The 72,089-nt window shown below is 47.8% G+C and overlaps 1 protein-coding gene and 2 pseudogenes across 1 annotated transcript; 1 reads left to right on the top strand and 2 right to left on the bottom strand.

Moving 5' to 3' along the window:
* Window positions 1–25,809: 25,809 nt before the first annotated feature.
* Window positions 25,810–27,786, bottom strand: LOC123067127 (uncharacterized; the record flags this gene model as incomplete). Its single annotated transcript, XM_044490055.1, has 2 exons — window positions 25,810–27,083; window positions 27,207–27,786. Coding segments are annotated over 2 exons (1,611 nt in total), but the record flags the coding sequence as incomplete, so codon positions are not given.
* An 8,565-nt stretch (window positions 27,787–36,351) lies between these two features.
* On the bottom strand, window positions 36,352–39,004 carry LOC123068218 (beta-fructofuranosidase, insoluble isoenzyme 3-like; annotated as a pseudogene).
* A 19,638-nt stretch (window positions 39,005–58,642) lies between these two features.
* Window positions 58,643–62,670, top strand: LOC123068217 (uncharacterized; annotated as a pseudogene).
* The last annotated feature ends 9,419 nt before the right edge of the window (window positions 62,671–72,089 follow it).

Below are 72,089 nucleotides of genomic sequence, written 5' to 3'. Positions count from 1 at the left end.
CTACTATCCTTTTACCACACTTGTGCTTCAAAGTAGCACCTTGTTCTTCATGTAGTGAGTCTCATATATTGTGCTTCAAAATAGCACCAAGATCTTCATGATAGTGAGTCTCATAAGTTGTCTTTTTATACTAGTGGGAATTTTTCATTATAGAACTTGGCTTGTATATTCCAATGATGGGCTTCCTCAAAATGCCCTAGGTCTTCGTGAGCAAGCGAGTTGGATGCACACCCACTAGTTTTCCTTTGTTGAGCATTCATAGCTCTAGTGCATCCGTTGCATGGCAATCCCTACTCCTCATGTTGACATCAATTGATGGGCATCTCCATAGCCCGTTGATTAGCCTCGTCAATGTGAGACCTTATCCTTTTTTGTCTTCTCCACACAATCCCCATCATCATATTCTATTCCACTCATAGTGCTATATCCATGGCTCGCGCTCATGTATTGCGTGAAAGTTGAAAAAGTTTGAGATTATTTAAGTATGAAACAATTGCTTGGCTTGTCATCGGGGGTATAGAAGTTGGGAACATCTTTGTGTGACGAAAATGAAGCATAGCCTAACCATATGATTTTGTAGGGATGAACTTTCTTTGGCCATGTTATTTTGAGAAGACATGATTGCTTTGATTAGTATGCTTGAAGTATTATTATTTTTGTCTCAATATGAACTTTTGTGTTGAATTTTCAGATCTGAATATTCCTATCACAATTAAGAAGATTTATATTGAAATTATACCAAAGTATCACTCCGCATCAAAAATTCTTTTTTATCATTTACCTACTCCAGGACGAGCAGGAAATAAGCTTGGGGATGCCTGATACGTCTCCAACGTATCTATAATTTTTGATTGCTCCATGCTACTTTATCTACTGTTTTAGACTATATTGGGCTTTATTTTCCACTTTTATATTATTTTTGGGACTAACCTATTAACCGGAGGCCCAGCCCAGAATTGCTGTTTTTTTGCCTATTTCAGTGTTTCAAAGAAACGGAATATCAAACGGAGTCCAAACGGAATGAAACCTTCGGGATCATGATTTTCCAACCGAACATGATCCAGGAGACTTGGACCCTACTCCAAGCAGTGCCCGAGGAGGTCACGAGGGTGGAGGGCGCGCCCCCCTACCTCGTGGGCCCCTCGACGCTCCACCAACGTACTCCTTCCTCCTATATATACCTACGTATCCCCGAACAATCAGAACAGGAGCCAAAAACCTAATTCCACCGCGGCAACCTTCTGTATCCACGAGATCCCATCTTGGGCCTGTTCCGGAGCTCCGCCGGAGGGGGCATCCACCATGGAGGGCTTCTACATCATCACCATAGCCCCTCCGATGAAGTGTGAGTAGTTTACTTCAGACCTTCGGGTCCATAGCTAGTAGTTAGATGGCTTCTTCTCTCTTTTTGGATCTCAATACAATGTTCTCCCCCTATCTCGTGGAGATCTATTCGATGTAATCTTCTTTTTGCGGTGTGTTTGTTGAGACCGATGAATTGTGGGTTTATGATCTAGTATTATCTATGGAAAATATTTGATTCTTCTCTGAATTCTTTTATGTATGATTGAGTTACCTTTGCAAGTCTCTTCGAATTATCCTTTTTGGTTTGGCCAACTAGATTGGTAGTTCTTGCAATGGGAGAAGTGCTTAGCTTTGGGTTCAATCTTGCGGTGTCCTTACTCAGTGACAGAAAGAGTTGCAAGGCACGTATTGTATTGTTGCCATCGAGGATAAAAAGACGGGGTTTTTATCAAATTGCATGAATTTATCCCTCTACATCATGTCATCTTGCTTACGGCGTTACTCTGTTTTTAACTTAATACTCTAGATGCATGCTGGATAGCGGTCGATGAGTGGAGTAATAGTAGTTGATGCAGAATCATTTCGATCTACTTGTTTTGGACGTGATGCCTATATACATGATCATTGCCTAGATATACTCATAACTATGCTCAATTCTGTCAATTGCTCAACAGTAATTTGTTCACCCACCGTAGAATACTTATGCTCTTGAGAGAAGCCACTAGTGAAACCTATGGCCCCCGGGTCTATTCTCATCATATCAATCTATATCATTTTATTTACTTGCCTTGTTTTTACTTTGCCTTTACTTTTTACTTTGCATCTATCTATCAAAAATACCAAAAATATTATCTCTATCAGATCTCACTCTCGTAAGTGACCGTGAAGGGATTGACAACCCCTAAGCGTTGGTTGCGAGTTGCTATCGTTTTGTGTAGGTACGAGGGACTTGTGTGTGGTCTCCTACTAGATTGATACCTTGGTTCCCAAAAACTAAGGGAAATACTTACGCTACTTTGCTGCATCATCCTCTCCTCTTCGGGGAAATCCAACGCAGTGCTCAAGAGGTAGCAGCCTACATTGCTACATAAGCGTTGACATTCTGCTCAAAATACATAGAAACAGCTGATCAGCTTAGCAAAGAGGTGGGTGAAGACAATCCCGGGCTCAATGTTTTCGATTATTCTATTCGAGTTACAGGGAAGAGTCGACAAGAGGACAAACCTAAAGATTTGGACAAAATGGTTTGGTATGTGTTGAATAACTGTCCTGAGATACTACCTTATATCAAGTAAGTGCAGTACTGCAGCTTATACATCGTAATCTACTAAACTTGCAGCACATTCTTATATATTTAGATGTTTGACGCGATCACTATGTTGTGCAGCATCTACAAAGAGGAGTTACTATCGCAAAATCCAAGAAACATTGACAAACTGGTTATGGCAGGATTTGCGAAATGGTTCAAGAACCATGTAAGCTTTTGAAGTGCACTGTCAGTGTTTTTAATATATTGAGTACATAAGATGATCAGCTTGTCTATTTTCTAACCATAGGTTAAGAAGATGCGGGAGGATGGGCAGGCAGTTGATGATGCCCTTCACTCACTAGCAATGGGTCCTGATACTCGGGTAAGACATTATGAATCTTGTGTTGTTGGAAATGTGCACTACAACACCTTTGCACGAGACAAAGGCAGGAAGACACAAAACAGTGCAATCATGATCACGGATACATATGACAAAGAGACAACTGAAATGTATGCTAACATAATAGACATTGTTCAGTTGCAGTATATCTCTAGTTTCGAGGATCATCGGTGTGTGGTTCTGTTGTGCTGTCGTTGGTATAACCTATTTTCCAGGATCGCAAAACCCAGAGCTGATGATTATTTCAAATCCATCAATGTCAAGGCGGCGTACCAGACCAACGAGCCTTTTATTTTGGCAAATCAAGCAACACAGATATTTTTCTTGGAAGACACATTTGCACGTAGCGATGACTGGAGAGTATTGCAAAGGTTTGAGCAGAGGAATTCGTTTAATGAAGTTGCACAACAAGATGATGCTTACACTGCTCCTGATATACAAGATAACACAGATGTTCCTAATATCTTTGAGAACCATCACGTCAATGACGCCGGCGAAAAGATTGCCTGTCGTGCTATGGACATACAAGAGTTGATCAAGAAGAAGCCAATGTTCGAGGATGTTGAGGATGAAGAAGAAGATGACACCATGGGGAATTACGATTCAGATTGATACACATGGTGAAGATGTTGATGATGCTGCTGCAGATGATGATTACATTGCTTTTGTCGTATTTGCCTGTCAGAAGACGTTTTTTTATCTACTATGTGAAATTGTGTTTGCTATGACAACTGAAACCTGATGAACATGTTGTTTAGTATTTTGCTGTGAGAACATCACTTGTTATGTATGCTGATTTGTGTTTGGTGATTGTATGACAACTAAAACATGATGACATTGTTGTTTAGTTGTACTCATATTTGGCTGTGAAACTTGAATTTGATGACATAGTTTGTTGTTGGACTACAATTTGCTCGACGTCTTCGAATGAGAACAAAGCTGACCCGACGGGGCCTCTGCTATTTATTTATTTATATGAGAAAAAGGGGATACCCCATGATTTCCGTTAATAGAAATCATTAGATGTTCACAACACTACGCCCAGCCTGCTACACAAGTTTCATTCATTACTAGTTTCAGCAAAGTGCTCATGTCGTAGCCACTGAATACATCACGAGTGCTACATACACTGCAAATAAAGAGACAATCATCCTACAGAGCACATCGATTTTGCCCATTATCTTCACAAGCTCTTTCATCTCTTCATTGCTGTCAAGGTCGTTCAGCAGCTGTTGCTTGGCCATGATCAGAGGAACTGCATCTTTAACCTTCTGCTCTGCATCTTCCTCTTCTGCCGTTCCTTCAGTTACTTGTCCAACACCCCAACCTGCTGGTATTGGGATTCCTCGGCTAACCAAATAATCAGCGTAGTTGCATTCCCCCACATCAGCAACTTCCCAAAAATACAAATCACACGAATCTTCCCTTTTCTGCACGAATCAAATTGGAAAATCATCAACTAAACTATTAAAAAAATCAGCAACTGAAAGCAGCAGAACAACACTTAAACATATTATTACCCCATGATTCGGGCATTTGTAGAAGACTCGGTCAGGGTTGCGGATTGTGGTTGAGACGCGGCAGATGACTCTGCGTGATTTGCAGCAGTGGCACCACACCAACGGCAGCGGGTTGCGATGAGCAATCGGCTGCGGTGCGCGTGTCGGCGGGGGTGTGATGAGACCCACAAGCGATGGTACATGTGGCGACTTGGCGCATATCTGGTTGTTGCATGTTGAAGAGCAGCCAGCGGACATGGTTGCTGCGGCCAGAGCTTCTGATGCTAGGTAGAGTAAGTAGAGAAGAGGAGAAGCAAACGTTGGATATGTCAGTTTCATTACTTGGAGAGTAGCATAGCACCATATATAGTCATAGTCTAGGTTTGGATTCGAACCAGCTACAGGAGCACGTCTTTCTTTTTTCTAAAACTCAGCAACGTCTCTTTACTGGTACACTAGCTTGTTCCATACGCCTTCCCAAGTCTTTGATTTTCTTTCCTTTTTTTTGCGAGGAAGGAAGGAGGACAAAACTGAGAGTTCCTCGGACTCGAACACAAGACCTCTCGGTTGAAAGCCATGGGTGCTAGTCACTTATGTGGCGAACGTTCCCTGTGAGGAGGATGACAGACGAACGCATTTTCCTCGCAGTTTTCTTCCTATATATAAAAAAGTATGCTACTTGGTGTCTGCTTAGTCAAATAAGATTGTGCCAACCTTGACCGTTCAATTGACATTCAACGTCTGTCGTGTTTCTTCAGTCTCTTCTTCCTCGAGCCGCCAAAGCCAAACCAGCGCCGGCGAGACCGCCTGCTCCCGCCTCCCACGGTTGGCTGTGATCTTCCCCGGCTCCTGTTCGTTCCCGTCCGAGGCCTCACCATCGTCCTCCGCCTTGGTTCACTCGCCGTAGCGCCGCCCTCCGGTGTTGTCAACATGGTCAACAACTGACAGGAATAAGGAGATGACTATACATGGTGAGGATGACATTAGGGACCCAGCAGCGCTTAGTAATTTTATTTTTTCAGGACGGAGAAGGGTATCAACTGGGTTGTGCGGGACCCGTGGCCCGTCTAGCCCAGGCTTTTATTTCATATGTTTAGCACATGACCAGCCCAGTTTGTTTTTTTCCTTTCTAAAAAATGGCTAGCCAACTATTTTGTTTTTTGCAGAATAACCAACATAGGCCTACTTGCTTTTCTACGCCGTGCTGGGCCGGAAATGGGCTATAAGTAATAAGAAATGGGCTATAAGTAATAAGACGAGGAGGGATGCATTTTGCCTAGAAAATGGGCTATAAGTAATAAGAAATGGGCTATAAGTAATAAGAAATGGGATATAAGTAATAATAAATGGGCTGTAAAATGAAAAAAATACAGCAAATAGGCAATTAGTTCCCAAATACTGTTTTCTTTTGGATTTTGATATTTTAAATTTCATTGTTTTTGTGCGGGTAAAATTTCATTGAATTTAAATTAAGGTATATTTAGATTTAAAATTAATTTGAATCTGGCTAGAAATTTCGGGTTGTATGCTGTTTGGGACAGATTTGGAGGCTGACTTGTGGGTCTACTAGGATGACGTGTACTTTAGCTTTGTCAACTTAGTCCACAAACGATTCTAGCAGCAGTAACCGTTGGATGTTAATCCAACGGCCGTGCTGCTTCTTCAATATCTGATCTTCTTGCTCCAGCCGCCCAAACCAGGTCCGGTCGGACTGCCTGCTCCTGCCTCCCATGGCCGGCTGTGCTGCCGCACAGGCCGCACCGCCCCACCTACTTCATTGCTGGCCAGGTCATTCCTCTACTCGCCCACACCTCCTGTTATTTTCCGGCAACGGCAGCCGGACCAGTAAACCCTCGTACTCCCCACCGCGTGGGCAACCATTGCCGAGTCTTCCCCGGCTCCGTGTCGTTCCCTTCCTAGGTCTCGCCGTCGTCCACCGCCATGGTGCTCTCGGCGCGGCCTGGTCAACGTGGTCAACGAACGACATCCATCGGCCGTGGACTGTACACGCAAAATAATGATTCCTCCACCTGACAGCTGGGACCCACCGGAAGGGCCTCTGTATTTCACAAAAAAACGTTCCCCCCGCTGACATGTCGGACCCACCAGCTATATCTTCGCACGCAAGGAAATGCATCCTTATTACGCACAAAAAAATGAATACCCACCCTGCTAGATGGGACCCACCATAGTGGGAGGATGACTTGTGGGCCAACTAAGTTGACGGGGACGGAGGGCTTTGTCAACTTAGTCAATATGAATGATTCTAGCTCCAGTGACCGTACGATGTCCATCCAACGACCATAGTGCTTCTTCAACCTCTGGTCTTCTTGCTCCAGCCGCCCAAAGCAGCGCCGGTCGTGCCGCGTGCTCCTGCCTCTCGTGGCCGGCTGTGATGCCGCAGAGGCCCCACCGCCCCCTACTACTCCCACCGCTGGCCCAGGGTATCCCTCTATTCACCCACACCCCCTGTTATTCTGCGGCGACGGCAGCCTCACGCTGCAGCCGAACCAGTGAACCCTCGTACACCTCTTCGCGCGGGCTACCACTGCTGCGTCTTCCCTGGCTCCGCGTCGTCCCCTTCCTAAGCCTCACCATCGTCCAGACCACCACCCTGGTGCTCTCAGCGCGGCGTGGTCAACGTGGTCAACCACCGACTTCAATCGGAAGAGTACTATACGTGGAGAGGCTCACAGCTGGGTCCAGGTGGCCGCAAGGAAGTGCCTCTTTATTACGCACAAAATAATTATTCCTCCACCTGACAGCAGGGACCCACCGGACGAGCCACCTTATTTCGCGAAAAAACGTTTCCCCCCTGACTGCTGGGACCCACCAGACGGGCCAGCGTATTTTGCGAAAAAAACGTTCCCCGCGCTATCAGCTCGGACCCACCGGAAGTGCCTCCTTATTACGCACAAAAAATGAATACTCCCCTTGCTAGCTGGGACCCACCATGGTGGGAGGCTGACTTGTGGGCCTATTAAGTTGACTGGGACAGGGGCCTTTGTCAACTTTAGTCAATATGAATGATTCTAGCTCCAGTGACCGTATGATGTCCATCCAATGGCCATAGTGCTTCTTCAACCTCTGGTCTTCTTGCTCCAGCCGCCCAAAGCAGCGCCGGTCGTGCCGCATGCTCCTGCCTCCCGTGGTCGGTTGTGCTGCCGCGGAGGCCTCACCGCCCCCTACTATTCCCACTGCTGGCCAGACCCTGCAGCGACGACATCCTCACACCGCAGCCGAACCAGTGAACCCTCGTACTCCTCTCCACACGGGCTTCCACTGCCGCATCTTCCCCGGGTCCCCGTCATCCCCTTCCTAGGCCTCGCCGTCATCCACCGCCCTGGTGCTCTCGGCGCGGCATGGTCAACGTGGTCAAGGAACGACTTCCATCAGACGTGGATTGTACGTGGAGAGGCTGACAGCTGGGTCCACGGCTGCAGCAAGGAAGTGCCTCCTTATTACGCGGAAAATAATGATTCCTCCACCTGACAGCTGGGACCCACCAGACGGACCACTGTATTTCGCGAAAAAAACAATTCCCCCTGACTGCTGGGACCCACCAGCTACATCTTCGCACGCAAGGAATTGCATCCGGGCAAAGAAAACAAAACGATTCGCCCCCCTGACCGCTGGGGCCCACCAGCGACACCTTCGCACGCAAGGAAGTGCGTCCGGGCAAAAAAAACGATTCGCCCCCCTGACTGCTGGGACCCACCAGCTACATCTTCGCACGCAAGGAAGTGCGTCCGGGCAAAAAAATAACGATTTGCCCCCCTGACTGCTGGGACCCACCAGCTACATCTTCGCAGGCAAGGAAGTGCCTGACAGTCGGGACCCACCTGGTCGAAGCGTACGTAGGGTTGTCATTCTGGTCGCGAACGTGTACGTACATACTGGTCGTTGTAGAGGCGCGCACGTGTCGTAGTAGAGGCACGCACGTAGCATGTACACGTACGTACAACGGCGAGGGTGCAAGAAAAAAAATATGGCCACGTACGTACATACGAGCAGGGTCTCGAACGCCTACTCGCGCATACGTACATGGCTGGGTCGGAATGGAGAAACAGCGTCGTCGTCATGTTCATGGGGAGGCAATGGAATGCGCCGTGTTCATCGGGAGGCAACGGAACGCGTGGGAGCCAACCGGCTGGGTCCGAATGGAATGCGTGGTCGTGTTCATCGGGAGGGCTTGGACGGAACAGGCGATGGAAACGAGGCCTGGCGTACCGCAAAACGGAGGAAACGGACCTCCTACGATCGAAACGGGGGTCCTGTTGATCGGGAGGGGTGTGGCGTACCGCAAAACGGTGGAAACGGACCTCCTACGGTTGAAACGGGGGTCTTGTTGATCGGGAGGGGTGTGGCGTACCGCAAAACGGAGGAAACGGACCTCCTACGGTCGAAACAGGGGTCCTGTTGATCGGGAGGGGTGTGGCGTACCGCAAAATGGACGAAACAGACCTCCTACGGTCGAAACGGGGGTCCTGTTGATCGGGAGGGGTGTGGCGTACCGCAAAACGGACGAAACGGACTTGTGTTGGAGCGCTACGGTCGAAACGGGGGTCCTGTTCATCGGGAGGGGTGTGGCGTACCGCAAAACAGGACTCCACGGGATACTGTTCATCTCCACCGTCGACCTCCTCCAGCCTCCACGGGCAACCGTCGACCTCCTCCAGCCTCCACGGGCTCCTGTTCATCCAGCCTCCACCGCGCGCTACTCCACCGGCTACCGTTCAACCACCCGTCCACCGTCTACTGTTCATCCTGCCCTCCACCATCTACTGTTCATCCAGCCCTCCACACCACGGGGTCCTGTTCAACCACCCCTCCACGGCCACCCCTCCACCGTCTACTGTTCATCCAGCCCTCCACACCACGGGTTCCTGTTCATCCAGAGGCAACGCCACCGCTCACTATTCATCCAACCCCCCCCCCTCCCCCCGCAACGCTCACTGTTCATCCCAGAGGCAGCATCGATCGGCTTCAGTTAGCAGAAGTAGCGAAGGAATCGCTCCATCGGGTTTAGTTAATAGCCATCGATCGATCGCTCGGGTTCAGTAACGCGTAGCCTGCAGTGCAATCGCTCGGTGAGGGAGTCGTGGATTAGGGGGTGTCCGGATAGCCGAACTATCACTGTTGGCCGGACTCCTGGACTATGAAGATACAAGATTGAAGACTTCGTCCCGTGTCCGGATGGGACTTTCCTTGGCGTGGAAGGCAAGCTTGGCGATATGGATATGTAGATCTCCTACCATTGTAACCGACTCTGTGTAACCCTAACCCTCTCCGGTGTCTATATAAACCGGAGGGTTTTAGTCCGTAGGACGAACAACAATCATACCATAGGCTAGCTTCTAGGGTTTAGCCTCTCTGATCTCGTGGTAGATCTACTCTTGTACTACCCATATCATCAATATTAATCAAGCAGGAGTAGGGTTTTACCTCCATCGAGAGGGCCCGAACCTGGGTAAAAACATCGTGTCCCTTGTCTCCTGTTACCATCCGCCTAGACGCACAGTTCGGGAACCCCTACCCGAGATCCACCGGTTTTGACACCGACATTGGTGCTTTCATCGAGAGTTCCTCTGTGCCGTCACCATCTGGAAGGATGCCTCATCCCGTCTTTAAAGACGGCACCGTTACCAAAGGAGCTTTGGCCATCGGCCAAACTCTCCAGCTAGGTGGTTTTCTTATGACCGCCTGTTCGGCGCCGCGCCGACGATGACTTCTCGGGTCATCAAAAGCAATCTTCACATCAACTCGGAACTCACCGAGCATTTAGATCCGATGGAGCTCTCCTCCTTAAACGAGCTCTTGGATCGCATTGCCGCCCTGGGAGTCGCTACAGATTACGACCAGATCGGGCCTAAAACAGATCTAAGAGAGATTAACTCTCCCCAGGCTACCCACCATGTTGTTTTGGTAGAAGGACAATACGGTGACCTTTCTTCTATCCTAAGGACTAGCTATGTCCGGATTCCTGAACCCTCCATGCCGGATTCCCGTGGAGGGGAGAACACCACTCAAACCCTGAACTTAAAGTCAGGCAGCGGGCCAGATTCATCGGACAACGTCCAAGAACCCAAGCTTCCAAGTTCGGAAGCTTCTTGGCCCCTGAGTCTTAGATCGGACGGAGTTCGGAATTTAACTCCACCCGCCCACCCAAACATAAGCGATCTATCCCAAATCCGGCAAGAGCCCACTGAAACAGTACATCATTACTGGGCCAGATTCCTCCTGGTCATGAACAGGATAAAGGACTGCCGTGAAGAGGACGCAATTTCATTCTTCTGCATTAATTGCACGGACGAAGGAATTCTCAACACCGTAAGTCGTCGCGAAATTACACGCTTTGCCGACTTGGTGTCCATAGTACGAAAGTACTGTGCGATGGAGAGCGCCTGGAAAACCGAAATCAAATTTTGGGATAATCCGGCCTTGAACACAACCCCAGTCCAAAGTAAAAGGGTGCATCATTACCAGGCACCTGGGTTAAATACCAAAAAGCAAAAACCCTTTAAAGGGCATGGAACCGTACTGGAGGGATGGCTCAATGGACCCTGCAAAATTCACAGTACAGAGGGCGCCACGCCAACTCATAGCCCTAGAGCATGTTGGATACTACGGCAGGTGGCCAAAAGTGGCGAAGAGCTTCTAGCTCCATAGCACCAGCCCAGCAATACCAGTACGGTATTAACAGTCTTCAAAACTTTCGCATCAAATAATATGCGGAAGCAAACACTCCACAACCTCGCCGAAGTCCACCAGGTAGCAACAATAAATCCATGGAGTGACACGGCTATTACCTTTAATGCTAGTGACGAACCTAAATTCCGAACAGCCCGAGAACCAGCCGCATTGGTCCTCGGTCCAATAGTGGACGACTTTCGCCTTACCAAGGTACTCATGGATGGCGGCAACGGATTAAACCTCATTTACAAGGAAACCCTTTGAAAAATGGGAATAGACTGGAGCCGCATTGAGCGGAGCAGCGTAACCTTTAGAGGAATAATCCCCAGTAGGGAAGCATGTTGTACAGGAAAAATCACATTGGATGTGGTGTTCGGCACGCCGGATAATTACAGGTACGAGGAGGTCACATTCCAAGTGGCCCCGTTCAGCAGCGGATACCACGCTCTATTAGGGCGAGAGGCATTCACAATTTTTCAAGCTATACCCCATTACGGGTACATGAAGCTCAAAATGCCCGGACCCAACGGAATCATCACTCTTGCTAGTGACCCGGACATAGCACTCCGCGCCAAAAATAAAACAGCCGCACTTACCCTTGAGGCACTATCCGAAGCCCTAGCGGCCGAGGAACTCACTGCGCTGCGCTCCATGGTGAACAGGGATGACGTGATACTCGATAAGAGATCGAAGTCCACCTCTTTTAAACCGGCGGACGAAATAGTCAAATTCCAAGTCCATCCAACGGACCCTACAAAAACGGCCTCCATCGGGGCACAATTAAACCCTGATGTAGACGCCGCACTACGAGAATTCCTACGCGAAAATTGGGACATCTTTGCCTGGCACCCTTCAGACATGCCAGGAATCCCATGCCGGCTGGCCGAGCACAGCCTAAATATCCTAAAAGGATTCAAGCCAGTCAAACAGGCTCTCCGGCGCTTCTCCGAACCCAAGAGACAGGCCATGGGAGAGGAACTAGCCAAACTATTGGAGGCCGGATTCATTAGAGATATAAAACAGCCGGACTGGCTAGCAAACCTGGTAATGGTACCAAAGAAGGACAAATCCTGGCGCCCGTGTGTCAATTTTAAGGACCTTGACAAGGCTTGCCCAAAGGATCCCTTCCCCCTTCCCTGCATCGATCAAATTATCGATGCTACCGCAGGACACGATTCATTGTGCTTCCTCAACGCATACTCCGGCTACCACCAAATTAAGATGGCAGAGCCAGACCAAGCCGCAACGACATTCATCACTCTATACGGCCCATTCTGCTTCAACACAATGCCCTTCGGCCTCAAAAACGCCGGCGCAACATATCAGTGCATGATTCAGACATGTCTGGCAAACCAGATCGGCAAAACCGTGGAGGCACACGTAGATGATGTGGTCGTCAAATCCAAGCATGTCGAAACCCTAGTAGACGACTTGAGGCTCACATTCGACAATCTTCGAGCATATGACATTAAGCTCAACCCGGAAAAATTCGTTTTCGGCGTACCAACCGGAAAGCTCTTGGGCTTCATCGTATCCGGTAGAGGAATTGAAGCAAACCCAGCCAAGATCCGAGCTCTGTCACAATTGGATATCCCAAAAGACCTCAAACAAATACAAAAATTGACTGGATGCGTGGCGGCTCTAAGCCGCTTGATCTCCCGCTTAGGAGAAGAGGCATTACCCCTTTATCGCCTCCTGCGGCGCACCGAACACTTCGAGTGGACGGATGCCGCCACGGCCGGACTCGAAGAAATCAAAGCCATATTGGCAACAAATCCGGTCCTGGCCGCGCCCAACACGGGCGAACCAATGTTGTTATACATCGCGGCAACCCATCAAGTTGTAAGCGCGGTGCTCGTTGTCGAACGAGAAATGGACGGACACAAGTTCCCTCTCCAAAAACCGGTTTACTATGTGTCCACTGTCCTAACTCCATGCAAGTCGCGGTACCCGCATTATCAAAAGATAGCATACGCGGTGTTCATGGCATCCCGGAAGCTGCGACACTATTTCCAAGAGTATTCGATAACAGTAGCCTCTGAAGTACCTCTTAATGACATTATAAACAACTACGACGCAACGGGCCGGATTGCCAAATGCGCCATCAAGCTCCTCCCGTTCGACATAACTTACAAGCCAAGGCGAGTTATTAAGTCACAGTTTTTGGCCGACTTCATCGCTGAATGGACTGAAGCCGAACTCCCTAAAGAGTACGGTGCATATTCCAACTGGATCATGCACTTAGATGGCTCCAAAATGTTGGCCAGCCTGGGGGCTGGCGTCGTTCTGACATCCCCAACCGGAGATACAGTCCAATACGTACTTCAGATAATGTACAAGGACTCCAACAACGCAGCTGAATATGAGGCCCTTCTACATGGTCTCCGGATGGTAGTCTCCATGGGCATTCAATGTCTAGAGGTCCGCGGGGATTCAAACCTCGCGATATCCCAAATAAATGGAGACTTTGATGCCAAGGATCCAAAAATGGCAGCTTATCGCAACGCCATCCTAAAAATGTCAGCTCGGTTCGAGGGGCTCGAATTTCACCATATAGCCCGGGAGAACAACCAGGAAGCAGACGTGTTGGCACGCATTGGCGCAAAGCGCGATGCCGTCCCTCCCAATATCTTCCTAGAGAGGCTTTTCAAGCCATCCGTATCATGGGAGGGAGAGTCCGGAAATAACAGCCCGGACCCAACCACACTACCCCTCACCGAACATTCTGACATAGTTGGTGGCTCCGCCAACGAAATAACACCATCAGCCCACACAATAATGGCAGTCATTGCCCCGTGGACAGAACCATTCCTAGCCTACCTAACTAGGCAGGAACTTCCCGAGGACCAAAACGAGGCCCGCTGCATAGTGTGGCGATCTAAAGCCTATAAGGTCCATGAGGGAGAGCTATAAGAAAAGCACAACCGGAATCCTTCAAAGGTGTATCTCCGAAGAGGAAGGGTGAAATCTTCTGGCTGAAATTCATGCCGGACTCGGCGGGCACCACGCCGCAGCCCGGGCCCTTGTAGGCAAGGCCTTCCGTACAGGATTTTATTAGCAGACGGCCCGGGCAGATGCTCAGGACTTGGTCCAACGATGCGTAGGATTCCAGCTCTTTGCTAATCAAAGCCACATGCCACCCACCGCCCTCAAAACTATACCCATCACCTGGCCATTCGCGGTCTGGGGGCTTGATATGGTCGGACCCCTTAAAGGAGGAACCCACAAGCAAAAATACCTACTGGTCATGGTGGATAAATTCACCAAATGGATAGAGGCAAAGCCTATTAAGACGGCCGAATCTGGACCGGTGATAGACTTCATATCAGGGGTAGTACACCGTTACGGCGTCCCCCATAGCATCATCACTGATAATGGCACGAACTTCATGGCCGACGAGGTCAAACTCTGGTGCAAAAACATGGGCATCAAGCTCGACTACGCTTCAGTCTATCACCCTCAAACTAACGGTCAAGTCGAGCGAGCAAACGGTCTAATCGAGCGGCATTAAACCCAGACTAGTGCGGTCCCTCAAGGAATCTAATACGCACTGGCTAGAGGAGCTCGACTCCGTACTCTGGGGGCTGCGGACCATGCCGAATCGCACTACCGGATTCACACCATTTTTTATGGTGTACGGCGCAGAGGCAGTTTTGCCCTGCGACATAATTCATGACTCACCTCACGTGCGCATGTACAAAGAAAGAGAAGCCGAGCTCGATCGGCAGGACAGTTTGGACACCTTGAAGGAGGAGTGCGACGTGGCAAAAGTCCGTTCTGCATTCTATCAACAGCAGGCTCGAAGATACCAAAGCAGAGAAGTACGGGCCAAAGCTTACAATGTTGGCAAATTAGTTCTACGCCTGCCAGACAAGAAAAAGGACAAACTCAAGCCCAAATGGGAGGGTCCCTTCATCATCGACCAAGTCCTGACCGGCGGCGCGTACCGTCCGCGGAACACATCGGATAACCGACTGGAGCCGAACCCATGGAATGCAGCCCGTCTCCGAAGATTTTACGCCTAGCGCCGGACTCGGGGTTCGTTTCCTTCCTCCGTCTATATTTTATACTTTAACTGTCTTTTATTTCTCTCCTTCTCCCTCCTTTTTCTGAAGCCGTTGAAGGCTCATTTGCGCATTGTTCACACACACTTGACGCGTTGTCCGCGCTCAGTATACCTGGGGGCTTCTTTAACAGAAGCTTATTTCTATGGGCTTTATGCCCAACACATGTGTCACACTTCCGTATGTACCTTTTATTCACCATTATATGCATCAATATGACTTAAGTTTTGGCCAAGCTGGGTTGCCTGGCTCCTGTGCTTACCCCTACGTTCCCGATTGTTCGGCTAGGTGGTGAAGGGAGCACCTCTGCGATTGTTACCGCCGGGTCAGCCGGACGTGTACCTCAAACTGGATGAAGCCGAAAGCTAGCGTTCTTAAGGGAATATTCGGTCGGTGAACTAAAAGACGATTTCTTACTTACTCATTTATCTGCCCCCAGATGTTTTTCTGCTTTTTTCATAGTCCGGACATGCACTTTAGGGCATGCCTCCCAGGAAAAGGAACCCCTAACGGAACTATTCTCCCTGGAAGATGTTTCTTACTAACCATGTAATATAACATAACTAGTTGGGCACTTGTCTGCTAGAGCACCAATGACCCCTACACCTGGTCTCCACGCATGCCCCGGTTCTTACATAACCGAGAGGGTATTCGGACACACTCCGGACTATAGGGTCCTGAGGTTGAAGCGAAAGGGTCCGCTACGACAAACGATCTAATATCCGGCTAGAAGGCATTTTACATGTCATTTTTAATTACATAGTCAAATTGACTGATTGTATTCGTCTTCAATACCATCTAATAGGCTGTCTAGTTTACAGTCCCACTGGGAATACTTTGCGGCCAACTCTACTTGGTCGTACACTAAGCTCACAGGGATCTCCTTCTCATCGGGCCCCACAGGTCCGACCTCGGCCATGTGGTTTGGGTCAGCCTTCGTGTACCGCGTCTTCACCATGGCCCAGGCCTCCCTGGCGCCTTGACGGCAGGCCGATATCTTCCACAGCCGGAAGCGCCGCCATGCTCCCTGAAGCCTCTCTGCCAGCTCTCCAAGGCCTTCGGGTAGGGAGATGCATGGCCACAAGGCCTGGGCGACGCCTCTCATCACATGCCGAACTCGTCCGTGCAGTTGCAGTAGTTCGGGAAGTAGGTCACCCGTTGAACCGGGCATTTCCTCTGCAGGAAGACCCGTGAGCATACCTACAGACATATTTCTGTTAATCGACTTCCTCGCCGAACTCTTTTTTTTCAAAAGTTCTCTCAAGCACTCACTATAAATGCCGCGACGAAGCCGCCGATTCTCCTTAACGGAGTCAGACAGCTGGGCTCGAACATCCTTTATTTCCTCACCCAGCTAGGTGTTGGCATCTTGGAGATTATTTTTCTCTTGCCTCACCCTTGTAAGCACATTCTCGCCGGCCTTCAACTGGCGCAGGAGGTGTTGCTTGTCCGGATCTAGTCCGGCGCCATCTGCAATATTATTGTCAGACTTATACACATGCCGCACTTCACAAACTACTTATCTTTCGAAGTATATATTACCGGAGGGGGTCTCTGTGGCTCCCCCTGTGGTGGCTAGTGCGGCCTCAAGATGGGCCTTGCACTCTTCAAGCTCCTGAGACAGTCGGGTATTCTTTTCCGTAAGATCCTGCATAACAAATGATCCTTCAATCAGTTCTCCTAACTATTTTAAGTCTCGGGGGCTACTGGCATATATAACTGTCAAATCTTCTCACCCGTATGTCCTTTACATACTGCTCCGTGGCTCTGGCTAGACCATCTTGAGCGGCACGGAGGTGCGCGTCTCCTGAATTGAAGGCGTTCAATGCCTCTTGGGAGAAACATGCGTCACGAAGAACTGTCCGGCGGCGCCTGTGATTCATGGCACTCTCCACCTCGGAGTTGGTGGCGGACAATCTGTCGGCATCCTCTGTCGGAGGAGCATCCGACGCATGCCTCGTGTTTACCTCCGCTTTCGGACCCGGCGTTGGAGCCTGGCTGGCGGAGGCTCGATTGGCCATCTCTCCGGACACAGTACGACGAGTGCTCCTTTTCCTGAAAGGAGCACCAGCGTTAATATACCTTCCCGGAATCAATCCTGGGAGTATGGTGACACGCATTACCGTTGCGGCGGCGTTTCAGTCCAGACCGCACTTCTTTTCAGCCTGCTTGGCCGTGCTGCCTCTTGTTGGCTAGCCGCCGCGGGCTCGGCCTCCCGCCTCGAAGGCACCCCCTGCGAAACACCATTGATATACGGTGATCAAAAATAAGCACGGATGGGTAATTAGCTTCGGTCTCAGTTACCTGTGAGGCTGGGAGAATTCTGGGGTAGTCGGCCGTAATGGCGACCAAGGCATTATCGATGCTTAGTTGGTGAAATACCCCATCAATCAGCTCCACCGATATGTCCGGATCGAGGAACCATTCCGGATCCTCAGGTTGCGGAGGCAGGCTGTTTATATCTTTTACGGCCCGACGCAGTTCCTGCGTCGAACTCACAAAATGAAATATATAACCATGGGAGTACGGATCGGATGTGCGGAAAAGGGGATGTTCACTTACCCAGCTTCGAGGATTGCTCATAGAAAATCCGTTCAATGGACTGACGCGAAGAAAATCCTCCTCTTCCCCCTTGTACAGCGCGGACAAAATCTTCACCAGATCGGCGACCGATCCCAGCCCCTTACGGCCGTGACGGGTGGCATCATCCTCCCCGTTGAAATCCCACATGGGGTGGCCCCTATACTGGAGCGGCTGCACCCCCCGCATAATGCATGTGGCCATGACACTGATCATGGTCAGTCCGGAATGAGCCAGCAACCTTATTCGGCTCATCAGGTAAAGGACGTCCTTGTCGCTGTTCCTCTGGGGGCTCCGTGGATGCCAACTTAGGTGTTTCTTTAGGGGAGCATTACTGAACTCTGGGAGACCGGTCCGAATGGGATCCGGTAGCGGGGCATCTTCTATATAAAACCATTCCGAAGGCCAGTCTTCGGACGCCTTCTTCGGGGTTCCGGATAGATATCCGGTCCCGGCGATGCGCCATAGCTCAGCTCCGCCCACTTGATATATTGACCCCTCATGAGAACGGGGTACGAGGCAGAATAATCTCTTCCACAGTGCAAAATGAGCCTCGACGCCCAGAAACAGTTCGCAAAGGGCTACGAAGCCCGCGATGTGCAGAATGGAGGCAGGCGTAAGGTGATGCAGCTGGAGGCCATAGAACTCCAGGAGCCCCCGGAGAAACGGATGTATTGGAAATCTGAGTCCTCTTATCAGATAAGAGACAAAGCATACCCGCTCTCCTTTGGAAGGATCGGGACGATCTCCGCTTGCTTTCCACCCTTATAGGTGGCGAGTCCGGCTCGAACCGGAACCATGAAGGCTGGGGGAAGAAATCCCTTGGTTTGGAGCGTCACTAGCTTGCTATGCGGGACTGAGCATCTCTCCCAATCCCCAGGCTTGGGGATGGGAGCGCGAGAGGAGGAGCCGTGTTGACTGTCCATGATAGAATGGATTTTTTGTCAGAGGCGCTCCGGTGAAACCTCGCGAAGGGGAGATGGTGTGATTCGGATCTAGATCCTCGTCTCTTTTTATAGGCAGCTCATTTGCGCAGCTAGGGGGGAAGTGTAAAAATACCCTGGCTTTTCGCATTCGTTCGACACGTGGAAGATGGCCATTATTGGGCGTGGAAGCCAAGGAGCGCAGCATTTATCAGAAGCCGGACACTATTCGACAAGTATATGGAATTTGGAGAAGAACCCGCCTCGCAATGCCGAAGACAATCTACGCGCCGGACTCGTCGTCATTGAAGCCTGGTTCGGGGGCTACCGAGGGACCACCGCAGGCATCATCTCACTTGGACCCATCACTTCAGCTTTTTCACACCTGATGCTCTCTCCTGTGACTTGTCTTCCTATGACTGAGCTCATCTTCCTCTTGCTTTTACCCTGTAAGTTGGCTTTTGCCAGTCAAGAAGCAGGTTTCTCTACAGGATCCCGTTTCACTCTGCAAGCAGCATGTTGGGATGAGGTGGAGCATTTGAACTGATGTGGTGCGCTGGGGCACTGGTCGAACATGGGGCCTTGTACATGCTATAAAATTCTCTGCTGTTTCCATGCAAAAGTGCTCTGCCGCGTAACGTATCGTATCGTATGGATTCCCCAACGAATCAATCCTGTTGAAAAGGGCTACTTTGCGTGGTTCTCGCTAACGCCCGATCAGCTCGCATCCTCTACTCCTGTGGACTCTGCACCATCCATCACAAGCAAGCTGAGGTAGGCAGTCCTCAAACATACGAAATCCAAATAAAACGGACCTGTGTTTGAAGTCGTGCATTGGAGTTGGCCTGAGACCACCATGGCAACAAGACAAGTACGAGCAGTTGACAGCCGTGCACACATTGCTTTGGAGGGTCAAGGTTTCCTTTTAAAGCTACTCTAGTAGAATGCTTTGCAGGTTATGTGGGTGGCTAAGGGCAAGAGCAATGGGGGCAGCTATATGGTGCTGCTCCATACTCCACCTAGGTAGAATTGTATGAAGTAGCTACTTGGAAACCACTAGGATCCACCGCAGGCATCATCTCACTATGACCCATCATTTCAGCTTTTTCACACCTGATCCTCTCTTCTGTGACTTGTCTTCCTATGCCTGAGCTCATCTTCCTCTTTCTTTTACCCTGTAAGTTGGCTTTTGTCAGTCAAGAAGCAGGTTTCTATGCAGGATCCCATTTCACTCTGCAAGCAGTAGGTTGGGATGAGGTGGAGCATTTGAGCTGATGTGGTGCGTTGGGGCACTGGTCAAACGTGGAGCATTGTAAATGCTCTAAAATGCTCTGTCGTTTCCAAGCAAAAGTGCTCTGCTGCGTATCGTATCATATGGATGCCCCAACGAATCAATCCAGTTGGAAAGGACTGCTTTGCGTGGTTCTCGCTAACGCCCGATCAGCTCCCATCCTCTACTCATGTGGACTCTGCACCATCCATCACAAGCAAGATGAGGTAGGCAGTCCTCAAACATACGAAATCCAAATAAAACAGACGTGTGTTCGAAGTCGTGTGTTTGAAGTCGTGCATTGGAGTTGGCCTGACACCACCATGGCAACGAGACAAGCACGAGCAGTTGACAGTCGTGCACACATTGCTTTGGAGGGTCAAGTTTTCCTTTTAAAGCTACTCTAGTAGAATGCTTTGCAGGTTATGTGGGTGGCTAAGGGCAAGAGCAATGGGGGCAGCTGTATGGTGCTGCTCCATCCTCCACCTAGGTAGAATTGTACGAAGCAGCTACTTGAAAACAACTAGGTTCCACCGCAGGCATCATCTCACTGGGACCCATCACTTCAGGTTTTTCACACCTGATGCTCTCTCCTGTGACTTGTCTTCCTATGCCTGAGCTCATCTTCCTCTTGCTTTTACCCTGTAAGTTGGCTTTTGTCAGTCAAAAAGCAGGTTTCTCTGCAGGATCCCGTTTCACTCTGCAAGCAGCAGGTTGGGATGAGGTGGATCATTTGAGCTGATGTGGTGCGCTGGGGCACTGGTCGAATGTGGAGCATTGTACATGCTCTAAAATGCTATGTCGTTTCCATGCAAAAGTGCTCTGCTGCGTATCGTATCGTATCATATGAATGCCGCAACGAATCAATCCAGTTGGAAAGGACTACTTTGCGTGGTTCTCGCTAACGCCGGTCAGCTCCCGTCCTCTACTCTTGTGGACTCTGCACCATCCATCACAAGCAAGCTGAGGCAGTACTAGTGGAGTGGAGTGCTGCGTGTGTGGCGTGGAGAGAAGGGAAACCGACTGATTTGTTATTGAATCTCTTTAATTTTGGGGGGGTTGAGCCAGATTTTTTTTACACAATATAATCCAAATGCATCCATCTTACTACTCCTCACGTCCTTTCAAATAAGATGGCGTTTGTCTTGCTCAACTGGAAAAGTAGTACTATTAGGGCATCTCTTGAACGGCAACCTGCAAATAACGTCCTGCATCCGTCCGCGGATAAGGGGACTAACAGGGCCGGTCCTAAGATTTTCGGGGCCCGGGGCGAAACAAAAACTTGGGGCCCTCTAATATAACAACAATAATCAGTATTACCAATGAAGTTTTCTATCAGATAACGTTACATATATTACTTTTAAAATTTCTTCTAATTCTCAATGCTAAGTCTCTTATGACAGGGTTGATGCCAGTTTCATACATTAATTTCTTTGTGAACTACCTGTATTACTCTTGAAAATTTTGTAAATAGCTTATCTCCGTGATTGTATCATAGTTAGTGGTAAAGCTAGAAACAAAACATGACTGACTTATAGCATGCGAAAAGTTCTCTAATTGCAACAAAAATGTTATAATATAAATTGTATATTTGGCAATAACATACTTATTATATAGTCTACTAGAGAACCAAAAATAGCCAAGGTTTAAGGTAAGAAGGCAAATTCATAAAAATAGTATACCCGGGTCTAGTTAAGTTCTCTCAATGGTTTTAGGTGATTTGATTATGCAATCATTGTAACCGTGAAGCACGGCAAAATGATGTTCTCTTCATTCTTTGTAAAGATGACTCCCTTAATGCAACCAGGGGACGCTTTGGCATAACTACCGTCCAAGATAATGACTGAATCATTAGAATACTAGTCATCTTGGTACATGCGCATTCATCCCAGGGTAGGAAAATTAGAAAAACAACAAACCTCTTCCATGTAGATGGTGGCATGATCGACGGAAGCATGTGCAGGCTGCAGACGAGAGGAGCAGATGATTGTCCATCATAGCAGTGGAACGCAGATTGTGGGAAGCCGGACGGGGGGCATGTACTCGTGTGATTACAGCAGATCAATCGATGACCTTCATTGCGCGCGGGCACCATGTTTTTTTTTCAAAACCGAGGCAAACGGATTGCCTCGTCAATTAATTAAGAAAAAGATAATTGCCCAATTAATTTATGGAAAACCGTGCGAAAACCGATACAAAAGTGACACTCCAAAAGCGACTCACTCTCACAATCACGTAGACGGTCCGCCAAATGCTCCCAACACACAACAACCACAACCATCAACGCTTCTACGACTCAAAAGACCAAAGCCGCGTGGACAACACGAACACTGAGCACTACCATCATGAAATTGCAGCTGCCTTCCCTTTAGCATCATCAACCAAAGGAATCTCCAACTGCTCACTTGACAGGGGCACCATGTGAGATTGTTGGCGGCGTGCGATAGGAACCTTGGATTAGGGCTTTTGGAAAATAAGGACCGAGGAGATTAGACGATCTTTACATTCCCTACTTACAATTATGAGCACAGTATACGCGGAGATACAGATACGATCTCGGCCATGCGCTCGTGCGTCTAACTCTGAGGACAATCGATCGACCGATCGATCCGCTGTGCCCTCGCGGCCTCGCCTGTACGAAGCTCATGTGCTGGCCTGCGTACTACTTGTTCGGGAGGGGGGCCTGGGGACTAATCCACGAACACGGATGTAAGAGATCGACATCCAACCACTTACATTCGGCCTTCCAGGTTTTTTTCCAGTCCGCACGATCAAGTAGCCGCATGCAAAGGGCACAAAAGTTCAAATAGCCGCATGCAGCACTAGTTAAAATTTTAAAAAGTTCAAATATTTTACATCCCGACATTGTTGTCCCCTTTCACCACCTATCGATGCTCAATCAAATCTTCCTTGAGCTGCTCGTGACTTGGTCGATGTCGATTTTGTTGATGCATTTGAATAAACTCCTCAAATGTGGCCGGATTCTGGTCCAGAAGTTGCATAGGATCACCCATGTTAAAAAATCCAGAGCTATGGCAGCATCGTCAACCTCATCCTCGAGGATCATGGTGTGCGTTATCACACAACATCTCATCACCTCCCACAAGGTCTTCGGATCCCATTGTTTTGCAGGTCCACGAACAACTGCAAAATGGGCCTGAAGAACTCCAAGTGCCCTCTCGACATCCTTTTTATCTGCTTCTTGTCTTTGGGCAAAGTGAACCTTTTTATATCCAACTGAGTTTGAAATGGTGATGACAAAGGTAGCCCATGAAGGATAGATAGCGTCAACCAGATAGTAGCCCATGTTGTACTTATGCCCATTAACAGTATAGTGGCAACGAGGAGCTTTTTCTTCAATCAGCCTCGCAAACAACGACGGTCGTTGCAGCACATTGATGTCAATGTGAGACCCGGGCATGCCAAAAAAGCATGCCAAATTCAAAGATCTTGTGATGCAACTGCTTTAAGAATGATGGTGGACTTCTTAACATGACCCTAATATTTCCCTTGTAAAGCCTTCGGGCAATTCTTCCATTTCCAATGCATGCAGTCAAGAGATCCAAGCAAACCTGGCCGTCCTCTTGCTTCTGAGATTGCCAGGAGCCTCTCGGTGTCTGTCATAGTTGGTTCTCTCGGGTACTAAGGTCCGAACACCTCGACCACGGCAGTTGCAAACCTGACCATGGCATCTTCACATGTGCTCTCAGACATCCTTAGGTACTCGTCCCACAAATCAGCGGCCATGCCATCTGCAAGCATCTGGAGTATGGCCGTGCACTTCTGGTAGCCAGAGAATTCAATCGTTCCCACGACGTCCTTCTTCAGGATGAAATAGTCATCATAGAACCGGACGCCATGGTACAAACGATCGAAGACAGTCTTGCGCATCAGAAAACGCCGGCGGAAATGGTCAACAAATAGTGCATCGGGCGCAAAGTAGTTGGCCAACAGTGTCAAATGCCCGTGCGCCCTGTTGCAGTTGACCACTCGATGACCCTTGATCAAGCCCTTGAAACTAAGAACATGCTCCTCCGCACACTCCGCGTCTTCAAGGACTGCCTGCATCATGGCCGTCTCATCGGAGTACTCCTCGTCCGACGAGCCGCCGGAGGACTCAACATACTGCTTGTATATGTACTCCAAATCAGAATCCATTGCTACAAACAAGAATGGACAATAGTTTTCAGCTCCGGCGGCTCATCAAACAGTTGCCGGGCATCGTAGATGATGGTACCTAGCGGGGCGGTCGGGGGACAGGGGGTTGAACGGAGACAGAGGAGAAGCGGCGGGGAGCCCCGCTGGATCGCCGGGGGTGACGGAGACGCAGATTTTCGGCAGGGGTGTGGCGTGGTGGAGCGACGGCGACGGCAAGACAGAAAGAAATAAAGAGAGAAAATGAGGATGATGGAGTTGCAGGGTCCGGGAAGGGTTTTGGGTGGGCCTGGGGTGTCAAGTTCGTACGTTTCGCGTGTCCGGACTCCCGCGAACCTCCCCCACTTTTGTCTTTGTTTTGCAGGAGAAATCGCGTCCGGACCGCCCCGCGGGCCGATACAACCGCGTTGGATGACTTCCTCGGTCCGAACAGCGCGGTTCAGACTGTCGCGGGGGTTTACGGGTCTGCCTTGGAGATGCACTTAGCATCAGCTTCTTTCAACTACTACTTCTATACATCTAGCTGGTGTTATTTTTTACCCTTTTCAACCGTTCTAGGAATTGAAATATGTATCTCGATAAGAAGAAGGAAAGAATTGAAACTTAAAAAAAATGTCCACTCATAGCTTTTCCCCCAAAGGATTTAGACGTCAAATTTCTAGGGAAAAAATCCTGCATTTAACATCTTTTCTAACTGCGCAAAACATTCCCTCTTTTTTTGAAATATCTCTCGGTTGTTCACTTAACAAGAACAAGTAAAAGAAAATGAAGTTCTTCACGCTCACTAACCATTGCCTGCTCTCTTTCCGTTTTCGTTACATGCAGCTGGCATGTCTACAATTTTCTCTTCATAGTTAGCATCAAGTCTTGTGCGTGCTTGTTTTTTTTTCTTCTGAGCAACCTGGATTATGTAGTTCCAAAAGGAATTTCAAGACAGAAATCGCATGCTCCAAAAGTTAGCGTTCACGATTCAAATAAATCCTGGTGTGTTATATCTTTGTTTCTGAACCAACCATATCAACAACACCCCTGTCCTGAATATCATCAGTTATTTGAAAAATATGAGACGATTTCAGACAATATGCCTTCAGAATATTATTATGCTTACGGTTGCTCACAAATTATAAGAGGATATGCTCAGGCTCGGAACTTCGAGCAAGTACCCTCGCCAAAAGGAAAATACTTCCAGTCCCAACCTCCAACAGTTGTTCAACCTTCAACAGTTGTAAATTCCCCAGTGAACACAACTAAATATAGTCCCAACCTCCACATAAAAATCAGAGTTTTTCACAAATTTCACACTGCAGTTGCTCACAATTTTCAACCTATTGCTGGTTGGTTACATGATTAATGCACACTTACATCTCAGCTTGCAGCCTGGTGTTGTTTTCTCAACTCCCAAGGAACAACATTCTTCAAGTACTGATGGTCTTCAGCCTTCACAATTGTAAATTCATCTGTGAACAGAACTAAAATATAGCTTCGGGCTTCATGTACCAAACACACTTTTTTTTCCACAAATTTAAGTGTAGTTTCTTTCACAAATTTCAATCTGAAAGTTTTCTCAAGTCCCAAATAGCAGCAGACATGTACCTTTTCCAAGTACATCAAAATGTGCATGACAAACAAAACAAGTTCAAAGTCTTTCTGAGGTTTTAACTAGAAGCAGTGTGTCAGACATTATATCGCAGAAATGCACATGAACATCAGAAGTATGGCAGTCAACAGTCAGCCACAAGTTACAGTTTAGATGGATTTGGTGCAATGGGAATATTAATTCTGAGATACATGGGGCAAATTGTGAGCTCCAGCCACACTACTAATGCAACAATGGTGGTTCCATAAACATGCATGAGACAATCTAGAGCAACAACAGTTTGAAAGTTTCATGGGCATCATATTCAGTCAACTACCTTAGTTCAGAGAGTCGGTAGAGGGGGTCTTCGCAGATTCTGCATTGTCAGGAGAGGCAATTAATTCTTCTAGTGTGCGGAACCTCATGTGATCGGCTGCCAGTTCTTCCACGGGCCCCTTGTGACGTTCACGCTTCAGTTGAAACCTAGGACTTGTCCTAGGAGTGCCAGTATGGTAATCCTTCCTAGCATGTTTCACCTTCTCCCTCACCAGCTCTGCATCAGCACCATCAGAGGTCAGAACCTCAGCTGGCAGCTCTTCCACAGACCCGTTACGACATCCACGCTTTGTTGCAAACCTAGGACTTGTCCGAGGAGTGCCGGTATGGTAGTTCTTCCTAGAAAGTTTCACTTCCCCTCTCACCAGCTCAGCATCACCACCTTCAGAGGTCAGAACCTTGGCTGGCATTTCTTCCACAGACCCGTTATGACATTCACGCTTTGGTTCAAACCTAGGACTTGTCCTAGGAGTGCCAGCAGGGTAGTTCTTCCTAGGATGTTTCAGCTTCCCTCTCACCAGCTCTTCATTGCCACCTTCAGAGGTCAGAGCCTTGGCTGGCAGCTCTTCCACAGGCCTGTTATGACATTCAAGCTTCGGTACAAACCTAGGACTTATCCTAGGAGTGCTGGTATGGTAGTTCATCCGAGGATGCTTGACCTTCCCTCTCAACAGCTTTGCGTTGCCACCTTCAGAGGTCAGAGCCTCGGCTGGCAGCTCTTTCACAGGCCCGTTATGACATTCACGCTTCGGTTCAAACCTAGGACTTGTCCCAGGAGTGCCGGAATGGTAATCCTTCCCAGGATGTTGCATCTTCTCTCTCACCAGCTCTGCGTCGCCACCTTCAGAGGTCAGTGCCTCGGCTGGCAGCTCTTCTAGAGGCCCGTTCCGACATTCAGGCTTCAGTTCAAACCTAGGACTTGTCCTAGGAGTACCAGTGTGGTAGTTCTTCCTGGGACGCTTCACCTTCCCTCTTACCAGCTTTGCATCGCCACCTTCAAAGGTCGGAGCCTTCAGAACGGTAGAAGTCGGGCCTGCAGAAGGTCAATGTTAATTTATTTTCTAGGAAGGGTGCTGTTCACTTCAAATAATAATAATTTGTTGCAATGTTTGCTTGATACACACAACTGTACTGAGAAAGGGATAGAGGAATATACTGGGGAACGGCGCTGATGTGGGAGAGCGAGGACAGTTGTGCGATTCAGCCATATCAAGAGGTGCTTTTTCAGTAACCAAAGACAATGCTGTAGCTTCCAAACCATTTCCAGAGTTAGCAGCTTCTTGACTTCCTTCAGTAGCTACAACAAGCACAACCTTCACATCTTGGCTTCCTTCACTAGCTGCAACAAACGCAGCCTGCACATCTTGGCTTCCTTCACGAGCTGCAACAAGCACAGCTTGCACATCTTGGCTTCCTTCACTAGCTGCAACAAGAGGTTCTTTTTCCGTAACCAAGGACGATGTGGTGATTTCCAAAGCATGTCCACAATCCCCAGCCGCTTGTCTTCCTTCACTAGCTGCAGCAAACAGAGCCTGCACATCTTGCCTTCCTTCACTAGCTGCAACAAACGCAGCCTGCACATCTTGGATTCCTTCACCATCCATGACATGCATAGTCTGCCTATCAAGCGACGCCGCCCGGTGCTGAGTTGCAATATGATCCTCCTGAACAGTCTCGTCATCGCTGCTGCTCAAGTCAGTAATATCATGATCACTCAGATCTATGAAATCTATTAGTCATTTTGTGGCCTGAAATAGTAAAATTGCGTGAGCAATGATTAATGAAGAATGGTGCAGGAATAAAAACAAGCTGAAGCTATATCCATCCATCAGACATTTCACCCCTAAGGGAAAAGAAACAAGTAGCAAGGATAATAAAAATAACCAAAGTCACCTACCCTTTTTAAGAATCGAGATATTTGAACATTTATGTAGCTATTATAACATGACTGGCTCTTTAACTTGGAGCACCGGCCATGAACTCTCTTCTTTAGTACATGTGGTAAAAAAAACAATGAATGTACTATCGAAGACAAATTCAGTAAGATTATTTTCATATAACCCGTCATAAATATTTTAATGTGCAAATTCAAAGAACTCTGATTCCAGAGCTCTAGCGGTTGCTTTGATTCCTACATATCCATTCAGTATATCTTGATTGAAAATGAAGCTATCATTTCCTTCTGTACTTTGCTAAATGAATAGATTTCACAAGAGGTCGAGAAGCTCGAGTAGTAGTAAGAATTAGAGTTCTTCCTCAATTATGGAATTTTTCACATAGCTCGGGTCAATTAGCATCTCCATGTGTCGAGTTAAAAGTAACAGCGACATTGCTAAAAATCGAACAAAAATGGCTTTACCGGATCCAAGTGTGACCAAACTGTCGCTTTCTTGATCGTATCCACTAGAATGAGGCTATTTGTCTTGAGACCTGAATTTGCTATAACCTTTAGGATAGCAAGAGCTGGAGCTGTTGTAAATAATACAAGCACTTGAAGTTGTAATGAGTGTTAATGCAAAATAACAAGAAAAGAGAAAAAATAACATTGAATCGTACAGAAAAAGATCATTGGATGATATTAGCTAGGTTCACAGCTTTGAGACACTGGAAAGGATAATGTTTGTACAAGTCTTCATTAACAAGAATAATGGGTCGAAAATTTTCAAACAACATTTGTTTCACCAGCAATGAATAATGAAAGGCATGTAAGGCAAGACCAGACTACCTTCAGCTCAAATTTTATCCTTGCAATAACTTGAAGGCCAAGGTTCTTAGCTTTCACCCCATTGACTAGTACAATTGCAGCAGCACTAACTGTACAGTGCTGGAAGATAAGAAAGGCACTGCAGTTACACTTTAATGTAACATCGCTTCGCGTAATTCATCTTAACCATGCAAAAAAGAATAAAATTTGAGCTCTGAAATAATCTAGCTCTTCAGTACTCTCTTAAGATGACACAGAACAGACCATTGATTTTTACTACTGAAAATCTACAACATTGTTTGGCTGAAGGTAGTCTGGTCATGTAAAAATAAAGCTGCAATGCTAGACCAAGCAGGATCATAAATCTGAATGATTTTTTATTTTTGCAGGGTAAATCTGAGTGAAATTGTTATGTTAACAAATATTGAATAGCGGCACTTCAATCACATAGCTCAATTCTACTAGCTGGATGTTTTTATTCAGGGTTATGGTACCATACTGGAAAATTGCTGTTTAAACTATTTAGCAAAGTTACCATCTAAGTAAATATCCATAAAGAAGTAAAACAAATAGCAAGGGTATGAAAATTGCAAACCTTATAGTAGAAGAACTGCCAGCTGTTACGGGCCAATTCTTCTTAAATGCTGGCCCCAAGTTTCTTCAGCTTCACTGGATCAAACTGTGCACATAGATGACCAGAGAAACCATGAAAAAACAGTAAGGAAAAAAGGCATGCTGATGGTTATGTATTTGCGTTGTCTTTGATGTGTTACTCTTCTGTGTACCACAAAATTATATTGAATCCGTATGTCAAAACCAGACCATGTTAGTATATCAATAAAAAGTGAAACCATGTGCAGATGACAAAGAAGAAATTCATTCCCTTACACAGATTCCGCAGATTTAGTAATCCATAAGTTCAGCACTAGTATAAGCTGACTACTGGATTTTCAACTAACCCCTCTTTCAGAATTGAGATACTGATATCATATCAACGAAATAACTATATTTCCTTAATTAACTGCTATTTTTGGCTTTGACAGCCTCTCCAACTTAAAGCACCATGAACTCTCTTCACTTAATACGCGTGGCAAAATATTAAACAGTGGAATTACTGTTAATTAATGATAAATGTATTAACATTACTTTCATGCATCCAACCATGAACATCCCATATATTTTAGCGAGCGAATTTGAAGAACTCCAGTTGCAAAAATCTAGAATTTTCTGCAGGATTTGTTCACAGCAGTTCGTCAAGCGAAGTCGAAGACGCCCCTGGTTGGCGGAGAAAACTTTGATGATTGCAATTTAGGAGAGCAGCAGGCTCGTTCGTCGCTAAACCTTAATTTTTCCTGTGCCGTGGGCCAAGTACTTTAGCTGAAAGGTGTGCTTAGCATAAACAAATTATATTACAGCTAACTAGTACGACCAACCAATGTCAGGAGATCTCTGTTTTACTGTTCAACATACTACTAGTACTACTAGTTTAAGCTGGCTTTGGTGGGATCAGTGAGCTCTGGAATGCTACGAGGAAAGAGTTGGCAAATCGCAAAGAGGGCATCTGAAAAGAACAAATCTGGAAGAGAAAGACAGAGACGGAGGCAGCAGACCTTGGTTCATCTGCTTCCCCTTCTCACCCCACCTTCACGGCTTCAGGCTACCTCCTTCCTCGCCCCCCTCCCCTCCCATCCGCTTGGCCCCCTTCCAAGCTCCGACAAAACGGCCGGAAATCAGAGCGCGATCGGTGCTCTGCAAGGAAACCAGCCGGGATCGTTGAGCAGCGAGCAAGAACCAGCTTAAAATCAGCTCCAAGAAAAGAAAGACGGGGGTTCCTCACCCGCAGGACGGATCGACCGGAGGCCTTCGCTCCGCGCTCACGGCAGCGCGGTCCAACGGAGGAGGGGCTGATCTGGTGGGGTGGGGAATGCCCTCCGAGGGAGGCAGGGGTCGCCGGATGGGTTCAGTCCGTCAAGAGCGTACGGGGCGGAGAGGACGGAGGAGCCACGGCCACGGGTGGGCAGAAAACTAGAAAAGGGAGGAGCGCCTACGATCATCACGTGGGGGGTTTCTGCGTCGTGGGACCCACCGTGAACAGAGGCGCAGCAGAAAGAACGTGTAGAACAGCCCAACTCCTTTATTCACAAGTTAAAAAACGTCCATAAGAAAAACTTTCCCCTCCCTCCCGAGCCGCTCCCGCGGGCGGCTCCGGAGGCTCCAACCCTAGCCCCGCGAGCGCCCCCCCTCCTCGATCTCCCCTGGCCGTCAAAGGCGGCGCGCGAAGTCTTGCGCGCCCCGACGGGCCTCCCACGCGCGGGGGAGTGGCGTCAAGCAGGCGGCGCAGTGGTCTCTCTGGCGATGAGGCGGGTGGCGTGGCAGGCGGCAAGGTGCGCATGTGAAGGCGGAGGCGGAGCACGGCCGCGGGCTTGTGGAGGAGGTGTTGGTGCGCGGCGGCCCTCCCAGTCATAGAGGCGACAGATCTCGGAGGGGACGGCGCGCCCGGTCATGGAGGCACCAGATCTTGCCCAGGTGGGCTTCGCTAGCGGCGGTCGGGAGCTGCTGCGGTGGACGGGGTGCGTTGTGCCTCCTGGTGAAGCCGGTGTGGGGGCTGCTGCTGGCGAGTGCAAGGAGGAGGAGATGGAGCGGTGTTGGATCTGAGATTGAGCTCGGAATAGCAGCTCTCTGCAGGGAGCTCCATCCGACGACTGGTTTTCCTCTGTTTGTGGGTTCCAGGCGTCGAGGGTTGCTCTCTGTGCGTGACTGTCCGGTAGGAGTGGCTCGTTCAGCCGTTGCTTGAGGCGCCGGCGGCCCCTGGCCGTGTTGGTTTTGGGTCGGGAAGGTGGTCTAGAGTTGCTTTCCACGGCTGTGCGGGAGGTGGATGATGGTCTGAGTGCCCTCGGTCGTGCTAGGCATAGGTGTTCTGTGATGTTACATCCATGATGGCGAGGTGCTGCGGTGTGATCCTTTACAGATGAGTGGCCCAATTCGTTGCGAGGGATGGGAGGTGGGCGGCATTATGAATGAAAATCATGCACGTCTTTGGTCGGTGTTGGCATTGCTACGGGTATCGTTTTTTCCCTCCTTGGAGGCATTGCTACGGTGTGTCGCCATCTTCCCCCTCTTGTTCGGATTGTCGTCTCCGGGCGAAAGCCTAGGTCTTGGACCGGCGATGGCGGTGTTGCTGCGTCGTTTCTTTGTTGGGAGCACCGGGTGTGGAGACATGGCTTGGTGATTCTGTAATGCGGTCCTCCGATGTATGTCGTTGGTCCGACTGGAGGTTCTGGGCGCAATGTACGCCATTGCCAGCAAGCTCAAGATGGTGGCTTTCTAGGGACCAGCTGAGTCCCGCCAACTACTCGCCATCTCCTCTTCGGCATTCAAGGGTGGTTGGTGCGTCGACTAGGGTAGTCCAATTGAAGTTGTTACTCTTCGAGATGATCAGTGTTGGTCGCGACGCGGCTATGTTGCTCTAGTTAGGGTAGGCGCCTTTGCGTTGTGTATGTTATGTGTGCGAGGATTTTCTTTAGATTAGCTTGGGTGTGGTATTTGTCTACACTTGTTGTTTGCAACGAGTTGTAGCTTCTTGTAATTGTCTTCTGACTTCTATTAAAATATAATACGCCTTTGGCGTACTCTCGAAAAAAAACGTCCATAAGTCCGGATTTGACCATGTTAAACAAAATGTTATTTTGACAATTTATATTTTTTTACCATGGCAAGTTTAGTTGGTAAACATAGCCAATCTACTTTAAGTTTATTTTTTGCCAGAAAATTATCGTGCTTGCCACCTAAACGTTTCATCCTCGCGTCAATTAAAATTGTCATAAAAAATGTTCGATCTTCCATGATCAAATCCCGAACGTTCAGTATTTATCATTTCTAAAAAAAACTCCTTTCACTTTGTGATTGAAAAAAAAACTCATTATTGCCTTTATCCTCACTCCTGCCACCTCCTATATCGCCCTCGTTGGCGCCCAGGAGAAAACAACCCACTAAACATTTACTATGTTTAAGCTATCTATCTACAACTAAGATAAAATGATAAAGTTAATAGTTAGGTACTATTATATATTGCTCCCTTCGTAAAAAAAATATAAGAGCGTTTAGATCATTGCTCTTATATTTCTTTACAGAGGGAGCAGTTTGTAAAAAGAAAAAGAGAGAAAGTTTTATGGTTGTGAAGGTAGCGGTGGAATTTTCCCTAGGCAATCGGTGACATAGCACACCCAGTACAAACTTCTTAGAATTGTTATGAGGCAGAGGTATGTACTTACATGCTGCAAAATAATGGTCTCGCATGTACTTAAAATTGTTTTCCTAGCAAGTATCCACAAATACTGAGATTTATTCAGGTAAAACGTTAACTGTGGCCATAACTTCCTCTAGGGTTCCTTTCGAATCGCCTATGTTATAATTCCTAAACTCAAGAAACGGCTTTTGTCGCTCCGGCCTACCATAATGAATTTTTCATAACAGATTGCTTATCCTAAAGGGTGATTCAATATAGTGTGCACCTCTATATTAACACCCTAGTATAATACAATAACAATTCATACAATGCATACTAAGCATCCCAAAACACCGCTATAATAGGACAAAACAAAACTACCCAGACATGAAAACAATGAAACAAATCATAGGCGAATTATTCTTTGAATCAAACACCATGTCTTAGTAGTAGATTACAATTTTTTTACAGTGGTGAACCCTTTACTCCAAGGAAGATGGTGGCGGAAATGGTGGAGTGCTCCGGCATCCTTCCCACGTCCGCCGAAAGGGAGAGGGAAGGTACCCCTTTCTTTTGTTGGAGATGGGCTTTCTACTCTATAGATGGAGGCTATGGTGCTGCAATTTTGGCACCAAAGGGTGCCCCCCCCCCCCCCCCGGGTGGAAAGTTAGTGTTTCCCAATAATGTAGGTCAAGTCTTCCAATCTCGACCATCCAACCCATAAGGCTTTGATCCAAGGGTCCTTGGACATGTTTAGGCCCTTCCAAAGCCTTTCTTGCCCATAGGATCAAACCACATTCGAATCCATCAAGTTTGGAAGGATTTAGAGTCAATCTTGTCACTCTGTTTGAAAGTGGCAGCTTTTGTAAATATTGGGTTGGGCCCACACAGTGCATACGAACTTAGAATTGGGTGATTCCAGGTGCTATGGTTTTGCTATGATGTGGAGTTTAAATTTCAGTTATTGATTTTCTTCATTTGACTCAATCTTAAGGGGTCCAAGTGATGATCTTTAAGAATTAGACTTGCATGGACAGATATGTAGTAACTCCAAATTTTACCGGACCTTGAAGTTTTTCCATAGTTCATTGAATTTCCATGAAGTTCCTACACACATAAGGGAAAACAAGAAATTGTGATTGTCTTGCAATTATTAGTAGGTTAGTCCAAATAAATATCAAAGTTTACATAAAAAATAAGATACTTGCATGAAACATACAGAAAATATAGATACGTCGGAGACTTATCAAGGGCGAGATGCAGCAAGATGCTCACGTGTCGTGGAGGTGGTAGGATGGATGGGATGGCAGGGCCATGGGTTTGGTAGGGCAAGACTGCTAGCGAAAGTCGTGCTCCGACTGAGGCCGAAGTCGTCAATGGCGGCGCCTACAGGCACCGTTTCCTTGTTGAAAGCATTGATGTTGCGGTCCTCCCTTCTTTTCTGAACATGCTTTGAGGGAAATCCTAGATCCGGTCTCCCTTGAACTCAAATAATATGTTAGCATGTGTTATGGTGTTGCTAGAAGGAGGTCGCGAGAGGGCCGATCGGGGGCCTTTTTTGCCCACGGCCGGGCAAGAGGGAAGGGATTTCCTTCTTAATTCTTGCTTGATTAGATTGATACATCTCCTCTCTTTATATAGAGAGGTTTACTTAACTCCCAAGCAAGGCTTACTTGACCCCTAAGCAAGCAACCCTTATCTCTAATTAACCCTAAGACTAATGGGCCCATTAGGCCCATTACATACACTAACACTACACCCCACCTGGACATGCAACTTGTCCTCGAACTGCAGCCTAACCAACTTATAACCATGACTCGATGCAACACAAACCGAACACCTAAAAATAAGCCTTTTACATCTCGGCTTGTTTTATGACTCTCAACCTAAAAATAAGACATCAAGGTCCTTTGCGCAGCGAAGGGAAACTTGGAGGAGCGGCAACTGCATACCATGCATCTCTCGCACACACCGACGCGCTAGGAGGCCGCGCGCAGCAGCCTGCAGCCTCACCGCCGCTGACACGTGGCGGGTAGCGATCCAAGACGGAAGCGGTGACGGCGACGGCGGGGACTTGATCTGCTGGATGTGGACGCCCTGGGATGGCGGTGGCGCTGATGGGAACAAGGTCGTCGCACTCCCGTCGTAGGGCATCCCATACTGGGCGGCGGAGCTGACCGGCGGTGGCTGCTGCAGCTGCAGCGGAGCGCCGGGCACGGCGGAGGCTGCCAGGAGCGGCGGCTGCCACTGTAGCCAGGGCTGGGCGGTGGTGGCGATGGATGGCAGCTGCAGCGGCCCGGCGAGCACGGCGAAGGCCGCCTGGTGCGGCGGCTGCCACGGCAGCCACGGTGGCGCGGGGGTGGCGATGGGCGTCGCAGCCGGGTGCGGCCCGTAGGACCCGGCCAAGAACAGGTGGATCTCTTGGACCGCCTGGGTTAGGTCCCACAGCACCCCGGACACCTCTTCCCAGGTGAGGACGGCGGGGGCGGGCGCGACGGAGGACCCCGGCGCGGGCAGGAGCGGGGCGACGGTCGCCGAAGGCGACAAGGGGACCGGCAGCGGAAGACACGGGCTTGGCGGCTGTGAAGACATGATCGAATCAAAGCTAGCTGATACCAAATTGTTAGAAGGAGGGTGCGAGAGGGCCGGCCGGGGGCCTTTTTGCCCACGGCCGGGCAAGAGGGAAGGGATTTCCTTCTTAATTCTTGCTTGATTAGATTGATACATCTCCTCTCTTTATATAGAGAGGTTTACTTAACTCCCAAGCAAGGCTTACTTGAGCCCTAAGCAAGCAACCCTTATCTCTAATTAACCCTAAGACTAATGAGCCCATTAGGCCCATTACGTACTCTAACAGCATGCATCCACGCTGCTTGAGCACTTTTTTCTCAACTGAGGATATTATTATGCTTGTACAAGATTATCAGGGGTTATGCTCAAGGTCAGAGCTTCATGTAAGTAGCACTAATAATGGATGATGTTCAACCTTCATATATATAGCTCCAACCGCCATGTACCAAATCACATACTCCGCAGAAATTTTACCTATTGCTGGTTTAGTTACATCTCAGCTTGCAGCCAGGACGAGAAGAACAAAAATGTAGTTTTCTTAACTGACAACTAAATAACACTAGCTGTGTGCCTTTTTCATGTACATCAACATAACACCTTAGAAAATGTGCATGTCAAAACAGCTAGAAATCTCTTGGAGATATTTAACTGGAAGTTCAGCAGCAGCTTGTCGAACAAAAAGGGACATAAACTGATATGCAATTCTTCAAGGCGAAAATGGACTCATCCACTAAAACTTTTATTCATTCCCATGTTTCCGTGGGCAGCAAGTGTAGAATTACATTTTTAACTTCAGCTCTCCTAATTGATCCATCTCAGCGAAACTAATAAGCTAGCTAGCTACGGCTAGGCTAGGCTTAGGCTACTTCTACTCCTCGATCCTCTGGGCCGCGGCTACTGCTCCAGCAGCTTGTTCATCGTGGGGGTCTTCATCTCCCACGCGTGCAGGTTGGTGACCTTGATGTCCGACTCGCCGTTGTTGAAGACGAAGAGGTGCGCGTCGTCCCCAATGGCCTTCCTCGGGTAAACTCTTGTCAGGATGCACGTCTTTCCGCCGGCCCCGAAGCTCTCCACCACAGAATGGTCAATCTGAAATGAAGTTCGCGACATGGCTTAGACCCCTCTTGCAACGGTGACATAGATATTAATCAGAGCATACTTTGATGATTGGTCATGTGGTTAGTTACGTACCAATGTCCTGAGGGCGATCTTCTTGGTCTTGGCTATGTCAACATTGACGAAGCCCGCAAAGGTCGGCCTGTAGATCTGAGACTCGTACGACGACCTGCTTCATAACGATCATAGGGAATTACTATTGGATCAGGATGCATGGATGGTCCAACATTTCAACATTATATGCAATAGTGTGACTTGAGTGAGTTATATCTTATATGTTACCTTGTTGGGTCATTACACATGAGGACGACATAATTGGTGTCGTTGGTCTTGAACACCCTGAAGAAGACGGCTGTCCTCTCCTCGAGGTCATCGGAGGCCAGCAGCCAGAGCCCAAACGGCCCAACGCCGCCCTTGACGTGCGAGTTGAACTTCTTGCATAGCCCCTGTGCATCGGTTCGCCATGACGGGTCGAACTTCTCCGCCTTGTCCAGGTTCCTAATCGAGAACGCTGCCTCAACATCCGATTGCACGGATTTGAAGCCGGTGACCTCGAAGTACTCACCACCCTTGACAGCCTTGTTGCTGACATTGATGTGTTTTGAGCGCAGCGACTTGACCTCCTCCACAGGCCACTGAATCAGCTGCCTCCCACTCCGTGACAGGAAGATCTTCCTTGGTATCGCCTGAAAAAAAATCAGCAACAACAATACATCTCGATCTCAGCACTTCCGGTAGAAAACATACTAGTAGCAAAAAAAATTTTGTTCATGTGGCAGCGTAAGCTAGTGACCTGGATGCCGGCCCAGCCCTTGTGGCGGTCGTCGGTAACGGTGTCAGACTCATTGGCCCAGCCCCAGAGCACTCGGCGTTTCTTGGCCGGGTCGAAGAAGGACTTGGAGGCGTAGAAGTCACCATAGTCGTAGCGGAGGCCGTAGTCATTGTCAGGGAAGGCGGGGTCAGGGGTGTACCTCTCCTTGTCGTGGTTGTAGGTGCCAACGGTGTAGTAATCGTATCGTGTCAGCTCTAGACTCACCTTGAGCACGTATTTGACGTCCTCGGCCAAAGCACGGTCGTGCAACTCCGCGGTATCCACACCGCGCTGGTGGTGACGGCTGCCTCCGACCACCGCCACAGGGAAGAAGTCGGGACATTCCCACATTCCGGTGAGTCCCGCATGCAACGAGTGGCGCGCCTTGACCCACTTCTTGAAGTCTCGGCTCCGGTACAACGCCGCGATCCCCCTCATGTTCTCCTTGGTGCCCACCACCAACCTCCAGTGTCTGCACATATACAAGGTACAACATATATTCTTTATGTATACTCATAGCACAATATATAGTTGGTGGGGGGGGAGGGGGGGGCACCGCCCCCTTCCTCCCAAGCTCTGAGCTAACTTGTGAAGAAAATTTGTTCGGACGACCAAGATGGAAAATAAAATGTACGCGTACCCGTCGGGTCCATACCACGCTGTCGTGGGATCACGGAACGCGCTCACGTTGATGCCGTGGTCGGGGGTGATGATGGGGTTGTACTCGGGCTTGACCCACTCGCGGAGGAAGGGGTCGGAGAGGTTGGCCGGGTACGCGACGTTCTGCACCTGGTTCTTGTCGGGGTCGATGCCGGTGTACATGATGATAGGGACGTCGTTGGGCAGCAGTGTCGCGGAGCCAGACCAGCAGCCGTTGACGTCGAAGGGCCTGGTCGGGTAGATCGCGGGCTGGAGGGCCACCCAGTGGATGAGGTCGGTGGAGACGGAGTGCGCCCAGATGATGTTCCCCCACACGGCGCCCCTTGGGTTGTACTGGTAGAAGAGGTGGTACAGCCCCTTGTAGTACATTGGCCCTGCATCCATCCGCACGTTCGTTTACATATTGGGTGCACAGTGCCATGCAAACATTTTGAACGAATTTTCTTCACGTAGTGTAGGTTTAGATACATGCTGGGTCGCACAGCACAGTGCCATACAAATATCCACACTGGTTAGTTAATTGCTACACGTAGTCACGTACCATTGGGATCTGATTGGTTGTTGCGTCGTCATGGGAAGTAGGTCAATGCCATGCAAACAAAGGCGACGAGGAATGAGCAATGGCCCGTTGAAGAAGAAGATGATCCACAAACATGGAGAGGTAGATAGATGGAAAGAAAATACGTGCGTACCATTGATCCAGTGCTTGGGGGGCTGGAAATGGTAGCCGGTGCGCAGCTCCGTGGCGACCTCCTTGGCCTCCAACGACTGGAGCTCCGGGTAGACGACGTGCGACGCCTGCACCGCCGTCGCCGCCGCCCAGCACAGCAGCGACACGATCGCTAGCGCCGCCGCCGCAGTCCCCATTCCCTCCCCTCTTCTCTGAGCACCCACCACCCGTACGTATACGAATACGAGAGTAGCCTGAAGGAGACGTAGGAGATGAGTGAGTGAGCAATGCGGTGTGTGGTCCGTACGCTTGTATGCACGGGTATTTATAGTCGGGTTTGGATAAGCAGTACACATGGGACTGAGATCCTAGGACTCCACGTGGTGGCCGTGTTGTATTGACAGTCAAAGATTTGGATAAGAACGCACGCATGGAATGGAGAGAGATCCTAGTATTCCACAGGGTGGACCGCGCGCGCGCATGGATAGGCCACGGGGCTCTCCTCTCCTAGATGAACCAGCCGGGGGTACGATTTGACCGTACGTCGGTACGTGTCACTACGCCCGGATGCATGCACGTATATCCGCTGGTCCACGGCGAACGTCGCCGCGCGCCGCCGATCGAGCTCGCCGCGGCGTGCTGCTGCTTTGGATACGGGCATACGGCGACCGCGGAGCCGCCGTAGGTGGATAGGTACACGATGTTTCATGGGTTAACTTAACTCCGCACGTGCCCCTCCGTTTAATAAATGTATATTTGGTACGTGTGCTTGTTAAATTATGATCTAAATTCTAGTACCGTGTTGGACTAGACGTAGTACAAACGGTGTGGGCCTTTTGCGTTGACATCGACGCGTACGAGTACAACTCGTTTACTTGTCTTTCAAGGACTCTCATGTATTGCCCTCTTATATACCCAGTGTAGTCGCACTTCAGACGGGCTGTCGTCTCGTGCTTGTAATACTCCTCCTCATAGTAATTGCGCCTTCGTGCGTCCGTGGTTTTCTCCCACAAGGGTTTTCACGTAAAAATTCGTCTCTGTCTCGTTTATTTTTTGTTATTATCTAACAAGTGGTATACAAAGCTAAGGTTCCAGATACAAGATTTGAGACGAGAGAGTTAGGTTGCTTCTGTGCGCGCGGCCGCACGAGACCTGTCGATCCGCCAGTCCGAGCGAGATCGATTTCCGCTGCAACCGTACACGATCATCAGATCGTTTCGCCGAGTCCGACAGGCGGTCCAATCTGTGTGTGCTGCTTCATCTCAATCGGCGGCGCGTGGAGCTACAGCGGCGTCACATCTATTACAAGTACTACTTCTCCTCCCGCTCCACGTCATCGCACAAGGAAGGAACTAGTACTACTACCGTAAAGATACTAGTGCTAATTGATTCGCACGGTGACCGAGAAAGCTACATCTCACGTGAAGCTTACCCCGTCGGCTAGTACTAGTTTGTACTAGTTTGGTTTATTGCTCTGTCATCGCCAAGTGCTACGTCCATTGCCCGAAGCTACCAGGTGCTACTGTTCCTTCCTTTGCTACGCATATTAAATTCTGTCAAGAATTTTTCTACTCCGACTTGTACTATTTTGTGCACAGATTTATTCGACTCATGGCATCCATGAAGTATGATCTTCCGCTGCTGGACCGTGACACAAGGTTTACCCTATGGCAAGTCAAGATGCGGGCGTTGTTGGCACAGTCCGATTATGATGAAGCACTGGATAGTTTTGGGAAGAACAGAATTCATGATTGGACTGATGAGGAGAAAAGAATTGATCGTAAGGCTTTGTCAAAAATTCAACTCCATTTGCATAATAATATTTTGCAGGAAGTTTTGAGCGAGAAAACTGCCGCCGCTCTATGGTTAAAGCTGGAAGGGATTTGCATGACTAAAGATCTCACCAGCAAGATGCATCTGAAGCAAAAATTATTCCTGCACATGTTACCCGAGGGAGGTAATGTTTTGAATCATATTTCAGAATTTAAAGATACCATATCTGATCTAGCTGCAATGAAGGTTAAGTATGAAGAGGAAGATACTGCTTTAATGTTACTTTGTTCACTGCCAAGTTCTTATACCAATTTTAGAGACACCATATTATACAGTCGTGATACTCTCACGCTTAATGAAGTTTATGAAGCTTTGAACTCCAAGGAGAAGATGAAATTAATGGTGCCTCATGATGGTTCAAGTTCATCCCAAGCCGAGGGATTATCTGTTCGTGGTAGGACAAAGGAGAAGAACTCCAATAATGGAAACAGAGGCAAAAGTAAAAACGGCTACAGGGGCCGGTCGCAATCCAGAGACAAGAAGTATTGCAGGTATTGCAGGAGAGACGGGCATGCCATCTCTGATTGTTTCAAGTTGCAGAACAAGGAAAAGAGGAAAGGTAACAAACAAGGTGAAAATTCTGCTAACGTTGCTCGTGATGATAGTTCAGATGATGCTCTTATCGTTATTGCTGGATGTGCTGAGATCAATGATGAGTGGGTACTTGACACTGCATGCACTTTTCATATGTGTCCACATAGAGATTGGTTTAATACTTTTGATTCCACTACTTCTGCTGGTTCCGTTTTGGGTTTTGATAATTCACCATGCAAGATTGAAGGCATAGGTTCTATTCGAATCAAGATGTTTGATGGCATAATCAGAACTTTGACAGATGTTCGGTATATTCCGAAGATGAAGAGAAATCTTATCTCTGTTAGTGCCCTTGATGCAAAGGGGTACAAGTATTCAGGTGGAGATAGTGTTTTGAAGGTGACAAAGGTTCCCTTGTTGTGATGAAAGGTGACTTAAGTTCGACCAATGGTCTTTATTACCTTCGAGGTTCTACTGTTTCAGGTAACGCTACTCCAGTTGTTTCAAAGAATTCTGATTGTGATGCTGCTAACCTTTGGCATATGCGTCTTGGACACATGAGTGAACTTGGTTTAGCAGAGTTAAACAAGAGAGGTCTTCTTGATGAATATGAACCTGGTAAACTGAAATTTTGTGAGCATTGTATCTTTGGCAAGCACAAGAGGGTGAAGTTCAACACTTCGACTCATACAACTGAAGGCATTCTTGATTATGTGCATTCTTATTTATGGGGACCATCTCGCAAGAAGTCACTAGGTGGTGCTAGTTACATGCTGACTATTATTGATGATTATTCGAGAAAAGTTTGGCCTTATTTCTTGAAGCATAAATATGAAGCATTCTCAGCTTTTAAGGAGTGGAAGATTATGGTTGAAAGACAAACTGAAAGGAAGGTAAAAATACTTCGCACTGATAATGGTATGGAATTCTGTTCTAAGCAATTTAAAAATTATTGCAAGTCTGAAGGCATTGTCAGACACTACACCGTTTCTTATACTCCTCAACAAAACGGTGTTGCTGAGCGTATGAACAGGACCATTATTTTCAGAGCCCGTTGCATGTTGTCCAATGCAGGTTTGCATAGGTGTTTTTGGGCTGAGGCCGCTTCCACTGCTTGTTATCTCATTAACCGTTCACCATCTATTGCTCTTAATAAGAAAACTCCAATTGAGGTATGGTCTGGTTCACCTGCTGATTATTCACAGTTGAGATTTTTTGGTTGCACTGCTTATGCTCATGTTGATAATGGAAAGTTGGAGCCTAGGGCTGTTAAGTGCATCTTTTTGGTTATAAGCCTGGTGTTAAAGGTTATAAATTATGGAATCCTGAAACCCAGAAGGTTGTTATTAGCAGAAATGTTATCTTTAATGAATCTTCTATGTTACATGATGTTTCATCTACTAATGTTCCCGTTGAGAGTGAACAACAGCCTATTGTTCAGGAGTCTACTGTTCAGGTGGAGCATGTTATTGATTCAGGTGATACATCTGGTAATGAAATTGTTGATGCACATGATGAACCCGTCGTTGATGATGATCATGTCACTCCCACTCCAAATCAGCCTATTGTTCCACCCAGTTGTAATCTTCCACGTGACAGAGTTAGAGGGGGTATTAATAAACCTGACAGGTTAATTGAAGAGTGCAATATTGTTTCTTTTGCTTTATCTGTTGCAGAAGAAATGGAAGGTAATGCCGAGCCTTCTTCATATTCCGAGGCTATTATTTTTGGTGATAGTAATAAGTGGATGACCGCTATGCATGATGAGATGGAATCACTTGAAAATAATGGCACTTGGGATTTAGTAAGATTACCTAGAGAGAAGAAACCTATTCGTTGCAAGTGGGTTTTCAAGAGGAAAGAAGGTGTTTCTCCTAATGATGAGACAAGATATAAAGCAAGGTTAGTTGATAAAGGTTATAGCCAGATTCCAGGTATTGACTATAACGAAGTCTTTTCTCCTGTTGTGAAGCATAGCTCTATTCGCACTTTACTCAGTATTGTTGCCATGCATGATCTTGAGCTTGAACAATTGGATGTTAAAACTGCATTCTTACATGGAGAATTAGAAGAGGATATTTATATGGAACAACCTGAAGGTTTTGTTATTCCTGGAAAAGAAAAGCCTGTCTGCAAGTTAAAGAAATCTCTTTATGGATTGAAGCAATCCCCTAGACAGTGGTACAAGAGATTTGACACCTTTATGCTCTTTCAAGGTTTCAAAAGGTGTAATTATGATAGTTGTGTTTATTTGAAAACTGTCAATGGTTCAACTATTTATTTGCTCCTTTATGTTGATGATATGCTTATTTCTGCAAAGAGTATGTCAGATATTGATGAACTAAAGAAGCAATTGAGTAATGAATTTGAGATGAAGGATTTGGGTGCAGCAAAGAAAATACTTGGCATGGAAATATCCAGAGATAGACCGTCTGGAAAAGTATATCTAAGTCAGAGAGGATATATTGATAAAGTTCTTCGTCGTTTTAATATGCATAATGCCAAGCCAGTAAGTACTCTGTTAGCTGCACACTTCAAATTATCATCAGCTTTATGTCCTAAGTCAGATGCAGATATTGAGTACATGTCTAGAGTTCCCTATTCAAGTGCAGTTGGTTCACTTATGTACGCCATGGTTTGTTCTCGTCCTGACTTATCATATGCATTGAGTGTTGTGAGTAGATACATGGCTAATCCTGGAAAAGAGCATTGGAAAGCAGTTCAGTGGATTTTCAGATACCTGCGTGGTACTTCTAATGCTTATTTACAGTTTGGGAAAACTAGAGATGGACTTGTTGGTTTTGTTGATTCTGATTTTGCTGGTGATTTGGATAAGAGAAGATCACTCGCAGGTTATGTTTTCAATATTGGTGGTTGTGCTGTGAGTTGGAGAGCAACTTTGCAGTCTATTGTGGCTTGTTCCACTACTGATGCCGAGTATATGACTATTTCTGAGGCATGCAAAGAAGCTATCTGGTTGAGAGGTTTGTACACTGAGCTTTGTGGAGATTCATCTTGCCCTACCATATTTTCTGACAGTCAAAGTGCCATATATCTTACAAAGAATCCAATGTATTATGAGAGGACAAAGCACATTGATGTCAGATTTCATTATATTCGAGATGTTGTTGCTGAAGGCAATTTGAAGGTATGCAAGATAAGTACTCATGATAATCCTGCTGATATGATGACAAAGCCAGTTCCTATCAATAAGTTTGAGCTTTGCTCAGGCTTAGTTGGTATTTCTCATTAGTCCTATGGACTTTGACGCACAAGGTGTTTATGCTGATTTGGATGGAGTTATTCACTTTCTTCGACTACTGGAGGGAATTTGGATCAAGGTGGAGATTGTTAAATTATGATCTAAATTCTAGTACCGTGTTGGACTAGACGTAGTACAAACGGTGTGGGCCTTTTGCGTTGACGTCGACGCGTACGAGTACAACTCGTTTATTTGTCCTCCAAGGACTCTCATGTATTGCCCTCTTATATACCCCGTGTAGTCGCACTTCAGACGGGCTGTCGTCTCGTGTTTGTAATACTCCTCCTCATAATAATTGCATCTTTGTGCGTCCGTGGTTTTCTCTCACAAGGGTTTCCACGTAAAAATTCGTGTCTCTCTATCTTGTTTATTTCTCGTTATTATCTAACAGTACTAACTTAGAACTTGATTGATTTGTAAAACGCCATCAAACTATATATCCAAGTTACGTGCTCGATCTGTGGTGTTGAAGTTGAATGTGCTTGATTGGTTTAGTTTCACGGAAAAAACAAAGAACTCGAATTAATACATGTGCTAGCATCAATTTTATCAGAATTCTTTGACAAAACGTCGAAAAAATTCAGTCAGCCCAAGGATACTTTAGTCAGCCAACTCTTGATGGCTTCAATTTTGTCCTCATCCACTTCAACTCCCTACGAAATTTTCCGCAAAAAAAGAAAATAACTCTATATGAAGTCACAATATAGCCACGGAAACGATGCTCGACCAATGCAAAATATGGATTGTTTTTAAGAGAAAGAATAGTTGTAGCAAGATGACCTTTCGCCCCCGTTGCTCCCCTAGGGCTACTCGGGTGGCGACTAGTCCAGTCGCCTCCACACCACTCCCTTCCTTAGCCCACCTCGTCGCCGCTTGAGAGGGTTGCTAGGCTCGCCCCTAAGGCTCCCGAGGGCGGCGGCGGCGGGGCCTCCTCCGAGTGTTGCTTGCGGCTGCATGGGTGGCGCGCTCGTGGTGCCTATCTGGTGCGGTAGAGTTCGTTCCTGGTGACGGGGTGGCCGACCCGGTGAACATCGACGGTTGGGCAATGTTTGGGCTTCAAATCGCATGATCTAGGGCATGAGGGTTCGGGATGCCTCGTCTAAGTGTGTGCATGGTCAGGCAGGAGAGCTGGGTGGCTTCAACTAGCGTCCGACCACCCATTGTCGGCGGCGGTTGCAGTCCTCCGGTCCTATCTGGGGTGGCTCTGGCTGCTTCTTCCCCCTACTTGTCCTGATCAGCGGTTGTTCGCCTCAAATCTGCCAGGTTTTCATGTTCGGCTTGTTTGCCTCCTTCCTTCAGATCTGGATTTCCTTTGGGACAAGCCGGCCTTCAGTGGCATCGTCATGGGTGGTGGGTTTGCTGGTGATTCAGTGCCCCTAGGTTGGGAGGTGGCCACAAATGTCGGGACCGCGTCACCGTTACCATGGTCACCATTTGTTGGATCCGGTGTTAATTTTGGATGGAACTGATTTTTTTTCCTGCTTTAACTGCATTGGGTTTGTTGCTTAGATTTTGCGCTGCAACACGGCGGTGCTAGTCGATGATGGTAGCAGCCGGAGCCGATGACATTTTGTGGGATGCTACAACCATGGTGTTCGTCTGCTGGAACCGGCCGGTGTTAGAGACACAATGGCAGCCATCCTAGAATCCCGACGGTCGTGAGGCACGGGACGGCAAGCAACAACGCCCTGCTGTTGTCAGATATGAATGGTGTCAATGTTGCTTTTGTAATTCCAGGTGCGGATAGGGTCAATGCTCCTTTTGCCTTTTTACACTATTCGTGCTAGATTTCACTTTTTTTTTCTCAATGCGGGTTTCGAGTTTGGACCCGGAAGTTTTAGGGGCTGTAGTCACTTCCTTGTGAACATTCACATTTTTTAAATGTTTGTTGACATTGAAGCATCGGGAGTACCCTAGACCGGGAGCACCGACGATACTTTCCCCTGGTTCCCTGGCTGCTTCATACGCGTGTCTCTCGGCTAAATGCATTGGCGGAAGATTCATGCCCATTGCCCGTGATTGAGCTGGCGGCACTCCTGGACGCGGCAGGCCGTCTTGCTACCACGCAGGTAGCAAGGGAAGCTGGCGGCCGGCTGCCTGGTGGAATCGGATATGCGGCGTGGGATCGTGAAGAAATTGCTCCGGTGCGCGGCGTCGTCGTGGCGAAGGACTAGGGAGTCATGCGACGCACATGGTAGACGTATTCATATGCGTATGCATTTAATTCGCCGCAAGAAAATATGCATTAATTAGAATCAATAACACGTGAAAGGACTAAAATTACCAGAATGTCTTTGGGCTAAATTAAAACTGATTCTCGTTAAAATCGGTAGTACAATGTACCGCAAAAATTCCCTAAAGAAAATCGGAACATCTTAGTCAGTACAGCTAACAAGAAAACACCTACCTTGCGGATCATAATTCTCACTTTGTTCCTATGTGGAGAAAGAAGCTCGTAGACGTACTTCTGCTCGTGCAGAAAGAAGCCAGTAGCCCGGCGCACGACCTCGATACCGAGGAACTAGTGGAGAGCCTCCAAATCCTTGAGGGCGAACTCGGTGCCGAGGCGAGCTGTGATCTGCTGAAGGAGCGCTGGCGATGATGCAGTCAGGATGATGTCGTCGACATACAGTAGGAGGTATGCGGTGGCGGAGCCCTGGTGATAGACAAACAGGGAGGCATCAGACCGTGTGGACCGGAACCCCAAGGCCGTGATCCGCTGGTACCAGGGCCGAGGTGCCCGCTTCAACCTGTAGAGAGAGCGGGAGAGCAAGCACACATGGTCCGGATAGTCGATGTCGATAAAACCAGTGGGCTGCTGACAGAACACCTGCTCGTCGAGATGGGCATGAAGGAAAGCATTAGACACATCGAGCTGGTGGACTGGCCAGGCGCGAGAAACAGCAAGCTCGAGAACAGCGCGAATCGTGCCCGGTTTGACAACCGGGGCGAAGGTGTCGGTGAAGTCCACGCCGGCACGCTAGCGGAAGCCGCGCACCACCCAACGTGCCTTGTAGCGCTCGAGAGAACCGTTGAGGCGAGTCTTGTGGCGGAAGACCCACTTGCCAGTGATGACATTGGCACGGGGAGGCCGCGGAACAAGCTGCCACGTACGGTTGCGCTGCAGGGCGTCAAACTCCTCACGCATCACAACTAGCCAGTTCGGATCCCGAAGGGCTGCGCGAGCGGAGGTGGGGAGAGGGAAGGCGCCGAGGTAGATGCAGCACACGCGTACTCGTCCGACGGGTAGCGCTTGCTGGGACAAAGTGTCCCAGTCCGAGCTCGAGTGACCATACCGGTGAGGGGTGCGGTCGTAGCGACGGGGGCCGCATCGGGGGCCGCGGCGGGGGCCTGGGCGGGGGCCACAGCGGGGGCGGCCGAGGGGGCCGCGGCGACGGGGGCCGTAGCAGAGGCCGCGGTGACGGGGGCCGTGACAGGGGCCACAGCAGCAGGGGCCACCGGCGCGAGGAGCACGGGCAGGGCCGAGTTCGGTGCGCGGCTGGGCGGTCCGCCAGAGGTGGAGGCAAGGGCGAACCGCACCGCGGGAGACGCCGAAGGTGATGGTACCTTCTGAAACGGGAACACCAGCTCATCAAAGTACACATGCCGCGAAGTGAAAACGCGGTGGGACACTAGATCATAGCACCGGTAACCTTTGGTGTTGGGAGGATAACCAAGGAAAATGCACGGAAGCGACCGGGGAGAGAGTTTGTGAGGAGCAGTGGACGCGGTGCTAGGTTAGCAGAGACACCCGTAGATGCGAAGACCATCATAAGATGGAGCCACACCGAAGAGGAGCTGGTGAGGAGTGTAGTTCCAGCGGGAACGACAGGGGTGAATGTTAATAAGGAGGCTGGCGGTCGCGAGCGCGTCCGGCCAGAACCGAGGAGGCACGTAGGAGTGGAAGAGCAACGTGCTGACACAGTCATTAAGAGTGCGAAGAACGCGCTTGGCGCGACCTTTCTGCTGGGACGTGTAGGGGCAGGTGAGACGAAAGATGGTGATGTGGGACACAAGTAAATTGCGGACGGCGACGTTGTCAAACTCCTTGCCGTTGTCGTTTGCAAGGCGAGAATAGGACGACCGAACTGTGTGGTGACATATGAATAAAAGGCTATGAGTGTGGCAAGAGCGTCGGACTTGCGACGGAAAGGAATGTCCACACATAATGAGAAAAATCATTCAGTATCACCAAATTAGTATAAATAGCCCGTCTTGCTAGCAACCGGGGACGTCCAAACATCACTATGCAATAACTGAAACGGAAAGGTGGAAATGTTTGTAGACTCTCTAAATGGAAGAGGAACGTGCTTGCCAAGACAACAAGCCTCACAAGTGTGATCGTCGACCTTATTACATGAGAAAGAAAAACTCTAAAGAATCTGACGCAAAACGGTGGAGTTGGGATGACCGAGACGGGCATGCCAAAGATCGACACTGGCGGCGAAGGTGACGGGACGACGGGTGGTGGTGGCGCCGGAGGGATGCACTGGGTAAAGCTCGTCCGGGCTGTCATATCAGTGGAGTACCATTCGTTTACGGGTGTCCTTCATAGAAAAACCGATATCATCAAATTCAACAGTGATAGGATTCTCACGAGCAAGGCGACGAACAGAAATAAGATTAGTGACTAAGTCAGGAGACATAAGAATATTAGACATATTGACAGGAGTAGAAGTAGAGGGAAAATACATATGACCAACATGTGCAATGGGTAGGGAGGAACCGTTACCAACGGTGATACGGGTGGGAGTATGAACGGGAGTGGCAGACGTGAGGTTACCGAGATGAGCAGTCATGTGAGCGGTGGCGCCCGAGTCCATGTACCAGTTACCACCGCCACCATAGGAGCTTAGTGACGGGGCAGAGTACAAAGCAGCGAGCAGGGCCGGGTCCCACGGCGGCAGCACCTGAGGAGGGTAAAACCCTCCGTAGGCCGGCGCGGGAGCTGCACCGAAGGCCGACGCGGCGGCGGCGCCGTAGGCGGGCGCAGGCGAGGGTGGCAGCACCGTAGCCGCCGTAGGGAGCGGCATTCCGCACGGCGAAGAGAGCCTGGTGGCCCGCTGGGCTAGGTCCAAGAATGCCCGGAGCCGGAGTCCGAGGGACCGGCATCGAGTACGCGTGGATGACGCCGGTCCACGGGCTGGTGTCGTACGTCCATGGAGGAGTCACCTGCTGCTGACGAGCCCCCCCCCCCCCCCGACGCCTGTTGTTGCTTGCGGCCGCCCCATCGGATGTTGCCGTGGCGTCCGCCACCCGGCTGCTGGGGGCAGCGGGAGGGGCGGGAGGCGCGGGGGAGGGGGGGAGCGACGATTGGTGGTGCGGCGCGAGTGGGGCGGCCGGTGGAGGGGCGCCAAGTGAGGTGCCGGCGGCGAGGGCGTGATGCTGCACATGCTTCTTGACCCCCTTCATCCGACGCTCCTCCAACCGCAAGTACGCCACGAACTTGGAGAAGGAGGGCTCCGACATCAAGGTGAGGTTGGAGGCGGCGTTGCCGAAGTCCTTGTTGAGACCGGCGGTGAGCATGCTTAGGAGGAGGTCGTCATCCACCTTGGCTCCAATGTCGCGGAGCTCATCCGCCAACGTCTTCAGGCGGCGGCAATAGTCATGAATGGACTGGTCATCCTGGTGACAGTCAAAGAATTCCTGCTGCAAAAAAATGCGGCGCTAAAGCTTGTTTCCGGTGAAGAGGCTATTCAGCTTGACCCACATGGTGCGGCCGTCATCGCCGGCGCTCACAACCGTGTGGAACAAGTCCTTGGAATGGTGGTGAAGAACCACCGGATGATCGTGGCGTTGATCGCGGTCCACTCGGCATCGTCCACCATGGCGCGGGAGTCAACGGTGCCATCCACATGATCCACGAGGTTGTTCTCACGGAAGAGCAGCGAGAAGTACGTCTTCCATGCGAAGTACGTGGAGTTGGAGGCATCGAGGACCACGGGGACACGTGCGTGGACGTTGATATCGCGGATCTCAGCAGGGTTAACGGCGAAAGGGTTGGAGTAGGTGGAGGCGTTGGACGACATGGCTGCGTGGGGAAGGAGGCGACAGGCTGAGGGGGAGCGGCGCGGCGGTGGGAGTTGGCGGCGCGGCGGGAGGGCGGCGCAGCGGGGAGGAGAGGGCGCGCGGGGAGGAGCGCGTGGGGGAGGGGAGGTGGCGGCGGCGTGGGGCGGCGGCAGTGGCGGCGGTAGATCCCGGCGGCAGCGGCGGCCCGAGGCGGCGGCTAGGGTTTGCGGAAGCGGTAGGATCGACTTGTGATAGATACCATGTAGAGAATGATTTGATGCATTGATAATTGATTGATCGTGCACTAGGCACATATATATATATAGGTACAAGGGGTGCGACCGGTATCTTGTCTCCTAAGATACACGTACATACAGAGGAAGACAGACACTACAAGTACTGCATACAAAACCCAGACCTACGTACATGTACACATGTTCAACACCGACCTCTATCCGCCGCACATGGCGGCACTGTCACCGGCCGCAAGGGTGGCCAACTCATCCTTCTGCTCGGTCGAGAAGCTCTCCCACAATGCTCTAGAGCTTGTGATCATGGGGAAGGTGGTGCATGGAGGAGGATGGGAAATACGTGGTGTGGTGGGGATCATGCTGGGCGTGACCTCGTTTAAATAATGGATGCTGACAAGGGCAAATGGCGGATTGTGTTAATGTGGGCGCTAGAGTTGGTTTCCTTGCCGACGCGCATGTTTAATGATGATAAGCAGATGAATGGGCAACTCGTTTGAATACGGTAGATATATGTCATGTCCCGTCAAATCACGTTGCTCCAGCATTGAATATGCACTAGATTATGTTGGTGCACATTGCTGCGCCCGTCCATTTTTTCAATAGAATGATTTGGATTTATGTAAATATTAAGCGGCATAAAAGTTGAATATAAAAATACTAAAGGTACAACATGTAGAATGAATACATGTATATACATGCTTACTAATAAATATAGTTATGCCAGTAACGTGAACCCAAATAAAGTGGCAAACATAAAAGTGATAATAAAATCACCAAAAGAAAACAATGTAAGCGAGAAACTACTTTCTTCATTCTCTGCGGAGAGCGGCCATCAATAGGGAAGAAAGTACATAAAGTCAATGTGGTATGGCAAGATGTTGGGAGTTACAACCGGTTTAGTATCTCTAGTGGAATCAACTAACATCCTTCATAGCACAATGGAGTAGTTGTTCGTGTAGACATCAGGAGAAATTAGTACAATGACGACTGTGTTGCATTGAGTCCTAAGGTGATATTTATGCAAAAAAAAATGCTGATTCATAAACTGTAGTAACATGATAAGCTCCCGAAAGCCTGGAGATGTAGGCCTGCAGCATGCTAACTTAAAAACCTAAAAACAAATGGAAGTTGCAATATATAATTGCATGGTTATACAGAACTGCTAGTTCTGTTATCGAGCAAATTATTTTCACCAAGGCTTATTTTTTTTCTAACTACGAAATGCATGACCTTGTAAGTTTAGATTCTGAGTGAATAATTGCCCTTCCTGATGTACAACACAAAATGAAACTGGACAACACGTGGATTGGCTCAAAAGAGAAAGTCAAAGAAGTTTTTTTTTAACTAAAATGAAAAACTGAACTAACCAAACCCAGAATGATTCAATGTCGCACAAGTCATGAATGACCTGAATCAACTACTATGGTGTATCACTGAATGGATAGTGAATGATACTGACTTTCTCGTTCCCACATATTTTTAGAGAGACTAAACCAGGTGTTTAGTTTCTCAACCATATGAAACACGCACTGCTACATCTCGAAAGAATTCTCTGTACAATAGAGATAAAATGGATGCCAGCAAACATATATAGGTTTCCGTGATAGCATAACACACTTCTTGGAATATATAAGAGATGCCAGCTGACAAACAAAGTCCATAAGTAATGCACTTCCTAAGAAGACGTGAGACTTTCATCACTGGAAAAATCGATGTTGCAGTATATATAAATCTACACAGTGAACTACAGCTGAAGAGAAGGAAGACACTTCTATTGCATACATGATGTACCTTATAGTTATTTGGAGGCAATGATGTACCTGATATGGTCATATTGATAATTGACTAAGTGGCATTCCACGTGTGATCTGTAATCCTGCTTGACTTCTATTGCATACATGAATTATCAATATGCGCATCAAAAGAAAAGAGATGTAAAACCAGTGACACAAAGTAAGAGGCACCCTGACCGTGCTATCTTCTTTTTGCTGCTTTTGAAAAGAAGTTGCAAACCGAAGAGAAAATAAAAATGTGTTACCAATTTAAAAAATGAAAACAGAGGCCGGTCAATTAGGTGAACACGCAATGGACAACAACATCCACGCATGCAAACACAAAACAATGTGTCGGCATCATCCTGCCTATGATCTCCTCGACCCCTGCTGCTTCTGAGGATAGAATGAATCAATGTGAAGGACACCGGCCAAAGTTTGGTTGTTTTCAGTGGAAGAAATATGAATTGCATTTGGTTTGTGATAACCATGACACCCCATGTATTTTGCATGTTTTATGTACAGTTAAACAATGAAAGATTTAGGTTGCAATTCGTGACTATTGTCATCTATCTTGGTTTATTGCAATTTTCCAAAAGAATCCATAATAGAAATTCCATGCAAAGATCCTATTAAATATATAGATGAGAAGAAATTAGGTTTCATGAAGAGTTAAGTGCATCCTAAGTCCTCGAACTATTCTAGAGGTGTTACGTAGGTCCTCGAACCGTGAAAAGTCCTCGAGGGTCCTTTGAAGTGCAATAAGTGTGTACTTACGTGACACCTCTGAATTAGTTCTAGGATATGTGTGACACTTCTGAAATGGTTTGAGAATCTGGATGGCACATATATTGCACTTTGAGGACCTATATGATGATTTTCATAGTTCGAGGACCTACATGGTGTGTCTGAAATTGTTTCAGGACCTAGGATGCACTTCACTCTTTCATGAAAATGGCCAAAAGGAGATCTGCACCAAGATTTTGACTCACAACATAAATAACCTGCATGTTTATTTACAGATCATCGTATTATATCACAACATAAAAAATCACAAAAAATTACGTGGAAAATACAGCTATAAAATGTGAATAGTCCTATGCTATTCTAGATATTGGTATAGGCTGCATTTTATTTACAAAGCATCATATTATATCAAAATGTCACACACAAAATCAGACATAAAAATGAGATGGAGAAATAGCCAAGAGAAATACAAATAGTACTAACACGATATTTTTCTTGGATCGCATAGTCACCAGCACAATAATTTGACCTCTCATTACTGTTTAATCTTGCAAAGTTTTCGGATAGCATCATTAGGAAAAAAATATATGAAGCAGTTCATGGAGGCAGAATAGTACACGCATACTAACCTGTCTGTTACTCATTGGAGATTGACATAATCTAACCTAGGAGAATCACACTTGAATCCATTGACGCCTGCATTCATTTAGGAATTGGGAGTACAAAGAACATCATGAATAAGAAGAATTGCAAAAATTTGATAAGGATGGGAGAAGAGGGAATGTTCGAAGGATGGAAGACTGGCAGAATTTAGAAGACAAGGACCAAAGCGCCACTGCCGGTGACAGTATTTGCCAGAGTATGGAGGCGGACGGGAAGAAACCGTGAGATTGGAGTAGGGACATGGTAACTGACCTGAATTAGTGCCCACCGGTGAGTTACGAACATGTTACCATTAAAGACCTGCAGCAACAGTGAATTATCCCTCAATTTGCCGGTGAGTCAGTCGATTGGCTTCCCCGTCACCTCCTGTTGCCGTCGCCCGCAAGGAGACCCTGTAGCTCGCGCAGCACCTCAGCGAACGGGGCATCCCACATCGACCCGACCTGTCGAGGTCAACATCACGCACTGGAGGGCGTCGCTCGACACATGAGATTCGTCCTCCTGCCGTCCTGCGTGCGGACTATGGTTTTGTTTTTCCCTTCCAAAACAATGACACGGAAACAATTAATATTTGAAGGCTCAAGGCCTAGTTGGCCAAGTTAACAATAGACTGCCAATTTTGTTACCGGAGCACCGCCCAGCCCGCTAGCTCTCGGGACCTAAGCCCACACGGGATTGCTGATAAATCCAACTACCCCTCAAAAAAAAATGCTGATAAATCCAACTGCCAGCGACGCCCAACACTCCAGACCCGACGGCCGAAAACGTGTATGACCTGAGAGGGCTGGAAAAGTGCTTAGTTGTATTGTCTCTAAATGGATATCGGGAGCGGCGCGTGTGGTGCGTTGGCCGGCACGCCACTTCAATATTAACACTAGTGAGATGTTGCGACCTCTCTAGGCAGACATCAATGCGGCGCCGGCGCTCTGAAACGGCAGTGAGGGGCATGAATGTGCAATTGTGCATACATGGCAGTGGTCTGTATTACCGTAAAGACTCCCTCGTGCACGTCCAGTTTGCGGAGAAACGGATATCTGGACCGATCTATGGACCGATGAGGTACCGTGTTGGATAACAAACTACACGTCCGGTTGCGTGCGGCTTGAGGGTCCGCGTGGGAGATGCCCTTACCATTAGATACTCCATCAGTTTTGACATATATGTTCTTTTGTCCTCTCCAACTTTTCCTAAAATACGTGTTCGTATTCATTTTGAATGAAAATTTTGTCCTTCTGTTCCTCTTTTACCATTCATAAGTTTGGACTGAAATTTCTTTGGAAGTGTATGTAAAGTAAACCATAGGAAAACTCATATGGTTTTGATTCCTAAAAACCAAAAAAAGAATTATGGAAAATTTCTCCAAAATTCTTATGGAATTTAATTGAATGAAAGAGATCCTAACCTAGTCTACTATATCAGTAAGCTCCCTAGGGGTAAAAGGCCTCACAATCAATTGAGGTGTCCAATTGAAATTGGGTCACCCGATTTTGACCAACTCAACAATTTCTCAAAACTCCCATTCAATTATTTTATACTATATATTATGCTTCCTAATTTTCAAGTCCTCGCAATTAATTGAGGTCTTCAGTTTAGAACTTGGTCACCTGATTTTGATCAGGTCAATAATTTCTCACGGAGCTCTCCCATTTAATTATTTTATCCACCATATTCCCTAATTTTAAAGTCTTTTATCTATTGAGATATTTAATTTTGAATTTGGTTTACAATTTTGATCGGGCCAACGATTTTTCAAATCAATCAACACCAACCGTTTAAAAAAAATATATCAACCCCGTGCACCCTCTTACCACTTAGAAAAAATAAGCGCCACCATGTGATGATACTATAGCACCAATATAGTATAGGTAACCACTGACGCAGAAATTTACCCACAAAAGTAGGAGTTGATTAACGCGCAACACAGAATCACATCATGAAAGGCCCACCAAATAACCGCATTATAAATAAACATAAAACATACCCCACCGTCTCCCCCATCTGCCAAACTAAATATTACATCAGTTCCAAAATACAAGGGTATTAGTGTTTTGTAAAGTCAAATTTCTTTAACTTTGACCAAGTTTAGAGCCAGACATACCGACATCCACAAATTAAGCCAAAAAATTATGGAAATTCATTTCATGATGAATCTAATAACACCAATTTGATATTACGAATTTTGGTATATTTCTTCATAAATTTGATCAAACTTAAAGAGGTTGGATTTTCAAAAAAGTAATACACATTATATTTTAAAACAAAATGAGTATTTTTTTAAGTATCTCAACATCACCAACGGCTTTGCCTAACCCTTCTAGTAAAATAACAATTCAAAAACATATGGAGTATTCACCTTGTGCCTCTTCGGAGAGCAAATTCCGAAAGGGCGCTGATCTGCGCCGGTGCGCCGGCCCAACTGTTGGGCCGGTCCAGCACCAGTCGTCCCTTGCGCGAGCTGGGGTTGTCAGATCTGCGCGATCGAGATCGAAATCCCTCTGAAAAAATCCTCCCGCACTGCACCGCACCCGCCCCTCGCCACGCCGCACCGCACCGCAGCAGGCTGCACCTCGCCGTGCCCCCGCCCCTCGCCGCAGGCTGCACCTCGCCTCACCCTCGCCCCTCGCCGCACGGCACTGCGGGCCGCCTCCCGCCGGTCGTTGACCTCGCAGCACCCATCCCCCACCCCCCGTGTATGGCAGCTAGCCACCTCCGCCGTCAGCCGCAACTTGGCGATGAAGTTCGTCGCAACTCCGTCGCTGCCGACCATCGACATATGCAACACTCGCCGCAGTTGTAGCTAATCCGTGAACGCTGCCGGAACTCGCCGCCGCGCTTGAAGCACCAAGGCCTCGTGAATGGATGTAGCAAAACACATCACCACTGGTAGCAAAAAACGAGGCTGTTGCAACAAAAATGTCGTCCTCGTCGTCGCCGGTCACGCCTCGGTCGTAAAAAGCGCCATGGCCGCATGAATGGATGCAGCAAAACACACAGACAGTAGTAGCAAAAAATTGACACGGTTGTAGTTTTTCTCACAATGGTTGAAGCTTTTCCCCTCTACGATGGAAGCTTTTCTGTAACTATTGAAACTTTTTTTGTTTTGAGCAGTGCCTGGGTGAAATCTTCCTCTATTGTTCGGTTGCAGCAAAATCACAGAGAGACGCCGTGGCCGTTATCGAGGAAGATTTCTCAATCTCTGGTTGAAGCTTTTTCATCTGCGGGTTGAAGCTTTTTGTCAAACGGTTGTAACTTTTCCTGTATTTTGTTGTCTGGTTGAAGCTTTTTTATCTATTGGATGTAGCTTTTTGTGTCCATGGTTGTAGCACGGGAAAACGCCGTTTGCAACTCTCCCAGTACCGCGGTTGCAGCTCCTCCCCGTGGCCATGGTTGTAGCACGGGCACCTCGGTCCTCCCGGCGTTTTGCCTGTCGCCGGTTGCAACAAAAGGGGAAGAGAGGAGGAGGAAAAGGAAAGAGAGGGAGAAGGAAGAAAAATGAGGTGGGAAGGCGAGCGGGGCTGCAACCTATATCCATGGCCAACGGTGAGCTTCTCCGCGCGCTACAATGGGGGAGACCAGATGGGGTCAGACGACTGGCGGAAGGAAGAAGAAGCAAAGAAAAAGAAAAAAAAAAGTGAAAAACGTTTGGATCAACTAAGCGTGCGCGTGTCAGCGTGTCCCGCACATGAAAAAGGGAAGCAACCGGCCGAGCGCTTCGGCCGGCGCACCGGCCCCAAACACTTACCATTCCAAAAACAGAGAAATATAAAAGCATATCATGATCTGAATCCATGAATAAATAAGGAAAGCCCAAGAATTCTGAGATTAGACGTTACTCCATTTTTTCTAAAAGAATGAAATCTGATTTTTTGAACATCGGACACAACTAGATACATAGGGTAAATGAACCCATGGACACAAAAACAACTGAGACTCACGTCGATAAGATGATTACCTTTCCTCCGCCTCCGGTCACCCGAGCGACGGCCGGAAGCAGAGGAGAGATAACCCGACGGCCGGATCCGGAGGGGCGGTGCAGCGGCTCGGCGCGGGAGGGTGTGGGGCGGCCACGGGGCGCGATTCCGCCCGTAGATATGGCCGGAATCGTCGGCGACGGGCTGGCGGAAGCAAAGGGCGGGCGGCGGCGGAAGGAGGGGGAAAGCGCGCGGGCTGAAATGTCCCTTCCGCCAACTGCTTCTCTCCGATGCAGGGTACCGCAGCCGTGAGGGGGAAACCCACGTTTTCCCGGGTTGGGGGTGGAGAATTTGCCGCGCCCCCCAAAAATTTTTGCGGGCCGAGGCAAGATGCGTGGTCTGGTCGGGCAGGCTTTCCGCCCCGTACCCGCATTTTGGCGGTTATTTTGTGGGTCAGGGACGGATGCGGGGTCTGCTAAAGTTGCTCTGAGACTCATGTCGATAAGATGATCACCTCCCCTCCACCTCCGGTCACCCGAGCGACGCCCGGAAGCAGAGGGGAGATAAGATTTTTTTTTCCGGTAAATTTTCCGTCAAGTCAGGCCCAATGGCAGGGATATGTGTGCTTTCTTTTTTTTACGGTCCAAAAAATCTTTGATCCCCTTTGCATTGTGTGCAAAAAAACCATGGGTTCATCAATTTTCGAGTTTCTTTTTTTTTTGTTGTTGTTGAGAATTTTCGAGTTCCTTTTGTATAAGTGCAATTTCGGCCGGTAATAATAATATAATAAAGTGAAAGGAGCTGGACGTGCTCTTCCTTTTGTTCGGCCACTGACTGTTCCCAGTGGGTCCCACGGTACAGAAACCCCAAGACTCTCATGGCTCCGTCCCCTTCCACCCCATGGAGATATCGATGGAGCAGAGCACCAAGCCCGTCTCCTTGACTCAGCCGATCCAGCTCGCCTTCCCCCCTCCCAAATAACCAAGCAGATCCACTCCTCCTCCTCCGCTGGACCGCATTTGGGCGCAGAGCCAAGGCATCCGGCCGATCTGTCCTGCGGCTGCGGGTGAGGAACCCTCTGTTTCTTTGAATTAGAGTTGATCTTGCTCGCCTCAAACATGCGACCCCCGCTGGTTTCTTCGCAGAGCTCTGATCTTCCATCTTGTTGGGAATTGGCAAGCATGGCAGGAAGTAGGCTGGTGGGGGAGTGAGAAGGGGAAGCGGAGAAACAAGGTTTGCTCCATGTCTTCTCTTCTCTTCCAGATTCTTTGTTTCCAGATGATCTCTTCGAGATTTGCCAACTGTTTCTTCTAAGCATTGAGATCTCAGAGCTCGCTCATCCCACAGCACTCAGCTTTACAGTAGTACTAGTACGTTGAACAGTAAAACAGAGATCCCCTGGCATTTGCTGGTCGTGGTTATATAATGTAGATACGATCTGTCGAGGCTAGGCACATCTTTCAACCAAAGCAACTCTTTGAGACAGTCAACTTACACTTGTACAAAATCTGCTCTCCCAAATATTCTGTTCTCCCAAATACAGTAAGTTAAACAGTCAAATATTCTGCTCTCCCAAATGGCCAAATTGCAAGCAACATTTTCCCCGCCGAACAGGCTCGTCTTCGCTTGGTGAACTACTGAACAAAATCTTGCAGGAAATTCAGGACCGTAATAATTTGCGAGTCTACCATGAAATTCAGCAAATGAATCGACACAGCAAACATGTATGAATCAACGCAGATGCTAGATTTTGCGACCAGTTTATTTAATTTGCGCACTGAAATATATGGGATGCTCATGACTGCCTGCATGACAGTAATGTTAGTACATTTGCCGTCAATAGTGCTTTCCTCGGTCATCACTGCTTTACATTTTACCACTTGTGTTAAGTGAAGAGAGTTCATGGCTGGTGCTCTAGATTGGAGAGTCTGTCAAGGCAAAGATAACAGTTAGTAGTATCTCAATTGTTAAAGAGGGATAAGTTGGCAATCTAGCAGTCAACTTATGGTAGTGTTGACTCGCAGATTACTATATTCATGGAATGTGTCAAAAAAATGTTACGAACTTCTTCAATGTCATCTGCGTATGGTTTTCATTTTTTTCGATAAACCATCATGGTCTGGTTTTGACTTACAGATTCAATATAATTTTGTGGTATATGGAAGAACAACACATCAATGCAATGAAACTTCATAACCATCAGCATACTTTTTTTCCTTACTGTTTTGACATGGTTTCTCTGGTGATCTATGTGCACAGTTTGATCCAGTGAAGTTGAGGAACTTGGGCCAGCATTTAAAAGATTGGCTCTGTAACTTCTGGTAGTTCCTCTGGTATGAAGTTTGCTATTTTCATACCCTTGTTGCTTTTATTTGCATCTTTTTAGTTTTTTTCTTAGATGGAAACCTTGCAGATAGTCAACAAAGGCACATTCCAGTATGGTTTGGTTTTCATTTTTATTGGGCCAGCATTTCATCTGCCTATGTTTTCATTTTTATTGATAAACCACCATGGTCTGGTTTTGACTTGCAGATTCAATACAATGTTGTGGTATATAGAAGAATAACGTATCAACTATCAACGCAACGCAAATACATAACCATTAGCGTACCTTTTTCCTTACTATTTTGACATGGTTTCTCTGGCCATCTATTTCCACAGTTTGATCCAGTTAAGCTGAGGAAACTTGGGCCAGCGTTTTAAGAAGATTGGCTCTGTAACTACTGGTAGTTCCTCTAGTATGAAGTTTTCTATTTTCATACCCTTCTACGTTTTAACCATCTTTTTAGATACTTTTTAGATTGAAACCTTGCAGAATAGTTAACACAGCCACATTCCAGTATGGTACCATAATCTTGAATAAAAGATTTAGCTAGTAGATATTGAGCTGTGCGATGGAAGTGTCTCTTTTCAGTATTTTTATACTCAACAATTCCATTCGGATTTCTGCTGCTGCTTGGTCTAACATTGTAGCTTCATTTTTACATGACCAGACTACTTTCTGTTTGCAATATCCAGCCACACTATTCTGTATATCTTCAGTTGTAAAAATCAAGGGTCTGTTCTGTGTCATCTTAAGAGTTTACTGAAGCTAGATTATTCCAGAGCTCGAATTTTAGGTTTTTTTCCACGGTTAAGACGAATTATGCAAAGCTATGCTTATTTTAAAGTACCTTCAGTGTTTTATCTTTTAGCTCATGAACTAGAAATAGAGAATGCTCTTAGTTAGAGAGCCTGTCAAGGTAAAAGTAACAGTGGTCTTGATTCTTAAAAAAGGGAAGCCTTAAATGATTTGTTTTCCTTGCTTCTTTCTGGTTTCTTTTCCCCTTCGGGGTAAACTGTCGAATAGATGGATATAGCTTCAGCTTCTTTTTTTCCTTATTTTTTGTGAAACAAGCCTTAAATGTATCAGCATTGCCAGCTTCAGCTTCTTTTTATTCCTGAACCACTGTTCATTAATCATTGCTCACACATTTTTACTATTTTAGGCCACACAATGACTATAATAGATTTCATAGAGCTGAGTGATGATAATATTATTGACTTGAGCAGCGATGAGGAGACTGTTCAAGAGAATCAAATTGCAACTCAAGATCGGGCAACGATGCTTGATAAGCGGGGTATGTTTGTCCTAGCTGGTGAAGGTAACCAAGATGCGCAGGCTGTGTTTGTTGCAGCCACTAAAGGAACGCAAGAGGCTGCTGAGTCCGGGCAGGCTTTGGAAGCCACCACATCGTCCCTGACTACAGAAAAAACACCTTTTGTTGCAGCTAGTGAAAGAAGGCAAGATGTGCTGGCTGTGTTTGTTGCAGCTAGTGAAGGAAGGCAAGATGCTGGTGAGTCCGGAAATGCTTTGGAAGCTACCCCGTTGTCCTTCGTTACGGAAGAAACACCTCTTGATACGGCTACATCACCGAACTGTCATCGCTCTCCAACATCAGCGTCATTCCCTAGTAAATTCATCTCTACCCCTTTGTCATTACAGTTGTGTGTTTATCATGCGAACAATCCATTCAAGCAAGCATTGCAACAAATTCCTATTATTTGAAGTTTAACAGTGGCCTTCCTGAGAAAATGTTAACGTTGACCTGCTGCAGGCCCGACTTTCACCACTCCGAAAACTCGGACTTCTAAAGGTGGCGATGCAGAGGCAGTGAGAGTGAAGAGGAATTATCGTAAGAAGAACTACCATACCGACACTCCAAGGAAAAGTCCTAGGCTTATAAGATAGGCACCAGTCCTGTCGAAGAGCTGGCAGCCGATCAGAAGAGGTCTCGCACGATCGAGCCAGCAGAAGAATCAGCCGCCTCCACCGACAAGGCAGGACCTGCGAAACTCTCTCTATCGACCCCGCAGACTAGCTGTAGTTGACTGAATATGGTACCTGATTCCACATGGATCTGTCTAACTTGTGTTGCTGTAGACCTGTCTAATTTCGGAAGCCAGTTATCTCAGAATTGTTTTTCCGTTGTATTCGTCGAGAATGTAAGCTGTGGATGAACCTGAAGAAGGCATAGCATCTGCTGTTATTTGGGGGCGTAGAGAACTTCTTGCCATGCTGGACCCAATCTGAGATGTAACCGAACAAATAGACTGAGACTGAAATGTACGACAGCATCTGCGTTGTGAAATTTGCGAAAAAAGCGAGATAGGAGGCTGAAGCTATAGTTTAGCTCTGTTCACAGATGAATGTACATTCAGCTGTGAAGTCTATACAGCATCAGAAGTGCTACTTGCTTGGCTTGCTGTGGTTCAAATAAAAGATGATGGTGCGCTCGGATTTATTTGAATCAATATAAAGTTCTTTTAGAACAATCAAGTCCAGGTTGCTCAGAAGAAGAAGAAATCACACCAGATTTGATGTTAACTATGAAGAGAAAAGTGCAGACATGCCATGACCAGCTATATATGGCTAGCCTAGATATGCATGTAACATAAGTGCAAAACACACAAAGATAGCAGGCAACAAGAGTTAGTGAGGGTGCAGAACTTTCTTAAGAAGATTTTATTTTCGTTAACTCTAAGTGGACCGTCTCAAACATTTATTTTGAGACGGAGGGAGTATGTTTTTGTGAGGTCGCCATGAGAGAAGCTGACAATGCAGGAACTGACTCTAATACACTCTTGTGATTGCTTGGTTAACTCCTTTCAACTTCGTGGCTTTGATATTTAGAACACTTCTTCTTCGGTACAACCCCCTAAATACAACAACGACTGAGATCGCTTCGTACCCCTTCATTAAAAAGGGTAGGATTGTCCGAGCACTTAAAAAGCCGCCGCCCGCGTGACGGGGCTGTACCCGCCCGTGCGACGGGGCTGTACGTCGACTCCCCGTACACGCGGCCATCCGTGTACGCACGACGACGACCAAAGAAAAAAAAAAGACGACGCGACCTGTCGAGCGACGTACTCGTGACGACGTGGCGTCGGCTTGATGAAAAAAAAACAAAAAAAACACGACGTGACGTGTGGGACGGGCGGTTGCTTGCCGTCTAGGCGTCGGTCAAGGGCGGTTCCCGAGGCGGCCGCCGGCCCGATGCGCCATTAATGTCGGTGTTAAGTCGGGCGTCGTTCACCTACCAGACTGCCTCCCCCACCAACCGACGCCCGTCTTTAGAACGCCGCTCCTCTCACGTCTGCCTTCCCCCACTCCACTCGACGCGCCTCCCTCGCCCCGCTCACCCCACCCACCGACGCGCTCCACCTTCGATGAGCTCCCTTCCCGGCGCCCCCCATGGCGTCCGACGGCAGCGGCGGCTCGTGGCCGACGAGCCTGAGCACGCCGGAGACCGACGAGCTCATCCGTCTCGGGATGATGGTGCCGCCGGACTGCCGTTTGCCGCACGTGTTCCACATCACCGCCGACGGGTACACGACGAGGGGGCCCGGCACGTCGCCGATGAGCTCCGCCGGCACGAGGGCGGCCGGTGGAACATCGTCGGCCGCGCTAGGTTCTGGAAGGGCAAAGACTACTGGGCCGTCGTCGCGCAGGCTCGTCGGGAGTCGCAAACCGGCGGCTCGTCGTCTGGCCCGGGTGGCTCGTCGTCTGCCCCGCGCGGCTCGTCTTCTGCCCCGCGCTGGCCCCGCCGTCCCCCTCCGGCGGCCGCGCCATCTCCAAGCTCGTCCCGCCGTCCAGTTCTCGCCCTCGCCCGGCTCGCCTCCCCTCCCCTTGTCGAGATCCCGCCGGAGCAGTTCACACTGGCGAGGACAGCGACCCCGACGACTGCCCCGGCTACCTCATCGCACTGCGGGCGTCACAGGCAGAAGCGGCAGCCGCGGAGGCAAGAGAGGCCACCGAGCTGCAGGCCGCACTCGACGTCGCGGCGGCTATGGCGCCGGCAGCAGAGGCCGCCGAGCTGCAGGCCGCACTGGATGCGGCGGCGGCCATCGAAGCGGTGCAGCCGCAGGTGGCTCCGGAGGAGGATGACGGCGGAAGCGGCTACTGGGACGGCGGCAGCAAGAGCAGCGACGGCGTCGACGGTGACGACGACGGTGACATCGGTGCGGGCGAGATCATCGACCTCTCCGCCTCCGATGACGACAAGTAGATTAGGTTTAGATTAGGTCCTTATGTTTAATTAATTTCGGTTAAGTCCTGTTTAATTAAGTTTTTTATATTCTAATGTAAAATGAACCGTCGTAATGTTGAATGAACTATCGTTATGTTGGAATGAAAATTATTATGAAATATTATAAAAAAGTGAATCATTTTATAAAATAAAAGTGACCCTAAAGAAATTAAAATTAAATAGTTTACCGTAAAATAAAAGAATAATAAAAATTATATAAAAGAAAAGATGAAGAGAGGAAGAAAGGAAAAGGACAAAAACGAAATTAGAAAAGGAATTAATAATTATTTTAAAAAAATTAGTATGAAATAATATTGATTAATAACAGTGTTTTTGGACCCTCGACGCCAAAAACCGTAGAAAATGCAAACAGACCCAAAATGCGCAGAAAATTGGCATGCATGATTCTCATGTAGACACAATGCGATACAAAAATTTGGGCATGTTTGAAGGTTACAGAAAAAAAAGGTGCTCATTACACACCTTTTTACACCGAAACCACCGGCTTCCACAGCAAGGGCATGTGCGGTTTGCCGGAATGCACCCAATTTTTGCCAGCGCGTGTGGGGACCCACCCGGGTACCGCACGCCAGAGATGAACGAAATCCGACTACGAACGCACGTTGCATCACGTGCGGGCGGTGTTTTTGGGATTTTCGGCCCGGAAAATCATAGAAAATCCTTAGAGCGTGGAAACGCGACAAATTTTGGTGTGTGTGTCCTGCATGGTCACTGTGGCCCGTGGAAAAAAATGAGCGAGTTTGGCGGATGCGACGGAGAGACGTACGACCGAGGGTCCCCTCCACCCATACAGAAATCACCGGCTTCAACAGCAAGTGCCTGTGCGGTTTGGCGGAATGCACCCAACTTTTGCCAGCGTGTGTGAGGACCCGCCCGGGTACCGCACGCCAGAGATGAACGAAATCCGACTACGAACGCACGTTGCGTCACGTCCGGGTAGTGTTTTTGGGGTTTTCGGCCCGAAAAATCATAGAAATTCCGTAGAGCGTCGAAACGCGACAAATTTTGGCGTGCGTGTCCTGCATGGTCACTGTGGCCCGTGGAAACAAAAAGAGCGAGTTTGGCGGATGCGATGGAGAGACGTACAACCGAGGGTCCCCTCCACCCATACTGAAACCACCGGCTTCCACAGCAAGTGCGTGTGCGGTTTGCCGGAATGCACCTAACTTTTGCCAGCGCATGTGGGGACCCGCCCGGGTACCGCACGCCAGAGATCAACGAAATCCGACTACGAACACACGTTGCGTCACGTCCAGGCAGTGTTTTTGGGGTTTTCGGCCCGGAAAATCATAGAAAATCCGTAGAGCATGGAAACGCGACAAATTTTGGCGTGCGTGCCCTGCATGATCACTGTGGCCCGTGGAAAAAAATGAGCGAGTTTGGCGGATGCAACGGAGAGACGTACGACCGAGGGTCCCCTCCACCCATACCGAAACCACCGGCTTCCACAACAAGTGCCTGTGCGGTTTGCCGGAATGCACCAAACTTTTGCCAGCGCGTGTGGGGACCCGCCCGGGTACCGCACGCCAGAGATGAACGAAATCCGACTACGAACGCACGTTGCGTCACGTCTGGGCAGTGTTTTGGGGGTTTTCGGCCCGGAAAATCATAGAGGAGCGTCGAAACGTGACAAATTTTGGCGTGCGGGCCCTGCATGGTCACTGTGGCCCGTGAAAAAAATGAGCGAGTTTGGAGGATGCGACGGAGAGATGTACGACCGAGGGTCCTCTCCACCCATACCGAAACCACCGGCTTCCACAGCAAGTGCCTATGTGGTTTGCCGAAAAGCACCGAACTTTTGCCAACGCGTGTGGGGACCCGCCCGGGTACCGCACGCCAGAGATGAACGAAATCCGACTACGAACGCACGTTGCGTCACGTCCGGGCAGTGTTTTTGGGGTTTTCGGCCCGAAAAATCATAGAAATTTCGTAGAGCGTCGAAACGCGACAAATTTTGGCGTGCGTGTCCTGCATGGTCACTGTGGCCCGTGGAAACAAAAAGAGCGAGTTTGGCGGATGCGACGGAGAGACGTACAACCGAGGGTCTCCTCCATCCATACCGAAACCACCGGCTTCCACAGCAAGTGCCTGCGCGGTTTGCCGGAATGCACCCAACTTTTGCCAGCGTGTGTGGGGACCCACCCGGGTGCCGCACGCCAGAGATGAACGAAATCCGACTACGAACGCGCGTTGCGTCGTAAATGAATAGTGTTTTTGGGGTTTTCGGCCCGGAAAATCATAGAAAATCAGTAGAGCATCGGAAAAATATGTAAATTGGCGTGGGTGCTATGGATGGTAATACCAACGTGTGAAAAAAGTTTCGTGATGTTTGACGGAGTAAAAAAATGTTAGAAACATGTTTGTTTTTCGTGTAAAGTTAAAAAAATACACAAAATGACAAAATTCTACAAATAAATAAATACATATTTAATAGTTCGATGTGCCTTTACGTAACTGTCCGGGCAGTACAATGCAATGTTTGTACTGTCCGGGCAGTTATGTCAAGACATATCACAATATTAAATATGAACATGTATGGGTTAACTGACGCGGCTATTTAAGCTGGTCGGGGCGTCGTTCGGCGGCCGAGGTGGGACTAAACTAGCCGTCGCCCACACTGATACTGTAGACATATGCTTATTAAAATCATCGGCCCGTCGCTCACTTAATAATCGCCGCGGGCCCTACGTCACAAATATCTGCACGAGCACCACTAGAGAAAAGCTTACCAGTAGCGCTTGTTTTTGTGCTACCAGTAGCGCGGGTATCAGCGCTACTACTACGATGCTACAACTATTGTCTAGCAGTAGCGTGTTTATAGACCAGCGCTACTGGTAAGTTCAACTACTAGTAGCGCGTTTTTAGGCCAGCGCCACTGCTAACATTTATGTTTTCTTTTTAATATTTTGGCGTTGTACATGTTTAAACAGATATATCTTTTATACAATAACAACTCATCATGAACTAGTCTATTTAAATAGCATATTCATTACCAGTAGTCATCACCACCAAACAATGTTCGTCAATGAAACATCATATATATAACAAGTTGGTCACTAGTCATAATCATAACTCCTCATCCTCCTCATCAACTCTAACACATTATAGCACATAATAACACATTCTACCTAGGACCTACTCCTCTCATAGGACCTACTCTACCCTCTCTTAGGTAAAATATCATAAAACAAGATAGGCATTGGCTCTTCATTAAGGAAATTGAACTCTCCATAATGAAGAACGGAGATCATCTTGTCTCCAAGTCTTGGCCTACGCACAATGTTGCTTCCAAGTAGCTCTCTATGATGGTTGAAACATTTTTTCCAATCATTTAATATCATGGCTTCCTCGCTTTTAGAAATCCGGTATGGACATGAGTGATGTGGATACTGTGGTTGACCTGGCTGTGGTGGCCGTAAGCTCATAACTTCAACGCGACCTCTTGGCAACATCAGATGAGGCACACAATCCATCGGGATTTTCTGTTAAAAAACATAGTAATAACTTTGTAGTTAGCAATGTTCAAAGATGCACGGATGTCGTAATAGTAGAAAATCTTACCATGATATCTCCATTGATGTTACCGTAGCACACCGCGTGCACTAGTGGCACATATGGACCATAATTTTGAGGAATTCGATAATATCTATTGTAATTCTCAAGATCAGTAAAAAAAGTGATACGACCATCTTTCTCCTTATAAGTTAATTGTGCTTCATCATTGTAGTAGTAGGTTCTGTCTACCATCTTCCATACATTTTTTGAAGAATGAAAATAAGCTGTCAATGGAAATAAGCTGTCAAATATTTTGAAATTAACAATATAAATTACTTAGTAAATATGTTTAAGAAACTCACATAGCGGTAGAACTGGAAGCGTGTCAACAAGGACCCAAATGGGCATATCATTTTTGTCGATGTCAGGATCACCAAGATCGAAGGTGAGAAGCATACCCTCATGAAAATCATACGCCTTGGAAAGGGCTTCCCAACTCGGGCAACCAAAATTGGATGAGTTCACAGAATTGTATAGTTTTACAGCAAAATCATAACCATGATGGGTCCTTAGTTGAATTATGTTTGTCTCCGTGCTTTCATGATCTTCAAAACCCATCTTCTCCAACATAGCGTCTTGCATGGCATGGGATAAGCTAGTCGAATTGTAAAAGACGAAAATTACACGTTGAAGAAGCAGAGAAGTCGTGCAAAAATAACATAAAAAACTTGTCATCATTGCGTACCGTATCAACATCGAAGGTCTCTTGGAGCTTGATGCTGAAGCGCCGACCTTCTACCAGGTGAGGCCTGTCGCACATACCGCGCTTATCTTCACAGTAATTGCACATAGCGAATTCCCTTTCGTCGTCAGACATTTCCTAATAGGTAATTAATAATCCATCATGAATACATATGTAGTAGTTTGTAGCACAAACCGCGCTCATCTTTTGCATTCAATAAGCAAATAACTAATAGGTAATTAATAATCCATCATCGAATAAATATATAGTAGTTTGTAGCAAAGATCATCATATAATAAGACTAATACATCTCGAATAATAGCTCCTCTAGGTTCAGTGGACCGCGGTGGACACCCAAAGAGAAGGAACCATCACCGGATCATAGCTCCGGTGAGATCCCCAAATAATCTGCCAGGTATTGGAGAACCGACCGTTCGCCAATGCAACCAAGTAGCGCTGGACGTGCGCGTTCTCCTCCGTGACACAGTGTTGAACCACCTGCGCGGGGGACTAAAGCCTCTCCACCGATGCAGGCCCACGTGACCGCCACCAAAGAAGCTCCGGGTCGACGACGGGCTGGCTCCTCACTAAGCTGCGCTCACCAGAAGGTAGCACAACCCAGTACCAGCCCGACGGAGCCCAGTCCCGGACATGGCCCCTCGACTCAAGCAGGAGTCCTCCGCCGAGTCAATGACGGGGATGCGGGATAGGCATCATCGACGTCGAGAACAAAATGCTTAATTATGAAAACAAAGTTAATAAACACTTAGCAAAATTTGACATGACTTTTGCTAAAAACAGGACCAATCGAGCGCCTGAAATTTGCCAGAACGTAAACGAATCGACATTTCTGGCAAAACATAGGCCACTCAGAAAAATATGACATGTCCAAAATGTGACATGTTCAATACATGACATGTCCACTGCAAATTTGCATATAACAGGAAAAACTGCTTTAACTAAAAAAATAACAACAACAATTGCTTTGACTAAAAAAATACCTAGAATTCTGTTAACTACACCTAAAACAACTAAAACACCTAAAATTCTGTTAACTACACCTAAAACAACTAAAACACCTAAAACACTTTTAAATACACTTAAAACACCTAAATTCTATTAACTACACCTAATTAAAAACCTAGCTGAATTTTTGTCCTAACTTTAAAACCTAGCTAAATTTGAAAACCTAGGGTTCATACGAATGAACTAAGGTTCATACCTAATCTGTCCTAGCAAGGGTTCGATCATAACCTACATTACTCTAATAACCTACATTTTTTCAACTACATAGGATTCAAAATAACTACTCTAATAACTATAACTAGGGAGGGAGGGAGGAGAAGGAAGGAGGAAGGAGGGAGGAGTACCTATCGGTGGAGGAGGGCCGGCGCGGTGGCCGGGGCGGCGGGTGGAGGAGGAGGCCGACGCGGGGGAGCTGGGCGGCCGGCGGGGAGGAGGGCCGGCGAGGGCGGCCGACGCAGGGAGGAGGGCCGGAGCGGGGGACGGCAGTGTGCGGGGGTCGACGGCGGCGCGCGGGGGGATGAGGGAGGAGTGTGGAGTGTGAGTGAGAGATGAGGCCGGGCCGGGGGGCGCGGGGTAGTGGGCTTAACAGCGATACGTCTCCATCGTATCTATAATTTTTGAATTCTCCATGCTACTTTATCTACTGTTTTAGGCAATATTGGGCTTTATTATCCACTTTTATATTATTTTTGGGACTAACCTATTAACCGGAGGCCCAGCCCAGATTTGCTGTTTTATGCCTATTTCAGTGTTTCGAGGAAAAGGAATATCAGACGGAGTCAAAACGGAACGAAATCAACTGGAGAAGTTATTTTTGGAAGGAAAGCAACCCAGGGAACTTGGAGTGCATGTCAGGGGAGATACAGGCTACCCACGAGGGGGGGGGGCGTACCCCCTGCACCCATATATACTCTTGTACCCTAAAACTTCCAGAACAGAACATAGATCGGGAGTTCCACCGCCGTAAGCCTCCAGAGCCATGAAAAACCAATCGGGACCCTATTCCGGCACCCTTCCGAAGGGGGAATCCATCACCGATGGCCATCTTCATCATCCCGGCGCTATCCATGACGAGGAGGGAGTAGTTCACCCTCGGGGCTGAGGGTATGTACCAGTAGCTATGTGTTTGATCTCTCTCTCTCTCTCGTGTTCTCTCTTTTGTTCCCTCTATGGCACGATCTTGATGTATCCCGAGCATTGCTATTGTAGTTGGATCTTATGATGTTTCTCCCCCTCTACTCTCTTGTGATGAATTGAGTTTCCCCTTTGAAGTTATCTTATCGGATTGAGTCTTTTATGAGAACACTTGATGTATGTCTTGCGATCCACTTGATGTATGTTTTGGTGATCAGCTTGCGGGTTTCGTGACATTGGGAACCTATGCATAGGGGTTGGCACACGTTCTTGACTCTCCGGTAGTAGCTTTGGGGCACTCTTTGAAGTACTTTTATGTTGGTTGGATGAATCTGAGATTGTGTGATGCATATCGTATAATCATGCCCACGGATACTTGAGGTGACAATGGAGTATCTAGGTGACATTAGGGTTTTGGTTGATTTGTGTCTTAAGGTGTTATTCTAGTATGAACTCTATGATGGATTGAGCGGAAAGAATAGCTTTATGTTATTTTACTATGAACTCTTGAATAGATAGAACAGAAAGGATAACTTTGAGGTGGTTTCATACCCTACCATAATCTCTACGTTTGTTCTCCGCTATTAGTGGCTTTGGAGTGACTCTTTGTTGCATGTTGAGGGTTTGTTATATGATCTATCTATGTTATTATTGTTGAGAGAACTTGCACTAGTGAAAGTATGAACCCTAGGCCTTGTTTCCTATCATTGCAATACCATTTACGCTCACTTTTACCACTTGTTACCTTGCTGTTTTTATTATTTCAGATTACAAAAACCTATATCTACTATCTATTTTGCACTTGTATCACCATCTCTTCGCCGAACTAGTGCACATATACAATTTACCATTGTATTGGGTGTGTTGGGGACACAAGAGACTCTTTGTTATTTGGTTGCAGGGTTGTTTGAGAGAGACCATCTTCATCCTACGCCTCCTACGGATTGATAAACCTTAGGTCATTCACTTGAGGGAAATTTGCTACTGTCCTACAAAGCTGTGCACTTGCAGGCCCAACGACGTCTACAAGAAGAAGGTTGTATAGTAGACATCAAGCTCTTTTCTTGCGCCGTTGCCGGGGAGGCTAGGGAAAGGGTACTCACACTCCGTCAACTAAGCTCTTTTTTTGGGGCGGTGAGTGCTTGAAGGTATATCTTTAGATCTTGCAATCGAATCTTTTTGTTTCTTGTTTTATCACTAGTTTAGTTTATAAAAGAAAACTACAAAAAAAATGGAGTTAAGTTTGTCTCATACGCTTCATCTTTTTAATATCTTTCGTGAGTATGATGGAAAAGAAAATTGTGCCAAAGTGT

This window comes from Triticum aestivum, chromosome 3B (assembly GCF_018294505.1).
Source record: "Triticum aestivum cultivar Chinese Spring chromosome 3B, IWGSC CS RefSeq v2.1, whole genome shotgun sequence".
NCBI lineage: Eukaryota > Viridiplantae > Streptophyta > Magnoliopsida > Poales > Poaceae > Triticum > Triticum aestivum.
This window is presented reverse-complemented; position numbering and strand designations above follow the sequence as displayed.